We start from the raw sequence: 69,375 nt of genomic DNA, 5'->3' as shown, positions 1-69,375 counted from the left end.
AATTCTAGGTGCCAAAACTAAAAATACTTGTGTGCAATTAATGAGTAATAAGGCGTTGATAACCTTCTTGGTTTCCCAATAGTATCAGTGTCAGTAATCAGTGTCAGCCTCCCAAGTGGCATATGCTCCAGGTACTTTTAGAATAATGCAAAGTACATTTATTTACAGATATTTTCACCATAAATTAATTACTTAATAAAACGCCAAAATGGTTAAAAATGGCAATTGCATGTCCAACAATTCTAAAATACAAAGATATGGAGGATAAAATAAAATTTGGTACAACAATAGGAACAACAATAGGAGTATTAAAAATAATTATACATTGTGTTCATAATTTATTAGTTATGCCACACTGGAAGAGATTCTGTTGGGTTTTTTTTTTGTTTTTATCGCTTTATAAGATGTGTGATTTTGCTGTTCCCAACTAGATCAATAAAAGTCTCAATAGGACCAAAAGCTACAATGCCCAGCAGCTACCAGTAATTGAGACAAGGAACAAGCACAGCATGGGAATATTACATAAAATAAAATAACTCTTATGGAAAGCAAGTAGTGAATGTTTTACCACTGCTCTTCCCGCCATCATTTTAGAGAAAGTAACTTTGATTAAAGCAGCATGAAATCCGATTTATGGAAAACCACAACTGGGTGGCTAAGGAGGGTTTCAGTCTGTGGTGTACACAAGATTTCATGTAGTCTGATTCTCAGGTAATGTCTTTGATAAAGTAGTTAAGGCATTTGTGCAGTGAGGCATTTAACAGTTTTCTTTTTCATTTCAACCTGTTTTCTGTGCTCCTTCCTTCTGCAGCATCATACCTTCTAAAGAAGTACCACGGGGGCTATGTTGTAATCAGGTTGGCCCTTGCAGGCCACAAACAAGCGAACAGACCATTTTATCGCATTGTGGCAGCTTACAACAAAAGGGCAAGAGATGGCAAATATATAGAGCAGCTCGGTTCTTACGACCCCCTCCCCAACGTCTACAATGAGAAACTTGTCAGCTTCAACTTTGACAGAATCAAGTACTGGATCGGCTGCGGTGCACACCCTACAAAGCCGGTGGCTAAACTTTTAGGTGTGTATTTGCTACATGAGCGTGTTTTTATGTGGATAAACATTGCACAATTTTATTGTGGGCCTGCTCAGAGAATTGTGCAGCTCACACAGCAGTTAGCAGTTTGCTATACTTGTATGAACACACATACATTCTAGTAATACAGTCCCCCAAAAAACATATTGGAACAGCAAATTCTTCAACCACAAAACACTTTATTTATGCTCAGGTGGCCACTTGTGGCACAAAAAGTAGTACTGTAGTAACAAAAAACTACAAGCATCTGTAAACTAAGACACACTTTTTTTGTTTGTGTTTGCTGTACAAGCATGACATTTTACACTTTAGATCAAAAAATGAATATGAGGTGAAAGTTCAGAATTTAAGCTTTTATGTCCTGGTATTTACATCTTGATATTTATTACACAAAGCATAGCACATTTTGTATCAGATTACCCAAGATTTCAGTTACAAGATATACCTTTTTGATTGCTGATTGTACTCGTGGGTTTGATTTCAACTGTAAAGACTGCATTTGTTGTTAAACATCAACAAGCTTTGGAAACAAATCAAGCCATTTTCCGTCTTAGACAAGCGGGAAAGTTAATTAGTGGCACAGCATAAACACTGGGCATAGCCAATAAAACAATTCAGAATATCCTGAAAAAAAGAAACTGGTATACTGAGCAACATACATAGAATGGGCTGGCGAAGGAAATCAATTACAGATGATGACAAACGCAGTGTGACAGCTGTGCAGAAACCCCCCAGAACAACAGTCAATGATATCGCCCACAGCCTCCACTGAGGAAGGGTCAGGCAATCAGCCAATCAAATACTTCATTAACATAAAATATTTAGACCATACTACAAGTTGCTAACCTTTCATTAGCAGTAAGTATCAGAAGTTAGAAGTACAGAGATGAGCCACAGAAGTTATGGCCAAAGGTTTTATGGAATCAAGAAAAAGCAATCTCTCAACTTAAGATTAAATGCTACCTGAGGGATATAAAAGTCAAAGAATGAAGAGGAAACGCATCTGCTCATAATACATAAAAGCTTTGCAACAGGCTTACAAATCTTTACTGACCATATAATTCATGAATTTAGGGGTGTTTTGTCAGCTGTTTACAGAAAAGGCTTCATTGTGCAAAAAAGAAAATGACCCAGAACACACTACTACTACTTAACAAAGAACTGCATCGGACAAAGAAGTGGAATATTGAATGGCCAAGTCAACCAACAGACCTTAACCCAACTGAAATTGCATTTCGCCTGCTGTAAAGCACACTGAATGTAACAATCCCCAAAGAACCGGTTTGGTAATTTGGTAATGCACAGACTTGATGCAGTTATTGTAAACTAAGGATCTGATACAAAAGGTGCTGTCATTTAATATATGTAGATGTAAATACCAGGAAATTAAAGTTGAAATTCTAAATGTTCCTCTAATTATCATGTTTTGATCTTTAGCCTTGCTGTTCCAATATAATAAATATGCCATCCATTTTCTTAAATACACTTAATGCATGACACAGATAGTTAACCAAAAATTAACAACTAGGTCTAAAGACATGCTTAGCATTATCCTTTAGGATTTAGAACATTACATTCTTAAAAGATATTGTGGCGACCCTGACCAATGACTCACATACTTGGTTGTTAAAGGTTGTTATGACATATCTGATCTTTTTCTCTACTTTCTCTCATTCTGCAGGGTTGGCGGGATTCTTCCCTCTCCACCCCATGACTGTAACAGAGGCGGAGCGAGTAGCCAGAGCCCAAACAGAGTTATCAGAGTTAGCAACAGGAACCGAGGACAGACTGGAGGAGGGACAGCAAAAGGCTGAAGTGTGAGAATTAAAGCTGAGGACTGTGCAACTGTCAAGTATAAAAAGTCAAGTTATTTTCCGAAAGAGCTGATAGACTTGATTTCTCAGTTGCTGAGTGGACTACTTATTGCAACTTCAGAATACAACCGATTCAGACAGATTCAACAGCCTGTTTCACTTATAAGGGTAGAGTACTGTTAAAAAAAATAAAGTATTTCATTATCATTTCATTTGTTTGTGGTAAGTTTTTCAAGAACTTTACAAAGTATCCACACCAAAAATGCCAAGAAATTAGGTCATGTTTCTCCTTTGAACTTGTGAACCTTCCAACCTTTCCTCCCTCTTTTGTACGTGTTCTTTCTTTTTTTGGCTTGCACATGTGCATATGTACACATGAATCAGTAACGAACGTCAGTAAGGTCAAACACAAGGAAAGAAATAAATCAGAAATGGGTGGGTTTATTGATATGATTATTGGCACTTATTTCCTTTTTGGCCCAATAACAAATTTTCCACCCATACACGGTATTGTGTGTGTAAACTGGAAACGTGTTCTCTGACAGAAGTCACGCAACATTTTTTAAATCAGGATCCAGTAAATTATCATTTTTCTTTTTTGGATACATAGTTTTTTTATACTGCAGGTTACAACAAAGACCAAAAAAGGCACAATAAATCATGCATACACTAATTAATCAGTTTCAGTATTGAGTTGAGCTAATATGGGAAAAGCAACAAATATGTCTTCAAGCTACGGTCCCAACATTGTCTTCATCACCAACAGCTAATATTGTATAAAACATCTTGTAGGCCACTATGCCTATTTTGTCTGAAACCCAGTGCAGAGACATCATGCACAAATACTATATATTCCTGCACCTAATTGTGCTTTCTCTGGACATAAATCTCTTAAATGAGCTGCAAGCACCACTAATAGCATTTAAATAGATTAAAGATGCACTGCTAACACTGCAATTCAACTAAAATACAAATCATATGTAGATTACATTTTTCACCGTATACAGTGTATAAACTGCTGTCTGGTGTGCTTGTAACAAGCTTATCCTTGCATATATCTTGAACAGTTCCCTAATCAAAACCACAAGTGTGGTTTGCGTCAGTCAGATGGTGATAAAAAGACAAATTTAAGCCAAGATACACTTGACAACACCCAGGTCTTTATATCAAATATCTACCAGAAACAAAAACAAAACTTAAAATAGGTCTGCTGTTGACATTTTTATCAGTCAGTTTTATTTGCTTCATGACTGTGGAACAAAAATCTGTTTAAATCTTTATTATAAAATGTGTGTATTCCCAAATCCAACTGTAATAATGCTGCAGCAGAGCATTGCTGGAAAAATGTGGAGCACTTCCACTTCCACTTCTCATGGTGGTTTCTAATACACATAATCAAAATAAATGCATTTCTGGAACAGAAATGATACCAAAACAATTTAAGAAAATTCTAAAAAAAAAAAAAAACCCAGATAGTTTTGAACGTGTTATGAAATTACTATGACGTGGTGAGAAACAAAAATGCTGTTTTTATGCTCCGTATCATTTTAGGAATTTTTATTATCAAAAAGAGGTGTGGAGAGCTTTACCTAAACCATTGTGGGTTCAAGGTCAAGAAAAATATTTTTTCACAGCTCTGGTGTTTTTGGTGCTACTGAGCCAGCTTATTAACTATGCTGAAATTATGTTTAGGAGATTGTTAATAGTTAATTATTCTATGGATTGTATTGGCAATTTGTTGCTAGGTGTAACATTCCTTAATTTGAAATTATCTTTCACCATCATGTAAATATGGAGGAAGACACATTTTGAAAACGTGTAATGAGGCAAATACAATACATATGCACGCTTTATTTTCACTTGGAAAAAAAACATTACATTTTAATTCAGCCCTTAGTGTATGAAAATGAAATACATTGTATGTCAAGTGTATAGAAATTAACACTTATGTCTTTGACAGTAAATAATGATTTATAATGTCAGTGTAGATAAAACCTCTTTCCCCAACCAAACCCACCTCACTTATGTCTTAGCCTTTGTCGACTTCACCATCACCATGAGCTGGACCATTGTAAACAAGCATTAATAGGGTGTGAGTGTGCTTTCAAGAACTTCTCAAATCCATGCAGCGTCATGTCACAATAGATTATAAGTTTGCCTAGGGAGGGCACTATATCAGTAAAAACCCCTTTTTACATTGTTGATCATTGATGACACATAGAGTATACCTGATACTGACAAATGTGTATATGGCCTAAACTCCAGATGGGATTAAACTGAGCTGCCAGTTCAGAGACAGTTATTGGAGGAGAAAAGAAATTAACCTGCTTCAGTGTAATGCTACAAGTTTATGGAGAAATACGCAGCGTTTGAACTACCTCAGCTTTATATCATCTGGATGATTAACTGAATATAGACAAAAATGAAAAAGTGGATTTACTTTGGATCCTGTAATTGGAAGAGGCTCACTACATTTCTTATAATCGTTACATTTGTGATCATCTTGGTCATCACATTGGGTGTCTTATTCACCGAAACAGGAGGTAAGTCTGGTATTTCTGTAATGTTTTTTTTGCTAAGCAGGTTACACAAAAGTTCATTCAACCATTCAAAAGGTTGTTTGTATTCAATATATGAATGATTTTGTAAATTTTTAATAGTTAAAAGTCCACTTCACTTCTTATTTTATCAGATGTATTTTTAGAAGCTTATCCAGAAATCTGTGTTAAATCCAAGCATTACTTGCAAAGTTTCAATTTCAAGAATTTCTTATTGCATCCTTATACTAATAAGTTATTACAGTTTTTAGTTGATGTATTAGTAGTTTTAGTTGATATTTTTAACAGCCAAAAAATAATTTTAGCTGAACAACTAATACTGATTGTTAGGTGTCATGTACTGTATCCATGGCAGACACTGAATGAAGTAATAAAACAATCATTACATAGACAAGAGTAGATATACGGCCCTTAGATATGTAAAAAAAAAAACATCCATCAGCCATAACATTTACACAGTCTGGTGGTTTTAACATAAAACTGATCTTTTAAACTTTTTTTTTGTCCTTTCGGCTTATCCCATGAGTTCAGGGCTGCCACAGCGGATCATTGTCCGCATGTTGATTTGGCAGTTTTTAACCCGTATCCCCCTTCTTGACGCAACCCTCCCCAAATTCTAAACATTATGATCTAATAAATGCTTACCAGCAGCTCTACCTTTACCAGAAGTGATCTTTGACGCTTATTATTTTCTTAAATACATTTTAATTTTGCCACATTTGCAATCGTTTAAATACCAGAATGTGCTTATGTGGTTATTTTATGATCATATATGCAACATAGTATATACATCACATATTTAACATCATATTTGTTGATTCAGCAGATTCAAAACACATCATCATCAGTCATGCTGGAAAGCAATTTTTTTTCATGGATATACATCCTAACATAAAAGCACGCTATGACTAATATGAATATGTAATATTTTACACAATATCCTTGTCATCAAAGGGAGGAATCCACTCAACTGAAGCATGGTTATCAAGGTTATCAATCTCCTCTCTAGTAAAACAAACACACTGTGAAGCAAAACATTTGAATGCCTTTGAAATCATACATTAAACATACGTAATGACACAACAGGATGGTGCTGGAATGATTACATTCTCTGCCTCCTGACCTGGTGTAGAATTAAAAAGAAACACTAACGTCGTAATAAACAACAATGAACAATATGAACAAACACCATGTTCCCCTTAACCCACAAAACACTGTGTACCCAGATGCCCCTATCGTGTGCATAATCTACCACTTCTTTTAAGGGGGGGAAGATAAGGGTTCTTCATTTAAAACAGACAATGTCGCCCGGAGTCCACTAAAAAGGTCATTGTTTATCTTAAGTGTAATTTCTGGAAAAGATTTGCAACTCGGATTCTGATCACTGTACATAGTGAAGTCATGACAATCATACTCAGGGAAACAATCAGGTTCGAACCCATGAGGCCCATGGATGTGGGTGTATTTGTGTGTCATCTGCATTGCCTTTTGCCGGGGTGCTGTTCCTCTCTGACGGGCCGCCCCCTCTCTCAGCTACCACACTTTATCCTTCCTATCTGGACGGTCTTTGTCCCAGTGACCTTTTTTCCCACAGTTACAGCATACATCTGGGTCAAACCAGTTCCATCTGTGTCCTCTGTATCATCTGGGGCCCCGTCTACCCTCTTCCGCACCTGCCAGAGCCTGCTAAAGTGGCATACAGTATAAGCTGAGCTGTCTCCAGCTTCTTTTGGCGTTGCTGTTTTTTTCTGCTCAGCCTGTCCCTTGAAAACCTCCCCTGCATGCTCTGCATGTCGAAGAATGCTGGCAGCCAGGTTGTTCTCCAGTCAATGCAGCTATTTTTTTACTGAATCAGCAATCTGTGGTTTGATTATGGTCCGAAAGGCATCTTTCAGATGGTTCTGGTATGGTGACATCTGTCCCTCTCCTAGAACTACTTGGAATACCTTCGTTGTCCTCCCTCTGGTCATGTCTCGTCCAGTGTTTAGCGTGAGAATTTGTCATCATGAATTGAGGTCAGCAGGGTTGATTCGTATCAGGTTATAGGTGCAGGCCCTCGTCTGCCTCAGCCAGTTTCTCCTCGTGTCCCTCAGCATGTGCTGGATTGTAGGGCGGTGGAGCTTTGGGAAGGCAGCCATCCAGATCAGAACTCAACTGATGAACCCAAGGCAAGGAAGGATAGACTTGGTTAGTGTGTGTTTGTAATTCATTTGATCTTATTTGTTTCTCATTTACATTATCAGAGTTTGGGTCATTTTGTGATTTCTTTCTTTCTTCAGTTCTTATTGTCCTTATTTCCCTCAGTTTTGTTCTTCTTCCAGTCTAATTTAAACCGGTTATTTTCATTTCACTTTTTATTGACTCTGTTAAGACAAAGTTAAGTCTTTGTCTTAACAGTGTCAATTGTCATTCTCTAAAACTCCCACTTTTTGGAAATCCCAATTTAACCCACTCATGAAGGTGATTATAAGTACATGAATAATTTTCTTTCATGAATGAACAAACAAGAGAAGAGAAGAGAAGTTTCTTTCTTATCTCCCCTGCACTAGATTTTGTCTTACACTTACATTTACACCGGCTAGTAAAATTACCCATGCTGTCAATCTCTTTTTCTTTCCTTGTAGTGCCTTTTGCTTGCACTGGCTGTAAACATCTGGGTTAGTGCCAGTTAGAAGTGATTACACAATAGCACAATATACAAATCACTTATACAAAACATTTATACTATGGTTTGTCTTTCGCTGGTGCTGGTACCGGTACCGGCACAACACTTAAGATAAGGTGCTTCCACCAACCTAGAAGCTACTGGTTCTAGACATACGTAGTGAGATGCTTTTTCCTTTGTTGCTGCTTATTTTCTCCTGGCTGTTTCTTCGTAAACAAGTCTGCGAGTGGTTTCCCTTGTAGAACAGCTTCTCAAACCTCAGGGAGGAATCTCTATGTTGGATGCATCCGCTGGAGTCCAACCCTCGAGCCTGATCCCACTTCGGACAGCAATTTCTGTTGTTGAAATAACATAATTTCACTCAAGTCTTTTGAGCTGTTTTATTATAAAAGTTTAAAGAACACAAAAAAGGAAATATAACAAGTTATATGTCACTACTCTCATGAGAGTAGTGACATATATGGTCAGAGTGATAGTAGCTGCACATTCTCACATATCTGCATGTCTGTCCCTCCAGACACTAAACAGAACACCACTGATTATGTGACACACTTTCAATCAAAAATTCAACAATTTCTACAACATTTACCACAATCAGTATCATAATTTTTGTAGAGCACTTTTACTTCGTACTTTAGGTAAAATGAGACCACTCTTGTTAATGTTGTGGCTGATCGGTGTATAGCCTAAACAATGTTTAAAAAGGGATAGTCATTTTTATTTAAGCTTTTTTTATTATACCAAATAGACACTACTAGAAACTACTGCCTAAATTCATATTCTCAATGTGAATGTGGCATTCTGTGCACATCTGTGTGTTGATTATAGATTATACTACATTCATACTACATCAGAGTTAAACCAAGCAACTCTCAAGTCCACCTAAGCTGGCCAGGGTACAGTACAGAGCAATACCACTAGTCAAAGGAAAGAGACAATGGGGTTCAAACATGGTTAGGCATAGTACAGATTGATGACTGTGAGTACACCCTAATAGTAACAAATCAAATTCTGCCAAAGCAACTTTTTTGAATAACATTGTTAACTTTGCAGACAGATTTAACTACGTATATGGTAAGTTTTGACATGAAAATTATATAAAATCACACTGATGAATCATGCACAGATATGGTCTTGTTTAACAGGAGATCAAAATGCAAAATCAAATCCACCTGATGAAACATCGAGGACACCACAGATGATGGACAACCAAGAAAGGCTATTAAATATAAATGTGACAAATAAACAAGCAAACGATTTGAAAACTAGATCAAAGTTAATGAACAAAAAACAACAATTTATGACAGAATCAAAGCATGACATTACTGGAATGTATGCTGTTATAAATACATCAACAAAATCGCCTATGCCCAATTCTGGATTATCAACAAGTCTTATGACAAAATCAGGAATCACAACGAAAGACAAACCCTCACTTCCTAAACAAAAATCGAAAGAGGCCAAAGAGGAATACACAGTTTTGCAGTTGTCTGCTACTGTTCCCACACAAGAGACTAGGGCTGTTACCTTGACCAGTGAGACCAAACATCCCTCATCATACTCTGCATTATCAACTGAAACTGAGACAAGGCCACTCACCACGACAAGCAAGTCAACAACACTGTCACCACACCCAGTCACTTCCACTGCCAGTGAGGAATCTACAGTTTCACAGTTGTCTGCTACTGTTCCCACAAAAGAAGCAACTTCACAGGCAAGAACAATTACAGCAAGCTTGAAACCACACTCTACAGCAGAGCCCAGCATTTCAAAAACAACTGGGGCCATTACATTGACCAGTGAGTCCAAACATCCCTCATCATCTTCTGCAATATCTACTGAAACTCAGACAAGGCCACTCACCACGACAAGCAAGTCAACAACATTGTCACCACAGCCAGTCACTTCCACTGCCAGTGAGGAGTCTACAGTTTCACAGTTGTCTGCTACTATTTCCACAAGTAAAGCAACATCACAGACAAGCACAATAACAGCAAGCTTGAAACCACACTCTACGGCAGAGCCCACTATTTCAAAAGAAACTAGGGCTGTTACCTTGACCAGTAAGTCTAAACATCCCTCATCATCCTCTGCATTATCTACTGAAACTCAGACAAGGCCACTCACCACGACAAGCAAGTCAACAACAGTGTCACCACACCCAGTCACTTCCACTGCCAGTGAAGAGTCTACAATTACACAGTTGTCTGCTACTGTTCCCACAAAAGAAGCAACATCACAGACAAGAACAATAACAGCAAGCTTGAAACCACACTCTACACCAGAGCCCACCATTTCAAAAGAGACTAGGGCCGTTACCCTAACCAGTGAGTCCAAACATCCTTCATCATCCTCTGCATTATCTATGGAAACTCAGACAAGGCCACTCACCACGACAAGCAAGTCAACAACATTGTCACCACACCCAGTCACTTCCACTACCAGTGAGGAATCTACAGTTTCACAGTTGTCTGCTACTGTTCCCACAAAAGAAGCAAAATCACAGACAAGAACAATAGATGCAAGCTTGAAACCACACTCTAGAGCAGAGCCCACCATTTCAAAAGAAACAAGGGCTGTTACCTTGACCAGTGAGTCTAAACATCCCTCATCATCCTCTGCATTATCTACTGAAACTCAGACAAGGCCACTCACCACGACAAGCAAGTCAACAACATTGTCACCACAGCCAGTCAATTCCACTGCCAGTGAGGAATCTACAGTTTCACAGTTGTCTACTACTGTTCCCACAAAAGAAGCAAAATCACAGACAAGAACAATAGCAGCAAGCTTGAAACCACACTCTAGAGCAGAGCCCACCATTTCAAAAGAAACAAGGGCTGTTACCTTGACCAGTGAGTCTAAACATCCCTCATCATCCTCTGCATTATCTACTGAAACTGAGACAAGGCCATTCACCACGACAAGCAAGTCAACAACAGGGCCACCACAGCCAGTCACTTCCACTGCCAGTGAGGAATCTACAGTTTCACAGTTGTCTGCTACTGTTCCCACAATAGAAGCAACATCACAGACAAGAACAATAACAGCAAGCTTGAAACCACACTCTAGAGCAGAGCCCACCATTTCAAAAGAAACTGGGGCCATTACATTGACCACTGAGTCCAAACATCCCTCATCATCCTCTGCATTATCTACTGAAACTCAGACAAGGCCACTCACCACGAAGAACAAGTCAACAACAGTGTCACCACACCCAGTCACTTCCACTGCCACTGAGAAATCCACAGTTTCACAGTTGTCTGCTACCATTTCCACAAGTGAAGCAACATCACAGACAAGCACAATAACAGCAAGCTTGAAACCACACTCTACAGCAGAGCCCACTATTTCAAAAGAAACTAGGGCTGTTACCTTGAACGGTGAGTACAAACATCCTTCAATATCATCTGCATTATCTACGGAAACTCAGACAAGGCCACTCACCACGACAAGCAAGTCAACAACATTGCCACCACAGCCAGTCACTTCCACTGCCAGTGAGGAATCTACAGTTTCACAGTTGTCTGCTACTATTCACACAAAAGAAGCAACATCACAGACAAGAACAATAACAGCAAGCTGGAAACCAGAATCTACAACAGAGCCCACCATTTCAAAAGAAACAAGGGCTGTTACCTTGACCAGTGAGTATAAACATCCCTCATCATCCTCTGCATTATCTACTGAAACTCAGACAAGGACACTCACCACGACAAGCAGGTCAACAACATTGTCACCACACCCAGTCACTTCCACTGAAAGTGAAGAGTCTACAATTACACAGTTGTCTGCTACTGTTCCCACAAAAGAAGCAATATCACAGACAAAAACAATAACAGCAAGTTTGAAACCACACTCTACAGCAGAGCCCACCATTTCAAAAGAAACTAGGGCCAATACATTGACCAGTGAGTCCAAACATCCTTCATCATCCTCTGCATTATCTACTGAAACTCAGACAAGGCCACTCACCACGACAAGCAAGTCAACAACAGTGTCACCACAGCCAGTCACTTCCACTGCCATTGAGGAATCTACAGTTTCACAGTTGTCTACTACTGTTCCCACAAAAGAAGCAACATCACAGACAAGAACAATAACAGCAAGCTTGAAACCACATTCTACAGCAGAGCCCACCATTTCAAAAGAGACTAGGGCCGTTACCCTGACCAGTGAGTCCAAACATCCTTCATCATCCTCTGCATTATCTACTGAAACTCAGACAAGGCCAATCACAACGACAAGCAAGTCAACAACAGTGTCACCACAGCCAGTCACTTCCACTGCCATTGAGGGATCTACAGTTTCACAGTTGTCTGCTACTGTTCCCACAAAAGAAGCCACATCACAGACAAGAACAATAACACCAAGCTTGAAACCACACTCTACAGCAGAGCCCACCATTTCAAAAGAGACTAGGGCCGTTACCCTGACCAGTGAGTCCAAACATCCTTCATCATCCTCTGCATTATCTACTGAAACTCAGACAAGGCCACTCACCACGACAAGCAAGTCAACAACAGTGTCACCACAGCGGGTCACTTCCACTGCCATTGAGGAATCTACAGTTTCACAGTTGTCTGCTACTGTTCCCACAAAAGAAACAACATCACAGACAAGAACAATAACAGCAAGCTTGAAACCACACTCTACAGCAGAGCCCACCATTTCAAAAGAAACTAGGGCCATTACATTAACCAGTGAGTCCAAACATCCCTCATCATCCTCTGCATTATCTACTGAAACTCAGACAAGGCCACTCACCACGACAAGCAAGTCAACAACAGTATCACCACAGCCAGTCACTTCCACTGCCATTGAGAAATCCACAGTTTCACAGTTGTCTGCTACTATTTCCACAAGGGAAGAAACATCACAAACAATAACAATAACAGCAAGCTTGAAACCACACTCTACAGCAGAGTCGACCATTTCAAAAGAAACTAGGACCATTACATTGACCAGTGAATCCAACCATCCCTCATCATCTTCTGCATTATCTACTGAAACTCAGACAAGGCCACTCACCACGACAAGCAAGTTAAAAACATTGTCACCACACCCAGTCACTTCCAATGCCAGTGAGGCATCTTCATTTTCACAGATGTCTGCTACTGTTCCCACAAAACAAGCAACATCACAGACAAGAACAATAACAGCAAGCTTGAAACCACACTCTACAGCAGAGCCCACCATTTCAAAAGAGACTAGGGCCGTTACCCTGACCACTGAGTCCAAACATCCTTCATCATCCTCTGCATTATCTACTGAAACTAAGACAAGGCCACTCACCACGACAAGCAAGTCAACAACAGTGTCACCACAGCCAGTCACTTCCACTGCCATTGAGGAATCTACAGTTTCACAGTTGTCTGCTACTGTTCCCACAAAAGAAACAACATCACAGACAAGAACAATAACAGCAAGCTTGAAACCACATTCTACAGCAGAGCCCACCATTTCAAAAGAGACTAGGGCTGTTACCCTGACCAGTGAGTCCAAACATCCTTCATCATCCTCTGCATTATCTACTGAAACTCAGACAAGGCCACTCACCACGACAAGCAAGTCAACAACAGTATCACCACAGCCAGTCACTTCCACTGCCATTGAGAAATCCACAGTTTCACAGTTGTCTGCTACTGTTCCCACAAAAGAAACAACATCACAGACAAGAACAATAACAGCAAACTTGAAACCACACTTGTCAGCAGAGCCCACCATTTCAAAAGAGACTAGGGCCATTACATTGACCAGTAAATCCGACCATCCCTCATCATCTTCTGCATTATCTACTGAAACTCAGACAAGGCCACTCACCATGACAAGCAAGTTAACAACATTGTCACCACACCCAGTCACTTCCACTGCCAGTGAAGAATCCACAGTTTCACAGTTGTCTGCTACTGTTCCCACAAAAGAAGCAACATCACAGACAAGAACAATAACAGCAAACTTGAAACCACACTCTACAGCAGACCCCACCATTTCAAAAGAAACTAGGGCCATTACATTAACCAGTGAGTCCAAACATCCCTCATCATCCGCTGCATTATCTACTGAAACTCAGACAAGGCCACTCACCACGACAAGCAAGTCAACAACAGTGTCACCACAGCCAGTCAATTCCACTGCCATTGAGGAATCCACAGTTTCACAGTTGTCTGCTACTGTTCCCACAAAAGAAGCAACATCACAGACAAGAACAATAACAGCAAGCTTGAAACCATACTCTACAGTAGAGCCCACCATTTCAAAAGACACTACGGCCGTTACCCTGACCAGTGAGTCCAAACATCCTTCATTATCCTCTGCATTATCTACTGAAACTCAGACAAGGCCACTCACCACGACAAGCAAGTCAACAACAGTATCACCACAGCCAATCACTTCCACTGCCATTGAGGAATCCACAGTTTCACAGTTGTCTGCTACTGTTCCCACAAAAGAAACAACATCACAGACAAGAACAATAACAGCAAGCTTGAAACCACACTTTTCATCAGAGCCCACCATTTCAAAAGAGACTAGGGCCATTACATTGACCAGTAAATCCGACCATCCCTCATCATCTTCTGCATTATCTACTGAAACTCAGACAAGGCCACTCACCATGACAAGCAAGTTAAAAACATTGTCACCACACCCAGTCACTTCCACTGCCAGTGAAGAATCCACAGTTTCACAGTTGTCTGCTACTGTTCCCACAAAAGAAACAACATCACAGACAAGATCAATAACAGCAAGCTTGAAACCACACTCTACAGCAGAGCCCACCATTTCAAAAGAAACTAGGGCCATTACATTAACCAGTGAGTCCAAACATCCTTCATCATCCTCTGCATTATCTACTGAAACTCAGACAAGGCCACTCACCACGACAAGCAAGTCAACAACAGTATCACCACAGCCAATCACTTCCACTGCCATTGAGGAATCCACAGTTTCACAGTTGTCTGCTACTATTTCCACAAGGGAAGCAACATCTCAGACAAGAACAATAACAGCAAGCTTGAAACCACACTCTACAGCAGAGCCCACCATTTCAAAAGAAACTAGGACCTTTACATTGACCAGTAAATCCAACCATCCCTCATCATCTTCTGCATTATCTACTGAAACTCAGACAAGGCCACTCACCACGACAAGCAAGTTAAAAACATTGTCACCACACCCAGTCACTTCCACTGCCAGTGAGGCATCTACATTTTCACAGATGTCTGCTACTGTTCCCGCAAAAGAAGCAACATCACAGACAAGAACAATAACAGCAAGCTTGAAACCACACTCTACAGCAGAGCCCACCATTTCAAAAGAAACTAGGGCCGTTACCCTGACCAGTGAGTCCAAACATCCCTCATCATCCTCTGCATTATCTACTGAAACTCAGACAAGGCCAATCACCACGACAAGCAAGTCAACAACATTGTCACCACACCCAGTCACTTCCACTGCCATTGAGGAATCTACAGTTTCACAGTTGTCTGCTACTGTTCCCACAAAAGAAGCAACATCACAGACAAGAACAATAACAGCAAACTTGAAACCACACTCTACAGCAGACCCCACCATTTCAAAAGAAACTAGGGCCATTACATTAACCAGTGAGTCCAAACATCCCTCATCATCCGCTGCATTATCTACTGAAACTCAGACAAGGCCACTCACCACGACAAGCAAGTCAACAACAGTGTCACCACAGCCAGTCAATTCCACTGCCATTGAGGAATCCACAGTTTCACAGTTGTCTGCTACTGTTCCCACAAAAGAAGCAACATCACAGACAAGAACAATAACAGCAAGCTTGAAACCATACTCTACAGCAGAGCCCACCATTTCAAAAGAGACTACGGCCGTTACCCTGACCAGTGAGTCCAAACATCCTTCATTATCCTCTGCATTATCTACTGAAACTCAGACAAGGCCACTCACCACGACAAGCAAGTCAACAACAGTATCACCACAGCCAATCACTTCCACTGCCATTGAGGAATCCACAGTTTCACAGTTGTCTGCTACTATTTCCACAAGGGAAGCAACATCTCAGACAAGAACAATAACAGCAAGCTTGAAACCACACTCTACAGCAGAGCCCACCATTTCAAAAGAAACTAGGGCCATTACATTAACCAGTGAGTCCAAACATCCCTCATCATCCTCTGCATTATCTACTGAAACTCAGACAAGGCCACTCACCACGACAAGCAAGTCAACAACAGTGTCACCACAGCCAGTCAATTCCACTTCCATTGAGGAATCCACAGTTTCACAGTTGTCTGCTACTGTTCCCACAAAAGAAGCAACATCACAGACAAGAACAATAACAGCAAGCTTGAAACCACACTCTACAGCAGAGCCCACCATTTCAAAAGAGACTAGGGCCGTTACCCTGACCAGTGAGTCCAAACATCCTTCATCATCCTCTGCATTATCTACTGAATCTCAGACAAGGCCACTCACCACGACAAGCAAGTCAACAACATTGTCACCACACCCAGTCACTTCCGCTGCCAGTGAAGAATCCACAGTTTCACATTTGTCTGCTACTGTTCCCACAAAAGAAACAACATCACAAACAAGATCAATAACAGCAAGCTTGAAACCACACTCTACAGCAGAGCCCACCATTTCAAAAGAGACTAGGGCCATTACATTGACCAGTAAATCCGACCATCCCTCATCATCTTCTACATTATCTACTAAAACTCAGAGAAGGCCAATCACCACGACAAGCAAGTCAACAACATTGTCACCACACCCAGTCACTTCCACTGCCAGTGAAGAATCCACAGTTTCACAGTTGTCTGCTACTGTTCCCACAAAAGAAACAACATCACAGACAAGATCAATAACAGCAAGCTTGAAACCACACTCTACAGCAGAGCCCACCATTTCAAAAGAAACTAGGGCCATTACATTAACCAGTGAGTCCAAACATCCCTCATCATCCTCTGCATTATCTACTGAAACTCAGACAAGGCCACTCACCACGACAAGCAAGTCAAAAACATTGTCACCACACCCAGTCACTTCCACTGCCAGTGAGGAGTCTACAGTTTCACAGTTGTCTGCTACTATTTCCACAAGGGAAGTTACATCACAGACAATAACAATAACAGAAAGCTTGAAACCACACTCTACAGCAGAGCCCACCATTTCAAAAGAAACTAGAACCATTACATTGACCAGTGAATCCAACCATCCCTCATCATCTTCTGCATTATCTACTGAAACTCAGACAAGGCCACTCACCACGACAAGCAAGTTAAAAACATTGTCACCACACCCAGTCACTTCCACAGCCAGTGAGGCATCTACATTTTCACAGATGTCTGCTACTGTTCCCGCAAAAGAAGCAACATCACAGACAAGAACAATAACAGCAAGCTTGAAACCACACTCTACAGCAGAGCCCACCATTTCAAAAGAAACTAGGGCCGTTACCCTGACTAGTGAGTCCAAAAATCCTTCATCATCCTCTGCATTATCTACTGAAAGTCAGACAAGGCCAATCACCACGACAAGCAAGTCAACAACATTGTCACCACACCCAGTCACTTCCACTGCCATTGAGGAATCTACAGTTTCACAGTTGTCTGCTACTGTTCCCACAAAAGAAGCAACATCACAGACAAGAACAATAACAGCAAGCTTGAAACCACACTCTACAGCAGAGCCCACCATTTCAAAAGAAACTAGGGCCGTTACCCTGACTAGTGAGTCCAAACATCCTTCATCATCCTCTGCATTATCTACTGAAACTCAGACAAGGCCAATCACCACGACAAGCAAGTCAACAACATTGTCACCACACCCAGTCACTTCCGCTGCCATTGAGGAATCTACAGTTTCACAGTTGTCTGCTACTGTTCCCACAAAAGAAGCAACATCACAGACAAGAACAATAACAGCAAGCTTGAAACCACACTCTACAGCAGACCCCACCATTTCAAAAGAAACTAGGGCCATTACATTAACCAGTGAGTCCAAACATCCCTCATCATCCGCTGCATTATCTACTGAAACTCAGACAAGGCCACTCACCACGACAAGCAAGTCAACAACAGTGTCACCACAGCAAGTCAATTCCACTGCCATTGAGGAATCCACAGTTTCACAGTTGTCTGCTTCTGTTCCCACAAAAGAAGCAACATCACAGACAAGAACAATAACAGCAAGCTTGAAACCACACTCTACAGCAAAGCCCACCATTTCAAAAGAGACTACGGCCGTTACCCTGACCAGTGAGTCCAAACATCCTTCATCATCCTCTGCATTATCTACTGAAACTCAGACAAGGCCACTCACCACGACAAGCAAGTCAAAAACATTGTCACCACACCCAGTCACTTCCACTGCCAGTGAGGAGTCTACATTTTCACAGATGTCTGCTACTGTTCCCGCAAAAGAAGCAACATCACAGACAAGAACAATAACAGCAAGCTTGAAACCACACTCTACAGCAGAGCCCACCATTTCAAAAGAAACTAGGGCCGTTACCCTGACCAGTGAGTCCAAACATCCCTCATCATCCTCTGCATTATCTACTGAAACTCAGACAAGGCCAATCACCACGACAAGCAAGTCAACAACATTGTCACCACACCCAGTCACTTCCACTGCCATTGAGGAATCTACAGTTTCACAGTTGTCTGCTACTGTTCCCACAAAAGAAGCAACATCACAGACAAGAACAATAACAGCAAACTTGAAACCACACTCTACAGCAGACCCCACCATTTCAAAAGAAACTAGGGCCATTACATTAACCAGTGAGTCCAAACATCCCTCATCATCCGCTGCATTATCTACTGAAACTCAGACAAGGCCACTCACCACGACAAGCAAGTCAACAACAGTGTCACCACAGCCAGTCAATTCCACTGCCATTGAGGAATCCACAGTTTCACAGTTGTCTGCTACTGTTCCCACAAAAGAAGCAACATCACAGACAAGAACAATAACAGCAAGCTTGAAACCATACTCTACAGCAGAGCCCACCATTTCAAAAGAGACTACGGCCGTTACCCTGACCAGTGAGTCCAAACATCCTTCATTATCCTCTGCATTATCTACTGAAACTCAGACAAGGCCACTCACCACGACAAGCAAGTCAACAACAGTATCACCACAGCCAATCACTTCCACTGCCATTGAGGAATCCACAGTTTCACAGTTGTCTGCTACTATTTCCACAAGGGAAGCAACATCTCAGACAAGAACAATAACAGCAAGCTTGAAACCACACTCTACAGCAGAGCCCACCATTTCAAAAGAAACTAGGGCCATTACATTAACCAGTGAGTCCAAACATCCCTCATCATCCTCTGCATTATCTACTGAAACTCAGACAAGGCCACTCACCACGACAAGCAAGTCAACAACAGTGTCACCACAGCCAGTCAATTCCACTTCCATTGAGGAATCCACAGTTTCACAGTTGTCTGCTACTGTTCCCACAAAAGAAGCAACATCACAGACAAGAACAATAACAGCAAGCTTGAAACCACACTCTACAGCAGAGCCCACCATTTCAAAAGAGACTAGGGCCGTTACCCTGACCAGTGAGTCCAAACATCCTTCATCATCCTCTGCATTATCTACTGAATCTCAGACAAGGCCACTCACCACGACAAGCAAGTCAACAACATTGTCACCACACCCAGTCACTTCCGCTGCCAGTGAAGAATCCACAGTTTCACATTTGTCTGCTACTGTTCCCACAAAAGAAACAACATCACAAACAAGATCAATAACAGCAAGCTTGAAACCACACTCTACAGCAGAGCCCACCATTTCAAAAGAGACTAGGGCCATTACATTGACCAGTAAATCCGACCATCCCTCATCATCTTCTGCATTATCTACTAAAACTCAGAGAAGGCCAATCACCACGACAAGCAAGTCAACAACATTGTCACCACACCCAGTCACTTCCACTGCCAGTGAAGAATCCACAGTTTCACAGTTGTCTGCTACTGTTCCCACAAAAGAAACAACATCACAGACAAGATCAATAACAGCAAGCTTGAAACCACACTCTACAGCAGAGCCCACCATTTCAAAAGAGACTAGGGCCATTACATTGACCAGTAAATCCGACCATCCCTCATCATCTTCTGCATTATCTACTGAAACTCAGACAAGGCCACTCACCACGACAAGCAAGTCAACAACATTGTCACCACAGCCAGTCACTTCCACTGCCAGTGAGGAGTCTACAGTTTCACAGTTGTCTGCTACTATTTCCACAAGTAAAGCAACATCACAGACAAGCACAATAACAGCAAGCTTGAAACCACACTCTACGGCAGAGCCCACTATTTCAAAAGAAACTAGGGCTGTTACCTTGACCAGTAAGTCTAAACATCCCTCATCATCCTCTGCATTATCTACTGAAACTCAGACAAGGCCACTCACCACGACAAGCAAGTCAAAAACATTGTCACCACACCCAGTCACTTCCACTGCCAGTGAGGAGTCTACAGTTTCACAGTTGTCTGCTACTATTTCCACAAGGGAAGTTACATCACAGACAATAACAATAACAGAAAGCTTGAAACCACACTCTACAGCAGAGCCCACCATTTCAAAAGAAACTAGAACCATTACATTGACCAGTGAATCCAACCATCCCTCATCATCTTCTGCATTATCTACTGAAACTCAGACAAGGCCACTCACCACGACAAGCAAGTTAAAAACATTGTCACCACACCCAGTCACTTCCACAGCCAGTGAGGCATCTACATTTTCACAGATGTCTGCTACTGTTCCCGCAAAAGAAGCAACATCACAGACAAGAACAATAACAGCAAGCTTGAAACCACACTCTACAGCAGAGCCCACCATTTCAAAAGAAACTAGGGCCGTTACCCTGACTAGTGAGTCCAAACATCCTTCATCATCCTCTGCATTATCTACTGAAACTCAGACAAGGCCAATCACCACGACAAGCAAGTCAACAACATTGTCACCACACCCAGTCACTTCCGCTGCCATTGAGGAATCTACAGTTTCACAGTTGTCTGCTACTGTTCCCACAAAAGAAGCAACATCACAGACAAGAACAATAACAGCAAGCTTGAAACCACACTCTACAGCAGACCCCACCATTTCAAAAGAAACTAGGGCCATTACATTAACCAGTGAGTCCAAACATCCCTCATCATCCCCTGCATTATCTACTGAAACTCAGACAAGGCCACTCACCACGACAAGCAAGTCAAAAACATTGTCACCACACCCAGTCACTTCCACTGCCAGTGAGGAGTCTACAGTTTCACAGTTGTCTGCTACTGTTCCCACAAAAGAAGCAACATCACAGACAAGAACAATAACAGCAAGCTTGAAACCACACTCTACAGCAGAGCCCACCATTTCAAAAGAGACTAGGGCCATTACATTGACCAGTAAATCCGACCATCCCTCATCATCTTCTGCCTTATCTACTGAAACTCAGACGAGGCCAATCACCACGACAAGCAAGTTAAAAACATTGTCACCACACCCAGTCACTTCCGCTGCCAGTGAGGCATCTACATTTTCACAGATGTCTGCTACTGTTCCCGCAAAAGAAGCAACATCACAGACAAGAACAATAACACCAAGCTTGAAACCACACTCTACAGAAGAGCCCACCATTTCAAAAGACACTAGGGCCGTTACCCTGACCAGTGAGTCCAAACATCCCTCATCATCTTCTGCATTATCTACTGAAACTCAGACAAGGCCACTCACCACGACAAGCAAGTCAACAACAGTATCACCACAGCCAGTCACTTCCACTGCCATTGAGGAATCCACAGTTTCACAGTTGTCTGCTACTATTTCCACAAGGGAAGCAACATCACAGACAAGAACAATAACAGCAAGCTTGAAACCACACTCTACAGCAGAGCCCACCATTTCAAAAGAAACTAGGGCCATTACATTAACCAGTGAGTCCAAACATTCCTCATCATCCTTTGCATTATCTACGGAAACTCAGACAAGGCCACTCACCACGACAAGCAAGTCAAAAACAGTGTCACTACAGCCAGTCACTTCCACTGCCAGTGAAGAATCCACAGTTTCACAGTTGTCTGCTACTGTTCCCACAAAAGAAACAACATCACAGACAAGAACAATAACAGCAAGCTTGAAACCACACTCTACAGCAGAGCCCACCATTTCAAAAGAGACTAGGGCCGTTACCCTGACCAGTGAGTCCAAACATCCTTCATCATCCTCTGCATTATCTACTGAAACTCAGACAAGGCCAATCATCACGACAAGCAAGTCAACAACATTGTCACCACACCCAGTCACTTCCACTGCCAGTGAAGATTCCACAGTTTCACAGTTGTCTGCTACTGTTCCCACAAAACAAGCAACATCACAGACAAGAACAATAACAGCAAGCTTGAAACCACACTCTACAGCAGAGCCCACCATTTCAAAAGAGACTAGGGCCATTACATTGACCAGTAAATCCGACCATCCCTCATCATCTTCTGCATTATCTACTGAAACTCAGACAAGGCCACTCACCACGACAAGCAAGTCAACAACACTATCACAACAGCCAGTTACTTCCACTGCCAGTGAGGAATCCACAGTTTCACAGTTGTCTGCTACTGTTCCCACAAAACAAGCAACATCACAGACAAGAACAATAACAGCAAGCTTGAAACCACACTCTACAGCAGAGCCCACCATTTCAAAAGAGACTAGGGCCATTACATTGACCAGTAAATCCGACCATCCCTCATCATCTTCTGCATTATCTACTGAAACTCAGACAAGGCCACTCACCCCGACAAGCAAGTTAAAAACATTGTCACCACACCCAGTCACTTCCGCTGCCAGTGAGGCATCTACAGTTTCACAGTTTTCTGTTACTGTTCCCACAAGGGAAGCAACATCACAGACAAGAACAAAAACAGCAAGCTTGAAACCACACTCTACAGCAGAGCCCACCATTTCAAAAGAAACTAGGGCCATTACATTGACCAGTGAATCCAACCATCCCTCATCATCTTCTGCATTATCTACTGAAACTCAGACAAGGCCACTCACCACGACAAGCAAGTCAACAACAGTGTCACCACAGCTAGTCACTTCCACTGCCATTGAGGAATCTACAGTTTCACAGTTGTCTGCTACTGTTCCCACAAAAGAAACAACATCACAGACAAGAACAATAACAGCAAGCTTGAAACCACACTCTACAGCAGAGCCGACCATTTCAAAAGAAACTAGGGCCATTATATTAACCAGTGAGTCCAAACATCCCTCATCATTCTCTGCATTATCTACTGAAACTCAGACAAGGCCAATCACCACGACAAGCAAGTCAACAACGGTGTCACCACACCCAGTCACTTCCACTGCCATTGAGGAATCTACAGTTTCACAGTTGTCTGCTACCTTTCCCACAAAAGAAGCAACATCACAGACAAGAACAATAACAGCAAGCTTGAAACCACACTCTACAGCAGACCCCACCATTTCAAAAGAAACTAGGGCCATTACATTAACCAGTGAGTCCAAACATCCCTCATCATCCGCTGCATTATCTACTGAAACTCAGACAAGGCCACTCACCACGACAAGCAAGTCAACAACAGTGTCACCACAGCCAGTCAATTCCACTGCCATTGAGGAATCCACAGTTTCACAGATGTCTGCTACTGTTCCCGCAAAAGAAGCAACATCACAGACAAGAACAATAACAGCAAGCTTGAAACCACACTCTACAGCAGAGCCCACCATTTCAAAAGAGACTACGGCCGTTACCCTGACCAGTGAGTCCAAACATCCTTCATCATCCTCTGCATTATCTACTGAAACTCAGACAAGGCCACTCACCACGACAAGCAAGTCAACAACAGTATCACCACAGACAGTCACTTCCACTGCCATTGAGGAATCCACAGTTTCACAGTTGTCTGCTACTATTTCCACAAGGGAAGCAACATCACAGACAATAACAATAACACCAAGCTTGAAACCACACTCTACAGCAGAGCCCACCATTTCAAAAGAAACTAGGGCCGTTACCCTGACTAGTGAGTCCAAACATCCCTCATCATTCTCTGCATTATCTACTGAAACTCAGACGAGGCCACTCACCACGACAAGCAAGTCAACAACAGTGTCACCACATGCAGTCACTTCCACTGCCAGTGAGGAATCCACAGTTTCACAGATGTCTGCTACTGTTCCCACAAAAGAAACAACATCACAGACAAGAACAATAACAGCAAGCTTGAAACCACACTCTACAGCAGAGCCCACCATTTCAAAAGAAACTAGGGCCATTACATTAACCAGTGAGTCCAAACATCCCTCATCATTCTCTGCATTATCTACTGAAACTCAGACAAGGAAACTCACCACGACAAGCAAGTCAACAACAGTATCACCACGCCCAGTCACTTCCACTGCCAGTGAGGCATCTACATTTTCACAGATGTCTGCTACTTTTCCCGCAAAAGAAGCAACACCACAGACAAGAACAATAACACCAAGCTTGAAACCACACTCTACAGCAGAGCCCACCATTTCAAAAGAGACTAGGGCCATTACATTGACCAGTAAATCCGACCATCCCTCATCATCTTCTGCATTATCTACTGAAACTCAGACAAGGCCACTCACCACGACAAGCAAGTTAAAAACATTGTCACCACACCCAGTCACTTCCGCTGCCAGTGAGGCATCTACAGTTTCACAGTTGTCTGTTACTGTTCCCACAAGGGAAGCAACATCACAGACAAGAACAATAACAGCAAGCTTGAAACCACACTCTACAGCAGAGCCCACCATTTCAAAAGAAACTAGGGCCATTACATTAACCAGTGAGTCCAAACATCCCTCATCATCCTCTGCATTATCTACTGAAACTCAGACAAGGCCACTCACCACGACAAGCAAGTCAACAACAGTGTCACCACAGCCAGTCACTTCCACTGCCATTGAGGAATCTACAGTTTCACAGTTGTCTGCTACTGTTCCCACAAAAGAAGCAACATCACAGACAAGAACAATAACAGCAAGCTTGAAACCACACTCTACAGCAGAGCCCACCATTTCAAAAGAGACTAGGGCCGTTACCCTGACCAGTGAGTCCAAACATCCTTCATCATCCTCTGCATTATCTACTGAAACTCAGACAGGGCCACTCACCACGATAAGCAAGTCAACAACAGTGTCACCACAGCCAGTCACTTCCACTGCCATTGAGGAATCTACAGTTTCACAGTTGTCTGCTACTGTTTCCACAAAAGAAACAACATCACAGACAAGAACAATAACAGCAAGCTTGAAACCACACTCTACAGCAGAGCCCACCATTTCAAAAGAAACTAGGGCCATTACATTAACCAGTGAGTCCAAACATCCCTCATCATCCTCTGCATTATCTACTGAAACTCAGACAAGGCCACTCACCACGACAAGCAAGTCAACAACAGTATCACCACAGCCAGTCACTTCCACTGCCATTGAGGAATCCACAGTTTCACAGTTGTCTGCTACTATTTCCACAAGGGAAGCAACATCACAGACAAGAACAATAACAGCAAGCTTGAAACCACACTCTACAGCAGAGCCCACCATTTCAAAAGAGACTAGGGCCATTACATTGACCAGTAAATCCGACCATCCCTCATCATCTTCTGCTTTATCTACTGAAACTCAGACAAGGCCAATCACCACGAAAAGCAAGTTAAAAACATTGTCACCACACCCAGTCACTTCCGCTGCCAGTGAGGCATCTACATTTTCACAGATGTCTGCTACTGTTCCCGCAAAAGAAACAACATCACAGACAAGAACAATAACACCAAGCTTGAAACCACACTCTACAGCAGAGCCCACCATTTCAAAAGAGACTAGGGCCGTTACCCTGACCAGTGAGTCCAAACATCCTTCATCATCTTCTGCATTATCTACTGAAACTCAGACAAGGCCACTCACCACGACAAGCAAGTCAACAACAGTATCACCACAGCCAGTCACTTCCACTGCCATTGAGGAATCCACAGTTTCACAGTTGTCTGCTCCTATTTCCACAAGGGAAGCAACATCAAAGACAATAACAATAACAGCAAGCTTGAAACCACACTCTACAGCAGAGCCCACCAATTCAAAAGAGACTAGGGCCATTACATTGACCAGTAAATCCGACCATCCCTCATCATCTTCTGCATTATCTACTGAAACTCAGACAAGGCCACTCACCACGACAAGCAAGTTAAAAACATTGTCACCACACCCAGTCACTTCCGCTGCCAGTGAGGCATCTACAGTTTCACAGTTGTCTGTTACTGTTCCCACAAGGGAAGCAACATCACAGACAAGAACAATAACAGCAAGCCTGAAACCACACTCTACAGCAGAGCCCACCATTTCAAAAGAAACTAGGGCCATTACATTGACCAGTGAATCCAACCATCCCTCATCATCCTCTGCATTATCTACTGAAACTCAGACAAGGCCACTCACCACGACAAGCAAGTCAACAACAGTATCACCACAGCCAGTCACTTCCACTGCCATTGAGGAATCCACTGTTTCACAGTTGTCTGCTACTATTTCCACAAGGGAAGCAACATCACAGACAAGAACAATAACAGCAAGCTTGAAACCACACTCTACAGCAGAGCCCACCATTTCAAAAGAGACTAGGGCCATTACATTGACCAGTAAATCCGACCATCCCTCATCATCTTCTGCATTATCTACTGAAACTCAGACAAGGCCAATCACCACGACAAGCAAGTTAAAAACATTGTCACCACACCCAGTCACTTCCGCTGCCAGTGAGGCATCTACATTTTCACAGATGTCTGCTACTGTTCCCGCAAAAGAAGCAACATCACAGACAAGAACAATAACAGCAAGCTTGAAACCACACTCTACAGCAGAGCCCACCATTTCAAAAGAAACAAGGGCCATTACATTAACCAGTGAGTCCAAACATCCCTCATCATTCTCTGCATTGTCTACTGAAACTCAGACAAGGCCACTCACCACGACAAGCAAGTCAACTACAGTATCACCACAGCCAGTCACTTCCACTGCCATTGAAGAATCCACAGTTTCACAGTTATCTGCTACTGTTCCCACAAAAGAAGCAACATCACAGACAAGAACAATAACACCAAGCTTGAAACCACACTCTACAGCAGAGCCCACCATTTCAAAAGAGACTACGGCCGTTACCCTGACCAGTGAGTCCAAACATCCCTCATCATTCTCTGCATTATCTACTGAAACTCAGACAAGGAAACTCACCACGACAAGCAAGTCAACAACAGTATCACCACGCCCAGTCACTTCCACTGCCAGTGAGGCATCTACATTTTCACAGATGTCTGCTACTGTTCCCGCAAAAGAAGCAACACCACAGACAAGAACAATAACACCAAGCTTGAAACCACACTCTACAGCAGAGCCCACCATTTCAAAAGAGACTAGGGCCATTACATTGACCAGTAAATCCGACCATCCCTCATCATCTTCTGCATTATCTACTGAAACTCAGACAAGGCCACTCACCACGACAAGCAAGTTAAAAACATTGTCACCACACCCAGTCACTTCCGCTGCCAGTGAGGCATCTACAGTTTCACAGTTGTCTGTTACTGTTCCCACAAGGGAAGCAACATCACAGACAAGAACAATAACAGCAAGCTTGAAACCACACTCTACAGCAGAGCCCACCATTTCAAAAGAAACTAGGGCCATTACATTAACCAGTGAGTCCAAACATCCCTCATCATCCTCTGCATTATCTACTGAAACTCAGACAAGGCCACTCACCACGACAAGCAAGTCAACAACAGTGTCACCACAGCCAGTCACTTCCACTGCCATTGAGGAATCTACAGTTTCACAGTTGTCTGCTACTGTTCCCACAAAAGAAGCAACATCACAGACAAGAACAATAACAGCAAGCTTGAAACCACACTCTACAGCAGAGCCCACCATTTCAAAAGAAACTAGGGCCATTACATTAACCAGTGAGTCCAAACATCCCTCATCATCCTCTGCATTATCTACTGAAACTCAGACAAGGCCACTCACCACGACAAGCAAGTCAACAACAGTGTCACCACAGCCAGTCACTTCCACTGCCATTGAGGAATCCACAGTTTCACAGTTGTCTGCTACTATTTCCACAAGGGAAGCAACATCACAGACAAGAACAATAACAGCAAGCTTGAAACCACACTCTACAGCAGAGCCCACCATTTCAAAAGAGACTAGGGCCATTACATTGACCAGTAAATCCGACCATCCCTCATCATCTTCTGCTTTATCTACTGAAACTCAGACAAGGCCAATCACCACGAAAAGCAAGTTAAAAACATTGTCACCACACCCAGTCACTTCCGCTGCCAGTGAGGCATCTACATTTTCACAGATGTCTGCTACTGTTCCCGCAAAAGAAGCAACATCACAGACAAGAACAATAACACCAAGCTTGAAACCACACTCTACAGCAGAGCCCACCATTTCAAAAGAGACTAGGGCCGTTACCCTGACCAGTGAGTCCAAACATCCTTCATCATCTTCTGCATTATCTACTGAAACTCAGACAAGGCCACTCACCACGACAAGCAAGTCAACAACAGTATCACCACAGCCAGTCACTTCCACTGCCATTGAGGAATCCACAGTTTCACAGTTGTCTGCTACTATTTCCACAAGGGAAGCAACATCAAAGACAATAACAATAACAGCAAGCTTGAAACCACACTCTACAGCAGAGCCCACCAATTCAAAAGAGACTAGGGCATTTACATTGACCAGTAAATCCGACCATCCCTCATCATCTTCTGCATTATCTACTGAAACTCAGACAAGGCCACTCACCACGACAAGCAAGTTAAAAACATTGTCACCACACCCAGTCACTTCCGCTGCCAGTGAGGCATCTACAGTTTCACAGTTGTCTGTTACTGTTCCCACAAGGGAAGCAACATCACAGACAAGAACAATAACAGCAAGCCTGAAACCACACTCTACAGCAGAGCCCACCATTTCAAAAGAAACTAGGGCCATTACATTGACCAGTGAATCCAACCATCCCTCATCATCCTCTGCATTATCTACTGAAACTCAGACAAGGCCACTCACCACGACAAGCAAGTCAACAACAGTGTCACCACAGCCAGTCACTTCCACTGCCATTGAGGAATCTAGAGTTTCACAGTTGTCTGCTACTGTTCCCACAAAAGAAACAATATCACAGACAAGAACAATAACAGCAAGCTTGAAACCACACTCTACAGCAGAGCCCACCACTTCAAAAGAAACTAGGGCCATTATATTAACCAGTGAGTCCAAACATCCCTCATCATCCTCTGCATTATCTACTGAAACTCAGACAAGGCCACTCACCACGACAAGCAAGTCAACAACAGTATCACCACAGCCAGTCACTTCCACTGCCATTGAGGAATCCACAGTTTCACAGTTGTCTGCTACTATTTCCACAAGGGAAGCAACATCACAGACAAGAACAATAACAGCAAGCTTGAAACCACACTCTACAGCAGAGCCCACCATTTCAAAAGAGACTACGGCCATTACATTGACCAGTAAATCCGACCATCCCTCATCATCTTCTGCATTATCTACTGAAACTCAGACAAGGCCACTCACCACGACAAGCAAGTCAACAACAGTGTCACCACAGCCAGTCACTTCCACTGCCATTGAGGAATCTAGAGTTTCACAGTTGTCTGCTACTGTTCCCACAAAAGAAACAATATCACAGACAAGAACAATAACAGCAAGCTTGAAACCACACTCTACAGCAGAGCCCACCATTTCAAAAGAAACAAGGGCCATTACATTAACCAGTGAGTCCAAACATCCCTCATCATTCTCTGCATTGTCTACTGAAACTCAGACAAGGCCACTCACCACGACAAGCAAGTCAACTACAGTATCACCACAGCCAGTCACTTCCACTGCCATTGAAGAATCCACAGTTTCACAGTTGTCTGCTACTGTTCCCACAACAGAAGCAGCATCACAGACAAGAACAATAACACCAAGCTTGAAACCACACTCTACAGCAGAGCCCACCATTTCAAAAGAGACTACGGCCGTTACCCTGACCAGTGAGTCCAAACATCCTTCATCATCCTCTGCATTATCTACTGAAACTCAGACAAGGCCACTCACCACGACAAGCAAGTCAACAACAGTGTCACCACGCCCAGTCACTTCCACTGCCAGTGAGGAATCTACAGTTTCACAGTTGTCTGTTACTGTTCCCACAAGGGAAGCAACATCACAGACAAGAACAATAACAGCAAGCTTGAAACCACACTCTACAGCAGAGCCCACCATTTCAAAAGAAACTAGGGCCAATACATTGACCAGTGAATCCAACCATCCCTCATCATCTTCTGCATTATCTACTGAAACTCAGACAAGGCCACTCACCACGACAAGCAAGTTAAAAACATTGTCACCACACCCAGTCACTTCCACTGCCAGTGAAGAATCCACAGTTTCACAGTTGTCTGCTACTGTTCCCACAAAAGAAACAACATCACAGACAAGAACAATAACAGCAAGCTTGAAACCACACTCTACAGCAGAGCCCACCATTTCAAAAGAGACTAGGGCCGTTACCCTGACCAGTGAGTCCAAACATCCTTCATCATCTTCTGCATTATCTACTGAAACTCAGACAGGGCCAGTCACCACGATAAGCAAGTCAACAACAGTTTCACCACAGCCAGTCACTTCCACTGCCATTGAGGAATCCACAGTTTCACAGTTGTCTGCTACTATTTCCACAAGCGAAGCAACATCACAGACAAGAACAATAACAGCAAGCTTGAAACCACACTCTACAGCAGAGCCCACCATTTCAAAAGAAACTAGGGCCATTACATTGACCAGTAAATCCGACCATCCCTCATCATCTTCTACATTATCTACTGAAACTCAGACAAGGCCAATCACCACGACAAGCAAGTTAAAAACATTGTCACCACACCCAGTCACTTCCGCTGCCAGTGAGGCATCTACATTTTCACAGATGTCTGCTACTGTTCCCGCAAAAGAAGCAACATCACAGACAAGAACAATAACACCAAGCTTGAAACCACACTCTACAGCAGAGCCCACCATTTCAAAAGAAACTAGGGCCATTACATTAACCAGTGAGTCCAAACATCCCTCATCATTCTCTGCATTATCTATTGAAACTCAGACAAGGCCACTCACCACGACAAGCAAGTCAACAACAGTATCACCACAGCCAGTCACTTCCACTGCCATTGAAGAATCCACAGTTTCACAGTTGTCTGCTACTGTTCCCACAAAAGAAGCAACATCACAGACAAGAACAATAACACCAAGCTTGAAACCACACTCTACAGCAGAGCCCACCATTTCAAAAGAAACTAGGGCCATTACATTAACCAGTGAGTCCAAACATCCCTCATCATCCCCTGCATTATCTACTGAAACTCAGACAAGGCCACTCACCACGACAAGCAAGTCAACAACAGTATCACAACAGCCAGTCACTTCCACTGCCATTGAAGAATCCACAGTTTCACAGTTGTCTGCTACTGTTCCCACAAAAGAAGCAACATCACAGACAAGAACAATAACACCAAGCTTGAAACCACACTCTACAGCAGAGCCCACCATTTCAAAAGAAACTAGGGCCATTACATTAACCAGTGAGTCCAAACATCCCTCATCATCCCCTGCAGTATCTACTGAAACTCAGACAAGGCCACTCACCACGACAAGCAAGTCAACAACAGTATCACCACAGCCAGTCACTTCCACTGCCATTGAAGAATCCACAGTTTCACAGTTGTCTGCTACTGTTCCCACAAAAGAAGCAACATCACAGACAAGAACAATAACACCAAGCTTGAAACCACACTCTACAGCAGAGCCCACCATTTCAAAAGAGACTACGGCCGTTACCCTGACCAGTGAGTCCAAACATCCTTCATCATCCTCTGCATTATCTACTGAAACTCAGACAAGGCCACTCACCATGACAAGCAAGTCAACAACAGTGTCACTACACCCAGTCACTTCCACTGCCAGTGAGGAATCTACAGTTTCACAGTTGTCTGTTACTGTTCCCACAAAAGAAGCAACATCACAGACAAGAACAATAACAGCAAGCTTGAAACCACACTCTACAGCAGAGCCCACCATTTCAAAAGAAACTAGGGCCAATACATTGACCAGTGAATCCAACCATCCCTCATCATCTTCTGCATTATCTACTGAAACTCAGACAAGGCCACTCACCACGACAAGCAAGTTAAAAACATTGTCACCACACCCAGTCACTTCCACTGCCAGTGAAGAATCCACAGTTTCACAGTTGTCTGCTACTGTTCCCACAAAAGAAACAACATCACAGACAAGAACAATAACAGCAAGCTTGAAACCACACTCTACAGCAGAGCCCACCATTTCAAAAGAGACTAGGGCCGTTACCCTGACCAGTGAGTCCAAACATCCTTCATCATCTTCTGCATTATCTACTGAAACTCAGACAGGGCCAGTCACCACGATAAGCAAGTCAACAACAGTGTCACCACAGCCAGTCACTTCCACTGCCAGTGAGGAATCTACAGTTTCACAGTTGTCTGCTACTGTTCCCACAAAAGAAACAACATCACAGACAAGAACAATAACAGCAAGCTTGAAACCACACTCTACAGCAGAGCCCACCATTTCAAAAGAAACTAGGGCCATTACATTAACCAGTGAGTCCAAACATCCCTCATCATTCTCTGCATTATCTACTGAAACTCAGACAAGGCCACTCACCACGACAAGCAAGTCAACTACAGTATCACCACAGCCAGTCACTTCCACTGCCATTGAAGAATCGACAGTTTCACAGTTGTCTGCTACTGTTCCCACAAAAGAAGCAACATCACAGACAAGAACAATAACACCAAGATTGAAACCACACTCTACAGCAGAGCCCACCATTTCAAAAGAGACTAGGGCCGTTACCCTGACCAGTGAGTCCAAACATCCTTCATCATCCTCTGCATTATCTACTGAAACTCAGACAAGGCCACTCACCACGACAAGCAAGTCAACAACAGTATCACCACAGCCAGTCACTTCCACTGCCATTGAGGAATCCACAGTTTCACAGTTGTCTGCTACTATTTCCACAAGGGAAGCAACATCACAGACAAGAACAATAACAGCAAGCTTGAAACCACACTCTACAGCAGAGCCCACCATTTCAAAAGAGACTAGGGCCATTACATTGACCAGTAAATCCGACCATCCCTCATCATCTTCTGCTTTATCTACTGAAACTCAGACAAGGCCAATCACCACGAAAAGCAAGTTAAAAACATTGTCACCACACCCAGTCACTTCCGCTGCCAGTGAGGCATCTACATTTTCACAGATGTCTGCTACTGTTCCCACAAAAGAAGCAACATCACAGACAAGAACAATAACACCAAGCTTGAAACCACACTCTACAACAGAGCCCACCATTTCAAAAGAGACTAGGGCCGTTACCCTGACCAGTGAGTCCAAACATCCTTCATCATCTTCTGCATTATCTACTGAAACTCAGACAAGGCCAATCACCACGACAAGCAAGTCAACAACAGTATCACCACAGCCAGTCACTTCCACTGCCATTGAGGAATCCACAGTTTCACAGTTGTCTGCTACTATTTCCACAAGGGAAGCAACATCACAGACAAGAACAATAACAGCAAGCTTGAAACCACACTCTACAGCAGAGCCCACCATTTCAAAAGAAACTAGGGCCATTACATTGACCAGTAAATCCGACCATCCCTCATCATCTTCTGCATTATCTACTGAAACTCAGACAAGGCCAATCACCACGACAAGCAAGTTAAAAACATTGTCACCACACCCAGTCACTTCCGCTGCCAGTGAGGCATCTACATTTTCACAGATGTCTGCTACTGTTCCCGCAAAAGAAGCAACATCACAGACAAGAACAATAACAGCAAGCTTGAAACCACACTCTACAGCAGAGCCCACCATTTCAAAAGAAACAAGGGCCATTACATTAACCAGTGAGTCCAAAAATCCCTCATCATTCTCTGCATTGTCTACTGAAACTCAGACAAGGCCACTCACCACGACAAGCAAGTCAACTACAGTATCACCACAGCCAGTCACTTCCACTGCCATTGAAGAATCCACAGTTTCACAGTTGTCTGCTACTGTTCCCACAAAAGAAGCAACATCACAGACAAGAACAATAACACCAAGCTTGAAACCACACTCTACAGCAGAGCCCACCATTTCAAAAGAGACTACGGCCGTTACCCTGACCAGTGAGTCCAAACATCCTTCATCATCCTCTGCATTATCTACTGAAACTCAGACAAGGCCACTCACCACGACAAGCAAGTCAACAACAGTGTCACCACACCCAGTCACTTCCACTGCCAGTGAGGAATCTACAGTTTCACAGTTGTCTGTTACTGTTCCCACAAGGGAAGCAACATCACAGAGAAGAACAATAACAGCAAGCTTGAAACCACACTCTACAGCAGAGCCCACCATTTCAAAAGAAACTAGGGCCAATACGTTGACCAGTGAGTCCAAACATCCTTCATCATCCTCTGCATTATCTACTGAAACTCAGACAAGGCCACTCACCACGACAAGCAAGTCAACAACAGTGTCACCACACCCAGTCACTTCCACTGCCAGTGAGGAATCTACAGTTTCACAGTTGTCTGTTACTGTTCCCACAAGGGAAGCAACATCACAGAGAAGAACAATAACAGCAAGCTTGAAACCACACTCTACAGCAGAGCCCACCATTTCAAAAGAAACTAGGGCCAATACGTTGACCAGTGAATCCAACCATCCCTCATCATCTTCTGCATTATCTACTGAAACTCAGACAAGGCCACTCACCACGACAAGCAAGTCAACAACAGTATCACCACAGCCAGTCACTTCCACTGCCATTGAGGAATCCACAGTTTCACAGTTGTCTGCTACTATTTCCACAAGGGAAGCAACATCACAGACAAGAACAATAACAGCAAGCTTGAAACCACACTCTACAGCAGAGCCCACCATTTCAAAAGAGACTAGGGCCATTACATTGACCAGTAAATCCGACCATCCCTCATCATCTTCTGCATTATCTACTGAAACTCAGACAAGGCCAATCACCACGACAAACAAGTTAAAAACATTGTCACCACACCCAGTCACTTCCGCTGCCAGTGAGGCATCTACATTTTCACAGATGTCTGCTACTGTTCCCGCAAAAGAAGCAACATCACAGACAAGAACAATAACAGCAAGCTTGAAACCACACTCTACAGCAGAGCCCACCATTTCAAAAGAAACAAGGGCCATTACATTAACCAGTGAGTCCAAACATCCCTCATCATCTGCATTGTCTACTGAAACTCAGACAAGGCCACTCACCACGACAAGCAAGTCAACTACAGTATCACCACAGCCAGTCACTTCCACTGCCATTGAAGAATCCACAGTTTCACAGTTGTCTGCTACTGTTCCCACAAAAGAAGCAACATCACAGACAAGAACAATAACACCAAGCTTGAAACCACACTCTACAGCAGAGCCCACCATTTCAAAAGAGACTACGGCCGTTACCCTGACCAGTGAGTCCAAACATCCTTCATCATCCTCTGCATTATCTACTGAAACTCAGACAAGGCCACTCACCACGACAAGCAAGTCAACAACAGTGTCACCACACCCAGTCACTTCCACTGCCAGTGAGGAATCTACAGTTTCACAGTTGTCTGTTACTGTTCCCACAAGGGAAGCAACATCACAGACAAGAACAATAACAGCAAGCTTGAAACCACACTCTACAGCAGAGCCCACCATTTCAAAAGAAACTAGGGCCAATACGTTGACCAGTGAATCCAACCATCCCTCATCATCTTCTGCATTATCTACTGAAACTCAGACAAGGCCACTCACCACGACAAGCAAGTTAAAAACATTGTCACCACACCCAGTCACTTCCACTGCCAGTGAAGAATCCACAGTTTCACAGTTGTCTGCTACTGTTCCCACAAAAGAAACAACATCACAGACAAGAACAATAACAGCAAGCTTGAAACCACACTCTACAGCAGAGCCCACCATTTCAAAAGAGACTAGGGCCGTTACCCTGACCAGTGAGTCCAAACATCCTTCATCATCTTCTGCATTATCTACTGAAACTCAGACAGGGCCAGTCACCACGATAAGCAAGTCAACAACAGTGTCACCACAGCCAGTCACTTCCACTGCCATTGAGGAATCCACAGTTTCACAGTTGTCTGCTACTATTTCCACAAGCGAAGCAACATCACAGACAAGAACAATAACAGCAAGCTTGAAACCACACTCTACAGCAGAGCCCACCATTTCAAAAGAAACTAGGGCCATTACATTGACCAGTAAATCCGACCATCCCTCATCATCTTCTACATTATCTACTGAAACTCAGACAAGGCCAATCACCACGACAAGCAAGTTAAAAACATTGTCACCACACCCAGTCACTTCCGCTGCCAGTGAGGCATCTACATTTTCACAGATGTCTGCTACTGTTCCCGCAAAAGAAGCAACATCACAGACAAGAACAATAACACCAAGCTTGAAACCACACTCTACAGCAGAGCCCACCATTTCAAAAGAAACTAGGGCCATTACATTAACCAGTGAGTCCAAACATCCCTCATCATTCTCTGCATTATCTATTGAAACTCAGACAAGGCCACTCACCACGACAAGCAAGTCAACAACAGTATCACCACAGCCAGTCACTTCCACTGCCATTGAAGAATCCACAGTTTCACAGTTGTCTGCTACTGTTCCCACAAAAGAAGCAACATCACAGACAAGAACAATAACACCAAGCTTGAAACCACACTCTACAGCAGAGCCCACCATTTCAAAAGAAACTAGGGCCATTACATTAACCAGTGAGTCCAAACATCCCTCATCATCCCCTGCATTATCTACTGAAACTCAGACAAGGCCACTCACCACGACAAGCAAGTCAACAACAGTATCACCACAGCCAGTCACTTCCACTGCCATTGAAGAATCCACAGTTTCACAGTTGTCTGCTACTGTTCCCACAAAAGAAGCAACATCACAGACAAGAACAATAACACCAAGCTTGAAACCACACTCTACAGCAGAGCCCACCATTTCAAAAGAAACTAGGGCCATTACATTAACCAGTGAGTCCAAACATCCCTCATCATCCCCTGCAGTATCTACTGAAACTCAGAAAAGGCCACTCACCACGACAAGCAAGTCAACAACAGTATCACCACAGCCAGTCACTTCCACTGCCATTGAAGAATCCACAGTTTCACAGTTGTCTGCTACTGTTCCCACAAAAGAAGCAACATCACAGACAAGAACAATAACACCAAGCTTGAAACCACACTCTACAGCAGAGCCCACCATTTCAAAAGAGACTACGGCCGTTACCCTGACCAGTGAGTCCAAACATCCTTCATCATCCTCTGCATTATCTACTGAAACTCAGACAAGGCCACTCACCATGACAAGCAAGTCAACAACAGTGTCACTACACCCAGTCACTTCCACTGCCAGTGAGGAATCTACAGTTTCACAGTTGTCTGTTATTGTTCCCACAAGGGAAGCAACATCACAGACAAGAACAATAACAGCAAGCTTGAAACCACACTCTACAGCAGAGCCCACCATTTCAAAAGAAACTAGGGCCAATACATTGACCAGTGAGTCCAAACATCCCTCATCATCTTCTGCATTATCTACTGAAACACAGACAAGGCCACTCACCACGACAAGCAAGTTAAAAACATTGTCACCACACCCAGTCACTTCCACTGCCAGTGAAGAATCCACAGTTTCACAGTTGTCTGCTACTGTTCCCACAAAAGAAACAACATCACAGACAAGAACAATAACAGCAAGCTTGAAACCACACTCTACAGCAGACCCCACCATTTCAAAAGAAACTAGGGCCATTACATTAACCAGTGAGTCCAAACATCCCTCATCATTTCCTGCATTATCTACTGAAACTCAGACAAGGCCACTCACCACGACAAGCAAGTCAACTACAGTATCACCAGAGCCAGTCACTTCCACTGCCATTGAAGAATCGACAGTTTCACAGTTGTCTGCTACTGTTCCCACAAAAGAAGCAACATCACAGACAAGAACAATAACACCAAGATTGAAACCACACTCTACAGCAGAGCCCACCATTTCAAAAGAAACTAGGGCCATTACATTAACCAGTGAGTCCAATCATCCCTCATCATCCCCTGCAGTATCTACTGAAACTCAGACAAGGCCACTCACCACGACAAGCAAGTCAACAACAGTATCACCACAGCCAGTCACTTCCACTGCCATTGAAGAATCCACAGTTTCACAGTTGTCTGCTACTGTTCCCACAAAAGAAGCAACATCACAGACAAGAACAATAACAGCAAGCTTGAAACCACACTCTACAGCAGAGCCCACCATTTCAAAAGAAAATAGGGCCATTACATTAACCAGTGAGTCCAAACATCCCTCATCATCCTCTGCATTATCTACTGAAACTCAGACACGGCCACTCACCACGACAAGCAAGTCAACAACAGTGTCACCACAGCCAGTCACTTCCACTGCCATTGAGGAATCTACAGTTTCACAGTTGTCTGCTACTGTTCCCACAAAAGAAGCAACATCACAGACAAGAACAATAACAGCAAGCTTGAAACCACACTCTACAGCAGAACCCACCATTTCAAAAGAGACTAGGGCCATTACATTGACCAGTAAATCCGTCCATCCCTCATCATCTTCTGCAGTATCTACTGAAACTCAGACAAGGCCACTCACCACGACAAGCAAGTCAACAACAGTATCACCACAGCCAGTCACTTCCACTGCCATTGAAGAATCCACAGTTTCACAGTTGTCTGCTACTGTTCCCACAAAAGAAGCAACATCACAGACAAGAACAATAACAGCAAGCTTGAAACCATACTCTACAGCAGAGCCCACCATTTCAAAAGAGACTAGGGCCGTTACCCTGACCAGTGAGTCCAAACATCCTTCATCATCTTCTGCATTATCTACTGAAACTCAGACAAGGCCACTCACCACGACAAGCAAGTCAACAACAGTATCACCACAGCCAGTCACTTCCACTGCCATTGAGGAATCCACAGTTTCACAGTTGTCTGCTACTATTTCCACAAGGGAAGCAACATCACAGACAATAACAATAACAGCAAGCTTGAAACCACACTCTACAGCAGAGCCCACCATTTCAAAAGAGACTAGGGCCATTACATTGACCAGTAAATCCGACCATCCCTCATCATCTTCTGCATTATCTACTGAAACTCAGACAAGGCCACTCACCACGACAAGCAAGTTAAAAACATTGTCACCACACCCAGTCACTTCCGCTGCCAGTGAGGCATCTACAGTTTCACAGTTGTCTGTTACTGTTCCCACAAGGGAAGCAACATCACAGACAAGAACAATAACAGCAAGCTTGAAACCACACTCTACAGCAGAGCCCACCATTTCAAAAGAAACTAGGGCCATTATATTAACCAGTGAGTCCAAACATCCCTCATCATCCTCTGCATTATCTACTGAAACTCAGACAAGGCCACTCACCACGACAAGCAAGTCAACAACAGTATCACCACAGCCAGTCACTTCCACTGCCATTGAGGAATCCACAGTTTCACAGTTGTCTGCTACTATTTCCACAAGGGAAGCAACATCACAGACAAGAACAATAACAGCAAGCTTGAAACCACACTCTACAGCAGAGCCCACCATTTCAAAAGAGACTAGGGCCATTACATTGACCAGTAAATCCGACCATCCCTCATCATCTTCTGCATTATCTACTGAAACTCAGACAAGGCCAATCACCACGACAAGCAAGTTAAAAACATTGTCACCACACCCAGTCACTTCCGCTGCCAGTGAGGCATCTACATTTTCACAGATGTCTGCTACTGTTCCCGCAAAAGAAGCAACATCACAGACAAGAACAATAACAGCAAGCTTGAAACCACACTCTACAGCAGAGCCCACCATTTCAAAAGAAACAAGGGCCATTACATTAACCAGTGAGTCCAAACATCCCTCATCATTCTCTGCATTATCTACTGAAACTCAGACAAGGCCACTCACCACGACAAGCAAGTCAACTACAGTATCACCACAGCCAGTCACTTCCACTGCCATTGAAGAATCCACAGTTTCACAGTTGTCTGCTACTGTTCCCACAAAAGAAGCAACATCACAGACAAGAACAATAACACCAAGCTTGAAACCACACTCTACAGCAGAGCCCACCATTTCAAAAGAAACTAGGGCCATTACATTAACCAGTGAGTCCAAACATCCCTCATCATCCCCTGCAGTATCTACTGAAACTCAGACAAGGCCACTCACCACGACAAGCAAGTCAACAACAGTATCACCACAGCCAGTCACTTCCACTGCCATTGAAGAATCCACAGTTTCACAGTTGTCTGCTACTGTTCCCACAAAAGAAGCAACATCAAAGACAAGAACAATAACAGCAAGCTTGAAACCACACTCTACAGCAGAGCCCACCATTTCAAAAGAGACTACGGCCGTTACGCTGACCAGTGAGTCCAAACATCCTTCATCATCCTTTGCATTATCTACTGAAACTCAGACAAGGCCACTCACCACGACAAGCAAGTCAACAACAGTGTCACTACACCCAGTCACTTCCACTGCCAGTGAGGAATCTACAGTTTCACAGTTGTCTGTTATTGTTCCCACAAGGGAAGCAACATCACAGACAAGAACAATAACAGCAAGCTTGAAACCACACTCTACAGCAGAGCCCACCATTTCAAAAGAGACTAGGGCCATTACATTGACCAGTAAATCCGACCATCCCTCATCATCTTCTGCATTATCTACTGAAACTCAGACAGGGCCAGTCACCACGATAAGCAAGTCAACAACAGTGTCACCACAGCCAGTCACTTCCACTGCCAGTGAGGAATCTACAGTTTCACAGTTGTCTGCTACTGTTCCCACAAAAGAAACAACATCACAGACAAGAACAATAACAGCAAGCTTGAAACCACACTCTACAGCAGAGCCCACCATTTCAAAAGAGACTAGGGCCGTTACCCTGACCAGTGAGTCCATACATCCTTCATCATCCTCTGCATTATCTACTGAAACTCAGACAAGGCCACTCACCACGACAAGCAAGTCAACAACAGTGTCACCACACCCAGTCACTTCCACTGCCAGTGAGGAATCTACAGTTTCACAGTTGTCTGTTACTGTTCCCACAAGGGAAGCAACATCACAGACAAGAACAATAACAGCAAGCTTGAAACCACACTCTACAGCAGAGCCCACCATTTCAAAAGAGACTAGGGCCGTTACCCTGACCAGTGAGTCCAATCATCCTTCATCATCTTCTGCATTATCTACTGAAACTCAGACAAGGCCAATCACCACGACAAGCAAGTTAAAAACATTGTCACCACACCCAGTCACTTCCGCTGCCAGTGAGGCATCTACATTTTCACAGATGTCTGCTACTGTTCCCGCAAAAGAAGCAACATCACAGACAAGAACAATAACAGCAAGCTTGAAACCACACTCTACAGCAGAGCCCACCATTTCAAAAGAAACTAGGGCCATTACATTAACCAGTGAGTCCAAACATCCCTCATCATCCCCTGCATTATCTACTGAAACTCAGACAAGGCCACTCACCACGACAAGCAAGTCAACAACAGTATCACCACAGCCAGTCACTTCAACTGCCATTGAAGAATCCACAGTTTCACAGTTGTCTGCTACTGTTCCCACAAAAGAAGCAACATCACAGACAAGAACAATAACACCAAGCTTGAAACCACACTCTACAGCAGAGCCCACCATTTCAAAAGAAACTAGGGCCATTACATTAACCAGTGAGTCCAAACATCCCTCATCATCCTCTGCATTATCTATTGAAACTCAGACAAGGCCACTCACCACGACAAGCAAGTCAACAACAGTATCACCACAGCCAGTCACTTCCACTGCCATTGAAGAATCCACAGTTTCACAGTTGTCTGCTACTGTTCCCACAAAAGAAGCAACATCACAGACAAGAACAATAACACCAAGCTTGAAACCACACTCTACAGCAGAGCCCACCATTTCAAAAGAAACTAGGGCCATTACATTAACCAGTGAGTCCAAACATCCCTCATCATCCCCTGCATTATCTACTGAAACTCAGACAAGGCCACTCACCACGACAAGCAAGTCAACAACAGTATCACCACAGCCAGTCACTTCCACTGCCATTGAGGAATCTACAGTTTCACAGTTGTCTGCTACTGTTCCCACAAAAGAAGCAACATCACAGACAAGAACAATAACAGCAAGCTTGAAACCACACTCTACAGCAGAGCCTACCATTTCAAAAGAGACTACGGCCGTTACCCTGACCAGTCAGTCCAAACATCCTTCATCATCCTCTGCATTATCTACTGAAACTCAGACAAGGCCACTCACCACGACAAGCAAGTCAACAACAGTGTCACTACACCCAGTCACTTCCACTGCCAGTGAGGAATCTACAGTTTCACAGTTGTCTGTTACTGTTCCCACAAGGGAAGCAACATCACAGACAAGAACAATAACAGCAAGCTTGAAACCACACTCTACAGCAGAGCCCACCATTTCAAAAGAAACTAGGGCCATTACATTGACCAGTGAATCCAACCATCCCTCATCATCTTCTGCATTATCTACTGAAACTCAGACAAGGCCACTCACCACGAGAGGCAAGTTAAAAACATTGTCACCACACCCAGTCACTTCCACTGCCAGTGAAGAATCCACAGTTTCACAGTTGTCTGCTACTGTTCCCACAAAAGAAACAACATCACAGACAAGAACAATAACAGCAAGCTTGAAACCACACTCTACAGCAGAGCCCACCATTTCAAAAGAGACTAGGGCTGTTACCCTGACCAGTGAGTCCAAACATCCTTCATCATCCTCTGCATTATCTACTGAAACTCAGACAAGGCCAATCACCACGACAAGCAAGTCAACAACAGTGTCACCACACCCAGTCACTTCCACTGCCAGTGAGGAATCTACAGTTTCACAGTTGTCTGCTACTATTTCCACAAGGGAAGCAACATCACATACAAGAACAATAACAGCAAGCTTGAAACCACACTCTACAGCAGAGCCCACCATTTCAAAAGAATCTAGGGCCATTACATTAACCAGTGAGTCCAAACATCCCTCATCATCCTCTGCTTTATCTACTGAAACTCAGACAAGGCCACTCACCACGACAAGCAAGTCAACAACAGTGTCACCACAGCCAGTCAATTCCACTGCCATTGAGGAATCCACAGTTTCACAGTTGTCTGCTACTGTTCCCACAAAAGAAGCAACATCACAGACAAGAACAATAACAGCAAGCTTGAAACCACACTCTACAGCAGAGCCCACCATTTTAAAAGAGACTAGGGCCGTTACCCTGACCAGTGAGTCCAAACATCCTTCATCATCCTCTGCATTATCTACTGAAACTCAGACAAGGCCACTCACCACGACAAGCAAGTCAACAACAGTGTCACCACACCCAGTCACTTCCACTGCCAGTGAGGAATCTACAGTTTCACAGTTGTCTGCTACTATTTCCACAAGGGAAGCAACATCACAGACAAGAACAATAACAGCAAGCTTGAAACCACACTCTACAACAAAGCCCACCATTTCAAATGAGACTAGGGCCGTTACCCTGACTAGTGAATCCAACCATCCCTCATCATCTTCTGCATTATCTACTGAAACTCAGACAAGGCCACTCACCACGACAAGCAAGTTAAAAACATTGTCACCACACCCAGTCACTTCCACTGCCAGTGAGGAATCTACAGTTTCACAGTTGTCTGCTACTGTTCCCACAAAAGAAACAACATCACAGACAAGAACAATAACAGCAAGCTTGAAACCACACTCTACAGCAGAGCCCACCATTTCAAAAGAGACTAGTGCCATTACATTGACCAGTAAATCCGACCATCCCTCATCATCTTCTGCATTATCTACTGAAACTCAGACAAGGCCAATCACCACGACAAGCAAGTCAACAACATTGTCACCACACCCAGTCACTTCCACTGCCAGTGAAGAATCCACAGTTTCACAGTTGTCTGCTACTGTTCCCACAAAAGAAACAACATCACAGACAAGAACAATAACAGCAAGCTTGAAACCACACTCTACAGCAGAGCCCACCATTTCAAAAGAGACTAGGGCTGTTACCCTGACCAGTGAGTCCAAACATCCTTCATCATCCTCTGCATTATCTACTGAAACTCAGACAAGGCCAATCACCACGACAAGCAAGTCAACAACAGTGTCACCACACCCAGTCACTTCCACTGCCAGTGAGGAATCTACAGTTTCACAGTTGTCTGCTACTATTTCCACAAGGGAAGCAACATCACATACAAGAACAATAACAGCAAGCTTGAAACCACACTCTACAGCAGAGCCCACCATTTCAAAAGAACCTAGGGCCATTACATTAACCAGTGAGTCCAAACATCCCTCATCATCCTCTGCTTTATCTACTGAAACTCAGACAAGGCCACTCACCACGACAAGCAAGTCAACAACAGTGTCACCACAGCCTGTCAATTCCACTGCCATTGAGGAATCCACAGTTTCACAGTTGTCTGCTACTGTTCCCACAAAAGAAGCAACATCACAGACAAGAACAATAACAGCAAGCTTGAAACCACACTCTACAGCAGAGCCCACCATTTTAAAAGAGACTAGGGCCGTTACCCTGACCAGTGAGTCCAAACATCCTTCATCATCCTCTGCATTATCTACTGAAACTCAGACAAGGCCACTCACCACGACAAGCAAGTCAACAACAGTGTCACCACACCCAGTCACTTCCACTGCCAGTGAGGAATCTACAGTTTCACAGTTGTCTGCTACTATTTCCACAAGGGAAGCAACATCACAGACAAGAACAATAACAGCAAGCTTGAAACCACACTCTGCAGCAGAGCCCACCATTTCAAAAGAGACTAGTGCCATTACATTGACCAGTAAATCCGACCATCCCTCATCATCTTCTGCATTATCTACTGAAACTCAGACAAGGCCAATCACCACGACAAGCAAGTCAACAACATTGTCACCACACCCAGTCACTTCCACTGCCAGTGAAGAATCCACAGTTTCACAGTTGTCTGCTACTGTTCCCACAAAAGAAACAACATCACAGACAAGAACAATAACAGCAAGCTTGAAACCACACTCTACAGCAGAGCCCACCATTTCAAAAGAGACTAGGGCTGTTACCCTGACCAGTGAGTCCAAACATCCTTCATCATCCTCTGCATTATCTACTGAAACTCAGACAAGGCCAATCACCACGACAAGCAAGTCAACAACAGTGTCACCACACCCAGTCACTTCCACTGCCAGTGAGGAATCTACAGTTTCACAGTTGTCTGCTACTATTTCCACAAGGGAAGCAACATCACATACAAGAACAATAACAGCAAGCTTGAAACCACACTCTACAGCAGAGCCCACCATTTCAAAAGAATCTAGGGCCATTACATTAACCAGTGAGTCCAAACATCCCTCATCATCCTCTGCTTTATCTACTGAAACTCAGACAAGGCCACTCACCACGACAAGGAAGTCAACAACAGTGTCACCACAGCCAGTCAATTCCACTGCCATTGAGGAATCCACAGTTTCACAGTTGTCTGCTACTGTTCCCACAAAAGAAGCAACATCACAGACAAGAACAATAACAGCAAGCTTGAAACCACACTCTACAGCAGAGCCCACCATTTTAAAAGAGACTAGGGCCGTTACCCTGACCAGTGAGTCCAAACATCCTTCATCATCCTCTGCATTATCTACTGAAACTCAGACAAGGCCACTCACCACGACAAGCAAGTCAACAACAGTGTCACCACACCCAGTCACTTCCACTGCCAGTGAGGAATCTACAGTTTCACAGTTGTCTGCTACTATTTCCACAAGGGAAGCAACATCACAGACAAGAACAATAACAGCAAGCTTGAAACCACACTCTACAACAGAGCCCACCATTTCAAATGAGACTAGGGCCGTTACCCTGACTAGTGAATCCAACCATCCCTCATCATCTTCTGCATTATCTACTGAAACTCAGACAAGGCCACTCACCACGACAAGCAAGTTAAAAACATTGTCACCACACCCAGTCACTTCCACTGCCAGTGAGGAATCCACAGTTTCACAGTTGTCTGCTACTATTTCCACAAGGGAAGCAACATCACAGACAAGAACAATAGCAGCAAGCTTGAAACCACACTCTACAGCAGAGCCCACCATTTCAAAAGAAAGTAGGGCCATTACATTGACCAGTGAGTCCAACCAGCCCTCATCACCCTCTGCATTATCTACTGAAACTCAGACAAGGCCACTCACCACGACAAGCAAGTCAAAAACATTGTCACCACACCCAGTCACTTCCACTGCCAGTGAGGAATCTACATCTCGTGCAACAACAGTAACTACAAGCTTTAATGAAACTCCAACAAGGACATTTACACTCAATTCAACAGCACAGTCACCAACTTCCACATATTCAGGTTCTTTAAAAACATCATCTATTCAAAACAGCAGAACTACAAAAGAAACCCGTGAGTCAGAGGCCCCTTTACCCTCAACGTCCACTGCCATACGTGACTCTACATTGTCACATGCATCAAATAAACCATCACTTTTTCCATTAACCAATACAGCTTTTTCTACATCAGTTCTATCCATATCACATCCAATAACTAAGTCTTCCACATCATTAACCACAACTTCACACCATCCACCAGAAACTGCAACAGCAACGGTCAGCTCAACTATCACATCTAATTTGGTGAGACCGACCTTCTCACTTACACCTACTGGAACCACAAAGTCAAATACTACACCTACAAATCATCCAACTTACTCAACCTCTCCCAGCGTACCACCTTTGATACAACCTACTGCAACAGCAAATACCACCAATAGGCCACCAACACTTTCATCAACTGCTCCAACCTCAAAGGATTTCACATCAGCAGAAATAATCAGCACAAAAACCGTTACAACAATCAAGCATTCAACATCTACCCTGTTCCCTCTTACAAATGCTACTCTCACTGTGACAACACCACTCACAACTTTCCAGTGTGCAGATGAGGACTGTCAGTGTATCGGGGGCAACTGTAGATTCAACTCCACACTGGGACGATGTCACTGCCACTGTCAAGACTTTGTGTTTGGAGATGTCTGCTCTTTTGGAGAAAATGACACTTCTCCTCATATTGGTGAATTTTATTTTGCATCCTTACACAAATTTAATTTTCATTAATTTTGAAAACATTGGAATAGAATTTCATTTCAAGTTTCGATTGTCTGTATGATGTGTAATGATGTAATGATGTTTTCGCAGATTCTGGAGCAATACCAACTCGAAAAGCCAACTTTACTTTGGAAATTGAAATACCTTTCCAGCCTGCTTTTAACAATTTAAAATCAAATCAGTCATTACAATTCATCAACACATTAGTAAAACAGGTACCAGATTTTGCTTCATTGTTGCATGATTTAACTGATCTGATTTCATATAAAATTCTCAAGCCTTAGAAGATGCTAATTAACATCAGGAAATAGAATTAAGATGCAGACCTACAGTTTTTAGCATCAATTACATGTTGATTTGTTGCCATAACTGTGCTTTAATAACATCTGTCTTGTTTTCCAGCTTACAGCCCTATGCAAAGAAGCAGACTCAGAAAATTTTAAAAACGTGCTAGTCATCAAGTTATCGTAGGTTTCTTTACTGAATTAAAATTACTTTTAATAACCACAAGCTATTTTAATTTAGTGATATATTTCTGCTTTTTTTATTGTAGGGAAGGAAGTGTTGTTGCAGAGAGTGTGGCAGAGTACAGCTATCCAAACAATGAAACTCAGATCCAGTTTGTCAACACTAAGCTTGATGGACTATTGACTTCTATCCTGAATGACACAAATAACCTCAATATAATTTCCAGAGCCTTTAATAATAGCATAGTGACATTAAACAAACTCACCTTCCAACCACCTGTTATTACCAGTAAGTGCACTAAGTGTACTTATAGCTGTTGTTCCTTTGTTCATTGTTCATTTGTTCAAGTTGTATTATTGCATTTGGAAAAAATGAAAACTGTATCACCACTTTTTTTTTTGTTTATCATTTAGATATCACAGAGCTGGAGCCCTATGTTAACTGCAGTCGGTTTGCTAATTACACTGCAGTGATTGGCAATGGTGAGTGGGAGTGTGTTGGACCTTGTAAAACAAATCCGGATTACTGTCATCAGCATGGACAATGTCGCAATGATATTTACAAAGGGCCTACTTGCGAGTAAGCAAAATCTATTTTACTTTAATGTTAATATTACAAACATGTTTGTAATATAAAATGTATTGTATCGTATCGTGTAATATAAAATGTATTAATGCTTTTTAATCCTGTGGTCTTTTAACCTAGGTGCTTCGAGTCTAGCCTGGAGCAGTTTTATGGTCCACAGTGTGAATTTTTTCGTAGGGGTCCAGGTTTTTATGCAGCACTGTTTGGATCACTGGCTGGCACATTTCTGCTCTTGATTATTGTCCTTGCTGTCATTGTCAAAAAGAAATATACGGGTGTTTGGTGGGTTATGATGCCTCAGATGTATTTTCTTGTCTCATAATATGCAATAGAAGAAACATTTTTTATGTTAAACTAATGAACCAATCTCTCTACTTAAGGAGAAGGAGGAACTCCTATAACAGAAAACTGTCCGCTTTTGAGGAGGACTTCTTTGACTTCTCTTATGCTGGTATTTTTTTTTTTTTACTTTAAAATGTTTAAGATTTACTTTAGGAAGTAATTTTTAGGAAGTAATTTTAAACAATTTTAAACATTTTATTTTTATCATATGCCTAGGAGATCACAACTTGGGATTGGCAGGAACGTACTCATCAAACATTTCTAGCCCAAATCTAGAAAGTGTTCACACCCAAATACCGGTATTCTTGTTTATTATATTTGTATGATGAATAACTATAACTAATAGTACTGGCAGATAAATGTAAGTTTATACTGCAGTTAGTATAGTGGTATTAATATGCTGTCCTTGTGTTTCTCCAGACCACAGCAAGACATCCTGAGGTTTTAAACACCAACCGTTCTTGAAGGCTACAATTTAGAGAATTTTGTTTTAATTTGAGTGTTTTTTATCCTAACTGTAAAAGATATTGCATTGCTGTATGAACTATCAACACTGCAGATGAAATGCACTACTATTTGTTGTTATATGTTTATGATTTTATTTATAATAAATGTAATTTACAGTACCTTTGCATGAACCAAAATGAACATGGATATAGATGTAGGCTTCTACCTGTTAAGAGTTATTTATTTTTTCAGTTTCCTGCAATATTGAGAATCACAAGTTAAAAAATATATATTTTAAGAGGAGAGGAGAGAAGGCTGTAAATCTATCTATCTAGACTGAAAGAAAACATTGGTGCTAGTTTTAGCTCTAGGAGAAGTGTCAAGCTGTTGCCATTTTGAGGAGTGAATAAATACTACTAATACACACACACAAATATAGATATCTATATATGTATCTCTCTATATATTTTCATTTAAATATATATAAAATATTTCTTGAATGATTGAAACCAGGGGTCATAACTGTCATCCAATTAACTGGAGAATAAAACATTTTCCTTTTGGACATGTTATTTTTGGCATGTTTTTTAACAGATGAGGTGGTACAACTTCTTACATAAATAACCGTTACATAATCCATCTTTCTAATCATTTAAGGTTGTGGAATAACAATTTTTGGCAGTTAGTACAATAGGCAATATGGCACGTCCCCTTTGTTGTGCAGTTTAATGTGGGGTTTCTGTTATTTGTCTTGAATAGTGTAAATGATCTTCATTATTCCCATTAGAAAGTAATGGCTGCAGGTGAATCAATACATTATTTTGTCACTAGATGGCAGACACGCACTCATTTTATTTATGTTTGGCCTTTTCAGCAGAGAGGAGGATGGATAAATGAATAAAGCCCAAGGGAATATAACGAATATATATGTTATTGTAATATTTAGGGAAGATGAGAGTGATCAGAAAATACTCGAACTGTAAGGGCTGGGAATATTGTCCCTGCCAGTCTGACAAAAGTGACATCTGACATCATTTTATGCCACTGCATCTGAAAATCATTGTTCACTTCTCTGCCGTGGGTCCTACAAAGAAGTCTCAACCTCATGGATTTGCCTTTACCTGGACAATTGATGGTTTCTTGTCTCCACCTAGAGGCTGAACACAGAAAATACACCTGTGACTACTTTCTTTACCTTTAAATGATGTTCTATGTTTTCTATCCATGTACTCTGCCCTGAGTAAAATTTAACCAGCTCCACTTAGGCTACAGTTAAATATTCACAACTCTGTTCACCTCTCACAGTAAATGATAAGAAACGTTATGCCAAAACAAAATCACAATGCAAACAATGTTATTGAAATTTTCACTGAGATTTTCCAATGTAGGTCCATGTTTTTGAACAGTAGGGTGGGAATCTGTAAACTGCCGCCCCAAAAAAATAAATCCAGTCAGGAGCAAGAGAAGATACACAATGTTCAGCTCTAACATATGTATATCAGTTTTCAGACAAGGATGATCTTGGTATAACATAAAGTATATTTATACTATACATAATAGGTGCAAGCAAGCATACAGCAACTTTCAGAAATCACTCTCAAAATAGCACGTGTGAATTAAATGTTCTAAATATTTTACTGCCCTATATATATATATATATATATATATATATATATATATGTGTAAAAGTTTACCAGAAATATATATGAAATAGTTTGTTATGCATTCTCCCATTTTAAGTGGTTAACTGTTGAGCTATTGGTTTAATGCCAATGTTCTTTAATAGTAATTGCATAGATGTAATACTATTGAAGACAGAAGCTGCATTTCATCAATCTTAGTCTTTACTTTTGTTGTGTACACTGACACAAATCTATATGAGTCTTTTTGTTAACTTTGTAGTTGGATTGAAGTAATTTGCACTAAATCTTTGTACACTACAAATCTGTGCAGTGCAGAAGACATGTTAAACGTCTGACACAAAAAAGTAAACTGCAGATGAATCAGTAGAGGTTGTATAGCAATTAATGAGGCAGTAACCACTGTAATTATAATTATTAAAAATAGTTTGGTCCACATGGTAATCCATCAGTGCCAACCAAGGACTCATAACTAATTAACTGAGGCCAAAAATATATTTGATGTAGCTGAGTCATTAACAGTGTTGAATTCCACATCCTCACTGCCTAAGCAAAACACAAAATGTAATGGCAACATTAGGAAACAAAAGGGTTCATGTTGCTTTAAGAAAATAAAGGAAGAGGACAGAAATAGTTTGCGACTTAAAGTGAGTCCATTTTACATAGAATCGTTCCCTTGTGCCTTAAAGTCTGAAAAAATGTTTCTTGAAGTCAAGTCAAAATTTAAGAAAATTGTTAAGGTCGAGTCCAAGCAAGTTCGGAGAAAATAACTGTCTTTGATGCCAAAGCAGTGCAATAATGTGTTTTGCTTTAAGATTGTTTAGAAATTAATCTCAGACCACATACAGGTAATTCACCTTGCACTGGATCTTTCTTGCCCCCATCAGAATAAAATAAGCAGGCTGTCTTTAGCTACAATAATCACCACCCTTTGTCACCTAGCAGCTCACGTAGGAGTGAATCAGGTTTGCATGCGGATAGTTCAATCTGCAGCCTTTTGTTCTTTTGAGAGAATAAGGCAAAATGAGTTGCTGTATTATAAGCTATGGTGGATATTGTAATTGCAGCTTAATTATTTGACCTCTAGCTTGCAGTTTTTTAGGCTCCATGCCTAACCACATGGACTCGAGTCAAGAGTAAAACACAACATTGTTGAGTCCTTTAAAACCTGTGGGCACAAAGCTGGCTGTCACCGACCATATGAGCAGTTACGCAGGAGGAAACTCTATTCACCAGGAAGAGGAAGGCAACATGCAGTACACCTGTCAGTCGACCATTGTAAGTCGCTCTTCTTTCGCTGGATACAGGCCAGTTACAATAAGGCACAGCAGGAGGGTGTGTGGGTGATAAAACAGGCCAAACAGCTGAGTTGAGAGTTCACTCTTGACAGATTCAAGAAACAGACTGAAGCAGGCTTATAAATAATTCATTTTATTTTGCTTCCTTTTTAAAGACTATATACTTTTCATCCATTTATAACGAAAGGAATTGTTAAATACTGTACACAGCATACTGTACTCTCCCAGTGCATATCTTCACCATGGCAGAGAAGTAATTCCTTGATAAACTAGTCTTCAGTTGTATTATTTCTAATAAGACATATGAATACATTAAGATTAAATATTATCAGTGTATAATGTAAACATTTTTCAGACATTTAAGTCAAAAGCAACATTGTGTTGGCAAGGTTTTGTGAGCAGGAGGGAGGGAAAAAAAAATTAAAAAAAAGTATACTTCAATGACCGTTTGACCTTAGCAGTTATCCGTTTCCCAAACTGAACACCATAGGTTACTTCAATACATGTGCTACATTTACTATATCACCCCGACGCTTCCTGAATAATCTACAACAATAAAATTCATATATTTTCTAGGCTGCCAGCAGCCACAGTCTTTCAGACCACACCTACTGCAATCATGTAAGGCAGGAATGCATGAGCAGAACAGGAAAGTCTGTGTCAGGCAGGTAAACCCTGCACTTGTAATGCATCTGTATTAACAGGTGAGCCTAAATTGAGCCTAACAAGCTAAGTTCTGACTAATCTAAAATCTCTGTTTAGGTAGATCCGGTTAGAACTGACTTTGCCTTAGTTTAATCCAAATAAAACTTTGTGTCAAATCACAATTGGAGCTGGCTACCTTGTAGTTTGTGGAATATAATTTTAAATCTTGGCTTTTAACACAATTTAAATGGAGAGTATATGAAATAAATGTTTAATATCAAAAGGGAGGTAGTACTTGAGGCAAATTTGTTTCAAGCAATGACTCACAGCTTGACCAAAAATAAGCTCCTCCAACTGTTTGACAGAATTTCAGTAAGAATGGCATACATTCATTTCAACAGGGCATTTATGCAACAAAAAACAAACAAAAAAACACCAACAAAAACCTGGATACTGAAAGAAAGCAATAAAATGTGTGCACTTATTAAGCAGGTGCTGCAAACAAGCAGACACAGTAACAAGTACGCTTGACAATTCTCCACTTAATTGTCAAAAGTCATTCACCACAACACTTTTCCAACTGCCGTTCACATGCACAAACATGTTCACGCACATAAATACACACTAATACACAAAGCCAAACCACATAAGCTGCACTAGATATTTCAATGAAAATGCATAGCTACCAGTAATGTACCCACCTCTTAGTACAAATTGTTCCATGACAATGTACCATGTGGAAAACATAAATTTACACAGATATGAGTAAGACAAAAACTTCATCAAGGCAGGGAAACATCAGTGTGTGCATCAGTGTAGCAAACAGAATTGAGATTTGAATGCTAGCATCCTTCATTTTGTAAAAGATTAATTGGCCTTGTGTTTAAACTTCATATATTAACTGATACACAGTTACATTACTGACCTTTTGTCCCCTGTGGGATACAGAAGCAGCGTTAAATTGCCCCGTTGTATCTCAAAATTGCCTCAACCCTCGGGACACAAAACACTGAGCATGTGAGGTTCAAGACCCGCTTGCACCTTCTGTCTATACCACATCATCAGCAAAAACAGCACCCTACTAAATCTACTAAAGTCCTATCAAAAATAAGCTTTAAAATGTTTAATTTTGCTCACATATAGTTAGAGATAAATTTTTTTATTTTAAGTATCTCAGTTGTGAGAGCTATTTCAACATTACCAGTAACTGAATACAGTGCGCACATACCCTGTGTGTTCAGAATACATAGGGGTTAAAATAAACAAAACAAAAAAAGCAGCAGTTTGAGGGGTGTTAGTGTTCGGTTTCACGATTTTGTGAAGTGGTTTTTATTCACGTAGAGAAGAGTCCTCTTTTACGTCTACTAAAACATTTCAAACCAAATCCACTTGTACTTTTCGCCTGGTGTGCCATTCCCAGTCTGATTCATCTTTTTTGCGTGCTGCAGAACTGTCCGTGACACAAGATGAGCCCATGAAAGATCGCTGAGGCAGTAGATAGTAATGTGTGGTGCTGACCTTTTTGCCATTTTCTATTACAGGAAGGATGCAAGGGGAGCCCTCGCTGTTCTGTCTCTGTAAACCTCGACAGCTTACATATTTAGGATCCGGTGCAAAGCTTTGGGTCGGGGGCATCACCCCATTAATGTATGTTGGGAGGCTCTTAGGGCTGGGGGTGCGAGAGCTGCCTCTAGACAAAGGCTCCCTCGGGGGCACCTTGGGTGGTTTGTCCTCATCACTATAAGCTGCAGACGAGACTTCTGCTGACCAGCGGCGGTAGTCTCCTATTTTGATTGTTCGGGGAGGGATTGGGGGAGGCACCTCTGGCTTTTCCATACTATGAGTTTGGCGTTTGGGGCATGTGAGGCGCAGTGCTGAGGGCTTGTTGAAGGATCCCGCTGGGCCAGAATGAGAGCGTCGCAGCTTCCTCTGAGCCTTGTCCTGCTGTCTCTGACAAACCACTGGCTCAGGTTGCTGCTGATGCTGCTCACACTGTTCCTTCACTTCCTGTGGCGGATGCATTTGATAGTGCTGCCTCTGGTTTTGCGGCCGTAGTGGACCATCATAATAGGCATAGTTAATCTGTCCACAGTCCCTGAAGCTCCTGAGGCGGCTGATTCCATGTCGAAAGGGAAACGATTTTGAACACTGATCAGACACCAGGCAGCAGCTGTCGTCTGAACTCGTGAAAAATTCTACCTCATTGTCCATAGCTTGTTCAGGGGAGATGTCTGTTTGGGGAGGGATAGGGGGCAGAGGCTTGGAGCATCTGCCTGGTGTCTGTGGTGGGCTGTTGCACTCGTACACTGAGAGCCTCTGGAATGAGGGGACCACCTGGTCATCATCAGGAGGACTTGGGGTGGAGGGTTCAGCACCGCAGGACAGGGAGAGGTGGGAGGGCCGGGATTTCTTTGGAGGTAATCTTTGTGTGCTGAGAATGTGTTTATGTCCTGACAGAGAGGAAAATTGTAAAACAATCTGTTACAGTTGCCATTCACTACTACAACTTAATTTCATCCCGTAAAGACGGTCTCCTATGGACTATTAGGCTTTTCTATAGTTCAGGAAAATCAATTACAATCCGTTATGCAGGAGATGATTCACAAAACATGCAATGCAGTACTTCAGAAGACCTCTGATGTAAAGATGACAGATCGGGAACTTACTTTCGTAACTTTGTGATGGTGGGGGTGGCCCCTTTATTTGGGTTCGTGAGCTGTGATCTGTGTGTGCTGTGTCCATACTGAAGTAGAAGCTGTTAGAGAAAACAATATTTATGTTAGTATGGTTTTAATTAAGCCAGAACAAAAGTTCTATATAATTTACAAAAAAATCTAGACAGACTTGAATTTTAAAACCCCAAAATGTCATGCAGATTTAACAATGTACCCCTGGTGAACTGACTGCTAGATCTGGCACCTGAACACTCACTTGTCCAGCTCATGGCGATGGCTCCAGGAGGGTTTGGATCCAGCCATGCTGTGACAGTAGCTGCCCCGGAGGAAGGGGTTTTCTATGGGAAAAGAGATCTCCTGGGCAGTCAGGCCCACTGTGGACATGCTCCAGGCACCCTCGGGTCGCATCAAAGCCAGGAAACACTCAGATCGCTCGGCTGGCTGCCCCTGCTTCTGGTGTATCTGTAACACAGCCAAGAGCAGCCATGAATGACAGTGAAAGAGGGCCGAAGCAAAAGCAGATCGAGAGAGAGAACATGTGGTAGCACACTGAAACATCAAAAAGTAGAGCGAACTCCGCTAGAAAGGCCAGGAAGAAAGAAAACACTGATATTAGATTATAAAGCACATTACAGATATCTGTCCCACTCTGCTGCCCAACAGGCCAAATATTTAGTTGCAGGCTTGTCTGTTGTCTGAAAGAAAACACCCTCCAATAACAGAGTGATGACAAAGTCATTCATTATGTTCTTCTTATAGGGTTTTACAACAAAACCAACAGAATAATCAAAACTAAAATAAGAGTCGTCAAAAATGAAAAAAAAAAAAAATCTTATTTGAGAGTCTGTATTACAAGTCAAATTTATACAGCAACAGACCTGAAGTAATTGGGATACTAACAGTGGGAATATGTTGTGAAACTAAACATAAATACAATTTTTTTTTAAGTTTTAATGTGATTTAGAAATATACGTTTCATCAGGTGGAAAAAGAGGAAGACATGACTCGTTCAGTAGCGGCTTTTTTGTGATATTACACCAAAAAGATGTAGAAAAAAAAAACTACAATATACAGTAGTTGTTTGTGAAAAGCAGCAATTTCTACAGAGTGTGCTGCACATCAGTGCTGCAAACTTGCTTGTCCTGAACAGCAGAGGAAGGGGCTTCTCCTGTTACAAGATATACCCGATGTTGCAAGAACTCAAGTCAAATGACCTGAATGTTTGTGACCTGTCAAATGTGTGTCAAGGCTGAGGAAACGTTTAGAATATTCGCACGGGAGCAAACCCAGCAGCATATTGGTATTGTTGCAGACTTGGGTTCACAAGAATTAATATGAATTTAATAAAATTTTGTCTCAAACTGGATCAATTTGGTGAGTATGTCACAGTCTCTGGGAAAAGGAGCTCAGTCTAACAATATCATCCTTGTGCACAAAGTCTTTACATCTTAAAGAGTGTATCGTGGGTAACTATGCATCATCCACAAAATTAGCCTTGCATAGTTGTATAAGATCTTCAGACTTAAATTCTCCACAAGTAGTCATTGTGTTTTCAATATAATTTTTTTAGCAAACAGACAAAAAAAAAAAAAAAAGTGTACACATAAGCCCGTGTGTGCTAAAGACCACAACTGAGGTCCGTGACATGCTTATAACGTAGCAGTAATGACAGAGGTGAACAAGGCCTCCTCCTTCCTTGTCTCCTCTGAATCATATTTATGTGCTGCCCTGACAGCTGGTGAGAAATAAAGCTCTAAAACAACAGGAAGCTTGAAGCATCAGTCTCAGCCAAACTGCCCAACAAGGCATGCCATCATTATCCCCCCTCCGGCCCCAGGGCCATGGATTCGGTTCGGCAGGGACGGGAAGCAACATGATCCCTGATAATGAACCCCAAGGGGCTTGTGCTTCCTCTTGCAACAGGTGCAGAGACAGTTCTCTCTGGCAGTTCACCATAGGAGCATTTACAGGCAACAGGACTAAACAAACGATGTCTAGTCATGCAAAGCATTAACCCTCTTAGGAGGAATTCTTTAAGTCACAAATTCAGATCGTTTGACCAGAGAATCTGACTCTTTTTTTTATGGATTAGTCTAATCTTTCTGTTTATACAATAGCCGGAGAGGCTGAGTCTGTGTGTGTGAAGGTAACACAGGGCCCGTGGGTGCTGGAAAAGGAGGGGATCTGCTGGTGTGAGCACGACCAACATCAGCAGATAGTTTGCCTTTAAAACAGGACTGTGGTACTCAGAGTTCACACCCGCTCACGACAACCCTGCAGCGGTTTCCGAGCAACCATACCCGCTCTACCTGTGCGGCAAGCAAACAGCGCGCACACCCCCTCACTTTACCGGATTGAGATAATAATGGTTAAAAGCCCTCTAGCAGGCAGGTGACTCACACCACAACACACAAATCAGCAAGGCCAGCTAGTGATGATGCAGGATGAATTGTTATGGCCATTTGTTTAAGCGGAAAATGCACAATTACATATTAAACAATACAACCATAATATAACCAATCGGTGCAATCGGTTAAAAGTTGCGCAAGGAATAAATAAAAATCATTAGAATTTATATGTAAATATAAAAAAAACTGGCATATAAACTACGTAAACGTAGACAAATGTATTCCGAATTTCTAGTGAATTTCTAGTATTTGGCAGGTGTTTGTTTAGTTGGGCAATGTCATCATCTGAAAAGCTTGCTCTTTCCTTTGAAAACTATAAGATGAAAACAACTAAATAATCTCAGAAGGGCCCGAAGCTGCATCAATCAACGGTGTGTGTCGTGCTGGCACCACTATACAAAACAATAGACAGGCGGGACATGGTTTTATACAACAGTCTACAGCAGATATTTCAAGTAACTTTGACTTACCTAAATAAACCCGCAGTTCTCTTCCGCTAACCGACCCCTATACTCCTCTTTGGTGAAATATAGCTCCTCGCTGCGATGTTGGCTTTTTGATTCGAGTCTGTAATCTTTAGATTTCTATTGCATCAGGAACAGGACGCCAGCGAGTTGGTGACGCTCCGGTTGTAACGTGACAGTTTTAGATAAGTCTAGTACTGTGGCGAGCACTGTTTTTATAAGCTCCACTACACTGGAAACCCGCCGTGGCTCCGCCTGCACACTTGCCCTTAAAGGCGCAGTCTTTCTTTTCACCAGTGTCTCTGCAGTGTACGTGCACGCTGGGTTAACACACAGGACTAATTAATCCATGCGTTAACTGGTTGTGTGCAGTGTTTAGTTTATAAGTACTTTTAATTTAAAGTTAGTTGACAAATGACAAACCGTAGAAGGAGATAACCAGTAAACACTCTGTCATGTTACATGTAGCTTCTCAGAAATAATAGAGTCCAAATGTTGTGCTGTGTTCGGTTGTTAAATGCAATGCAGGCTTCCAGCTAATTCCAGAAATAGAAAAATGTTTGCAACACTTCTGCAGAGAAGAACATCCTAAACATTTAGCGTTTGAAAAGTTTCCATTTTATCACCGATTTATATTTAAAGTGTCTTCTGTAAGGGCTCGTACAAAACAAGCTGTTTACAGTGAACTGCAAAGATTTGCAGAGAGACAGTAATGCGGATTGTTACAGGGTAGATAAGACTGACAGCAACAAATAAACAGAGCAAGAAACACGCCTACTGTTTTTGTACAGCATTTTACTACTAACAGAATGGAGCCCAGATTGCTGAGCTTTACACTTATCAGATCCCCCTAGGTATTTTCTTTTAGCTGGACCTGTTCCCTGTTTAACTGACATAGTGTCAACTGATACAAGGTGTAATAAGGTAAAGGCTGCAGCTTTGATTTACATAGAGTTTTTTCGCTTGTTTTTCTTTTAAGGTAATGTATGAATAATCTGGAACTTACAATCACTCACACCCTTTGTTTCCAGTCACTTTGCATACATATAGTTTGTGTGGTGTTACGTTAACTATGTCACCTAACTTAACTGGGCTAAGCAAACCCAACACTGACATGCACACTAACCAAACATAGCAATACAATGGTTAGAAACAACTCAAGTGTTGAATCAATAGGGGCAAAATGCAGAGGTGTGTGTGTGTGTGTGTGTGTGTGTGTGTGTGTGTGTGTGTGTGTGTGTGTGTGTGTGTGTGCAGAGAGAACAGAGTGTTCTTATGCTAGCGTTCGTAAATCCTTTACAGCTTGGGCATGAGGGCTCCCAAAACCCAAAAGGCTTCTCATTACACATTAGCCATACATGAACTAGGCTCTCACTAATCCTCCATTATGATTTCAGGCACATTTTTTGGGATTCTTCTGAGGCCGAAGTGACCAACAGAGAAGGAGCTGAACATTTAGCTTCATTTACAATTTATGTGTGTGTGATTAAAAATGAAGAGAAAAGTTCTTGTTTTGTGTGATTGATGCTGCAGGAAACAGTCAGCATTGATAATAACTCATTTAAAAATGAAAGAAAAGTAATGTAATTTGATTCAGTTCAGTAAAGCATGTGTTCATTCCTGTAGTGAATCTTCTGTCAAAACCCTTACTATGTTTCACCAAACACACACACACAACAGGAGCAACTAGGTTGTGGTTCAGTAACTCGTGTGGGATGTGACAGTATGAGCTGGGAGTTGAACAGATAATCCTGGGACTGGTAGATGACTGCTCTAACTCCTGAGTCACAGTAACCCAGTGGGGACAATAGACTTCATGTCCAAACCACCTCTCTTCGTACTTCAGCCCTCCCCGCTTCTCTGCACTGTGATGTCACCACTCAGAGGAAGTTCCTTATAAAGTTCGTCAGGGAGAGGGTAAAAAAACCAGGGAGAGAGATAAGCACTGTCAGACAGATGGAGCTTTAACTCGTGTCACAGAGGATATCCTTCACAGGATCTTTGCTCCTGCTTTATGACTCACAGTGACATTTTGCAACCACATCCCACGTTGTCCTCCTCAAAAAGTAACACCTTCACCTTGTTTTCCTTTTAGCAGCACTGGGAGCAGAAAGAAATTTCCCTTTGTGGCCTGCACTTCAACACATTTTTTTACTTATGAAGTGACGCTACAGTCTCTCGCTGATTACTCTAACCATTACTTTTACTCTCATAAAGGAAGGAAGGGTGGTGTTTTGTTGGATACAAGGCAAAAATAAACTATATCATCAGTGTAAATGATTTATTCACTAAAGAGTACACAGCATTGGTTGCCCCTGCCTGCTGAGGTAATTAAATTACAAGCATATTCAGCCTGCGTCCAAAGTTCACAGCGATATTAAAACAGCAGCAAAAGGTTTAGTGGTGTGTTGAGGTGACGTCAAGCCTCTTTGCCTGCAGAAGATTCCAGTGAAAAGGGGTTTGTGTTTGTTTTTTCTCTGTGTGCACAGATTCTTTTTAGGGACTGGTTTAAACTACGGTTAGCTGTCTGTCCGAATGTAAAAACTAAAGCTGATCAAATATTTTGTGGCCAGGAAGGTCTGCAAACATCTACCTTTTGGGTACAATATCAGCTGCCTTTAAAAATTGCAACTTTATTTATAAAAGTAAAGTATTTGCTTAACCCACAACCCATTTGAGCTTTTTCCGGTGCTTGTCATTTTTGCATAGAGCTTGCTCAGTCGTTGCAGAGCTGCTTTAGTTGGTCATAACAGATGGTCGGATACGGTAGCTTAGCTTAGCTTAGAGTGAGACAAAGAAAATGTTTCAGGGTTATGCAGGGTTATGTATTGGGCTTTGGGCTATATCAAACCCCTGGAATGATTTCTTGCAGGGTGCCACAAGACTCCAACAAATAATAATGTGCAACATACAGTTTTGACACTTTGGCTTTTGTACAAATGACAAAAACAAGACATGGTGTTTTAATTCATGAGCAATTTTTTTACCTTTGGACAGAATCAAGGAATCCTTTTCCCCATTTTCAGTCATTTCCAGTTCTAAGCTGAGTTGATTGGCTGCTGACAGCCACTTCTATTACCGAGTAGACATGGGAGTGGTGTCAATCTGCTCATGTAACTCTCCGAAACAAAAGCAAATAATCCTCCAAATGTCAAACGGTTCATTTAAAAGGCATAAACTACTATTCACCTATATTGTAATGACATCTTAAATGTTATTTAAAATCAGAATGAACTACTTTTGACTGATGTGCTTGTTCTGCAATAGGGCTGAATAAAAAATGTAGTATTGTGTTAAAACACGCTGCTCATATCCTAACTGTTCCAACAGTAGCTCACAGAGTGAACACAATTTTCTCTTCAACACGAATATAACCAACCTTCGTGGTTCACACTGTAAAAGAGCATCCACTCTGTGCAGCTGTGAGCACTGTAGCCAAAGTTCAGTCTGACACATCGCAGCGTATTACCGCCGGATCGTGGTTTCGTCTGCCAGATCCACACACACTTGGCTCCAGCCGTGGAAACAAAACACAAATCCCCAGGCAACGAATGGTCATTCCTCACTACAGCGTAAATAGAACCATATTAAAGCATTTCTACTTGTTAACCATACCAAACCCCTGAGTGTCCCTCAGCTTTTTAAGTTATTAATCACTTCCTGTATTGGTAGAAAGACTGCTGGGAAATGAAGGGATTTCAGAGTAAATTGCCTCATACATATACACAGGTAATTTGGACCGCAATACAATCAATAGCAGTAATAACAAGTCATCATTGCATCACACCAGGACATTGTTATTTTAAGTGGTTGAAGCAGCCACAGCCTGCTGTTAGTAACGGGTGGAGCGAGCTCATCCGCCCCCTTGATGATGACAGGGTGTGTTTAGTCTCCAGAACCTGAGGATCACTTTAGACGTAGACTGGGGGAGTTATTAGCGAGCTTATCCTATGACTGAGACTGAATCAAAGTCATGGTTGTAATTTACACTGTGGTTTGCATACTTTAATGTTGGGAAGCAACATTAAAGAATGTGAATATACGGTTGACTCCACATTCACATTCACACATAATACTATACACAGACACCCACGGTGCTCTCATATGTGTCTGATGATTGGGGAGAAGCTGTGAAAACGACAGCTGTGGTGTGATGGAGAATGTCTCACTGAGCCGACTCTGTCCAGTCGCCAGATCACAACCAACTCTGCTCACAGGCTGCAGCAATGGAGTGCCACAGAGGGAAACAGACTCCTAACATGCCTTGTTTCCGGGCTCAGAACATCAGTTATCCTCTGCCTACGCTTTAGTTTTCTGCTTTGGCTGTGTTATTCAATCTTAAAAGAGGTTTTATGAACAAATACATTACCAGTTACCCAGAAAGTAATGCCTGTATTGTATTTCAAACAGCCAAAACAGAAGTTTCTGGCATTTGGCCGATGAGTATCCCAGGTTTCCTGTGGTCGTGAGGTCAGCCTGTGCAGGAGAGGGTTTAGGCTTCATTTAAAGTTTCAATCTATTAATCTTTTGCAGCAACTTATTGCTCTGGGGGTTTGCTTTTCTCCTCATTTCCTGATTCAGACTCGCTCATGGGGAATATTAGAAACACTAGGACCCAAAGAACCCAGCTCTTCTGATAAAGATATCAGATGCTATCCACCAAGGAGATCAACCTTCAAAGGGAGGCACTTGGGCATAAATCAATAGCCACAGGGTTAAGGCTACAGGTTGCTCTCTATGTGCACTAACATGTGTAATGAAGGATGAGGTCCACAGATGAGCTGCAGTCTGTGAGCCAATCAGATCTTTGTTTCTCGTTTGTCTATTTATGAATGTACCTTAATGTGTTCATGTGGCAGAGCCCAGTGACATGAACTGAGTCATTTAGGGTAGAGCATGTGCTTTGTCAGAGAGCTTTTTGTTCTATTCATGTGTGGATTTACAGGCCGTGATGAAGTCAGACTGACTACCTGACCTGGTGCTGGCCAGCAGCCACATTAATTCCACACGACACAAATTCTCTGGATCACTGCTCACACAAGCCTCCTAATGAGCCAGCCTACAGGTTCAGGAGAATGCAGATGAGATCCAGCTCCCATTTTCCATTGCCTACAAGGAGGCTGGCTGTGGAGACGCATACGTTTATGGCAAAATGTGGCGCTCCAGGGGGAGAACCATGCGTGGGTGGAAATAGAGTCCTGTCCTAAAGTCAATGGTAAGGGTATGAGGACTATAATGGCCTCAGGGCTGTTTGCTGAAAACTAACCCAGATGAATAACTGAACTGCCAGCTACACCACAAAAACATTTGTTCCTTTTCTCAAAAGCCAATACAAAACACGAAACCACGGCCATGTGCTCCAGAACAATGAACTCTGGGAGTCCATATGTCATAGTCAACAGGTTACTATAACTAACAGCAATGAAAGGGTAGGCCATTTTTTGAATTCTGGGCAGGTGTTCACCTCATTTCAATTTTATAGTTACTTATTATAATAGATTACTCTTTTCACAATTTCACTGTGAAAGGTTTTTGCTGTTTGTCATGTTATAATATAGAATATAGAGGCAGGTGCTTAAAACTAATATGAAATGGTGCTAATTATTGCTATTAAAATTTTCGGAAGTTTTATCATAGAGAAATTCTAAATAAGAAGTATACACATGCACATGCTTTAAAATGGCTAGGTATGTGAGTGGGCTTTTTAACTGAAAGGCTGTATGTATAAGGAAAGCTATCATAAATGTTAACCAAACAAATGAAACATATCAATGGTTTCTAAAACAAGAAAGAAGGGATCAATAGAACTTCTGATGTCTTTTAGCATGATATCCAATTCCAGTGACTTTTGATATTAACTAATGCATGGTATACATTGTTCACCACCATTATTAAAGTACCCAATCAGGGAAAATCTTGTGGAGTTTATCCTCCTGGTGGAGTTCAGAAACGTGGAGAGTGTGTGCCAAAAATCACTAAACCTACTCTGGAGGCTCGTAATTGTCCGAGAATATACTAAGACTGCTTTAAAATGATGGAAAGTGACTCATTCTACACAATACTGTAATACTGAGACCAAGACAAGACAAAGGGCAAATTAGAGGCTTCACTGGAGCCACCTTTATTGCTTTGTAAATATAGCTCTGCATGGAAAGCACATGCAAAGTCACTTTTAAATAAGGCTGTAATTATCCTGGAGCCAACAGATTATTTTTGGCTCTGCTTAAAAATAATTGGTTGTCACAGTTGTGCACCCTCTTTTTCAAATTACAGTATGTAAGTGAAGTTGGAGGATCTCAAAGTCGGATTACTTGGATACAATAGTGTGATTTAGATTTAGCATCACAAACTTACCTCAGGCTTTTTCCTAAAGGTCTCCTTTAAATTCAATATATAGGAACCAGTTTATACATTAGTAGAATCCCTTATACCGACAGCTACAGTTTGAAGAGCTGTTGAAATGTAGAATGAATGTTAGCTTGATCTTGTAAATTAGACAAAAAAAAAAATCTAAGTTTAGTTTCCACTGTCTTTTTTTCACCTTCTAACAAACTCTACAGATGCTGTCCTCCACACTCTGCTGTAGTCCCTGGCAGGAAGTAAATCAGCCAGGGAGCCACCTCAGACCAAACACTGAGAGGGCCTCTGGAGCCTGACAGTGTGGGAGGTGTGCACTGAGCTCAAGGGGCACAGTGTGCTTGTTACTTCCTTGTTAAGTAAAAAATCAGACTCTGCTGTATACACAGACATGCATATAAACTCATATTGACTCATGCTAAAATGTGTGCACACATACTGTAGTTGCCTGCACACAGTCAAGTTTACACATTTTATTTTCAGATTTTTTCCCCCCTGAGCGCAGTAGTACATACTTAAAACCCTCTATCCACAAATCTGCCTCTAACACTATATTTACTGTAAATTCTCTGGCATAATTACCCCGTAATTTGGAGCTTTCCCTCAATCTTCACATAAAAAAAATGTAATAAAAGGAAAAAGAGTGTAATTTTATACAACCCCAATTCCAAAAAGATTGGGAAGACATTTGAAAAGTAAATAAAAACAGAATGCAATGGTTTGCAAATTTGATCAATCCATATTCTATTCACAATAGAACATAAACAACATATCAGATGTTGAAACTGAGACATTTTACCAATACATGGGAAATATTAGCTCATTTTGAATTTAATTGCAGACATTTAAAAAAAGTTGGAACATGGTGATGTTTAACGCTGTTTAGCATCCTCTCTTCTTTAAACAACTGTCTCTAGATGCAAGTGAGGACACCAGTTTTAGTTCTCAGAGTTTGGGGAGAAGAATGTTGTCCCATTCTTGTCTGACGCAGGATTCTAGCTGCTCAACAGTCCTGGGCCATCAGTGCTGGTTTTTACGTTTTATGATGAATGTTAAATGTTTTCAATTGGTAGTAATAATATTAATATTAATATTAATATTAATATCAATAATAATAATAACAACAACAACAACAACAACAATAATAATAATAATAATAATAATAATAATAATAATAATACATTTTTATTTAGAACCACCTTTCAGTTCACTCAAGATCACTGTACAAAGAAGCAACAATCAACAACAAACAATAAAGTATGAACAGAGCACAAGAGCAAACAACCTAAAGTTAAAATTGCCTAATAGGCTAATTAAGTGAAAGTGGGAAATCACAAAGAATAGGACATTTTAAACAGATAAGTTTTCAGTAATGATTTGAATAGGAAAAAATAATCAGTTTTACAAATATTGTCGGTGAGAGAGTTCCAAAGATGGGAGACAATGGGACTGAATGCCCTAGAGCCCATGGTACTTAACTGTGCAGTGGGTATGGAAAGAAGACACATAGTGGAAGAACAAAGAGTACAGAAAGGGGTATATGATTGTAATTGCTCTGAAAGGTAAGGTGGTGCAAGGTTATAAAGGGCTTAATATGTAAGGAGGAGGATTTTAAAGTCAATACGATATTTGATGGGAAGCCAGTGAAGCAGTTGAAGAGTGGGGGTGACATATTGTATCTTGGGAGTCTGGGCTATAATACAAGTAGCAGAGGTCTGAACCAGTTGACGTTTGTGTAGAAGCTTGTGTGAATACCAGATAACAGTGCATTACAGTAGTCAAGACGGAAAGTGACCAGAGAGTGGATGTTATGCAGGGCAAGAGCAGGACGAGCAATGTTACGAAGCTGAAAGTAAAATGTTTTGTGGTGCTATTGTGGTGCTAAGATAAGGTGCTATTAAAGAGAACAGCCATGTTACTAATCTGGGGGGAAGGAGTAACAGAGTACCCATCAATAGGAACGGAGAAAGTCTCAGACTTTGAAAGGGTGGATTTGGTGCCTATCAGAAAAACCTTAGTCTTACTAATATTAAGCTGAAGGAAGTTTAAATTAAACCAAAATTTTATTTCATATAAACACTTGATGAGACAGCTCGTGGGACAGGATTGGTCAGGGTTGGTGGATATATAAAGGTGTGTATCGTCTGCATAGAAAGGAATAAAAGGTGAAAGTTCTGGAATGCAGGCAGGTTAGTTCAGCACCCAGTATCTTCTTCTGTGAAGCCATGCTGTTGTGATGGATACAATATGTGGTTTAGCATTGTCTTGCTGAAATGTGCAAGGCCTTCTCTTAAAGACACATTGTCTGGATGTGAGGATATGTTGCTCTAAAACCTCTATGTACTTTTCAGCATTGATGCCGAAAAGATGTGGAAACTGCCCTCACCATAGGCCCTAATGCAGCCTCATGCCATCAGAAATGCAGGCTTTTGAACTGTCCGCTGATAACAAGCTGGATGGTCCCTCTCCTCTTTAGTCAGCAGAACAGGATGTACATGGTTTCCAAAAATAATTTCAAATTTTAATTCATCCAACCAAAGAACAGTTTTTCTTTTTGTCTTAGCCAATTTAAGTGAGTTTGGGCAAAAGAAATTGGTGGGGTTTCTGGATTGTGTTCACATACAGCTTCTTCTTTTCACGATAAAGCTTTTTAACTTAGATTTGTAGATTACACAGTGAACTGTGTTCACAGACAGTGATTTCTAGAAGTGTTCCTGAGCCCATGCAGTGATGCCCAGTAAAGAATCACATCAGTTTTTAATGCAGTGCCTCCTGAGGGCCCGAAGATCACATGCATCTAGTTTTCACCTTTGACCTTGTCCCTTTTGCACAGAGATTCCTCCTGATTCTCTGAATCTTTGATTATATTATAGACTGTAGATGTCAATGTTTAGACACAGTTTGTCTGAGAACGGTGAACCTCTGTCCATCTTTACATTCAAGAGGCTCTTCCACTCTGAAATGCTCTTTTTATACTCAGTCGTGTTACTCACCTGTTGCCAACTAACATTTGTTTTTAATTTGTGGCTATTACTTTGCCACATAATGTAGGTTATCTTTTGTTTTTTTTGTTTTCAGCTATATCAAATATATTGATATCAGAGGATTTATTTCTAACAGCCTGATTATTGTCCCTGCTTGATTAAAATGTTGCCATAATACCCTATAATAACTCAGTATACGGTTAAGCACAGAGATTAAGATTAAAATGTGGGTAATTTTCCATGATCCTGTGTGATGTCTGAGAAATCAGTATCTGCATACTTCATTTGTAGGCGACATCCAGCTCATCACTTCACCAAGCTTATTCCATTTGCTCATTATTTAATCATATCTATTTCCATAACTCTTATCTGCTGCTAGGATGGGATAGCTGGAGGAAGAGGAGCCTAATGTTTACATTTGCCCCACCACACACTTTATTTTCCCACAGACTGAGCCTCTCAGTTCACCATTGTGCCATAAAGGACACACAGAGAGAAGGTCACACTGTGATAGAAAGCCTCATCAAATGTTTGCTCAGATTAGATTTAAAACTAAAAGTAAGCATTTTAAAATGCTTACTGTGAAACAGTACAACTACACAGTTAGTGTGTGCTTGTACAGTGAGTGTATACTACAGAGCTGCAGACTGTTGTGTCATGAGCTCTCGAGGTTTTCCCACCACAACTTACTGATTAAGTTCATGCTCATTAAAATGCTGAAAGTAGCTCTTTTAAAATGCTGTCTGGAATGCTGCAAACCCCAAATAAATCCCTTTGAAAACATTCAACCTGAGTCTTGTTAGATTAAGAGCGAAACACTCAATGAGGGATTGTCTGTAGTCTGTGTGATGGGAAGGTGTTGTACATTCAGGACATGAAGATCTTTTTAATTAAAGCCCAGTAAAGTGCAGTTATCTGCAGCTTCAAACTGTTTATCACTTGTCTCACTCCAATGGCAGTAAGAGTGTGCATCATGCGGCAGCAGCTAATAACTTTGGGATACTGTTCATTTGGTCATTTATTTTCTATCATCATCCTGTATGTAAAAGACAGTCCTGTTGTTTTTGTATAAAACAATACCATTGGACAGTGCGCATGTGCTTGGAGCTTATCCTGCATAATCTTTTACCAGGACCTGCTAATTAAGTTGCGACTCATTAAAGTAGAGAAAGTAGCTCCAAGAATTACTGTCTGGAATGCTGCTAACACCAAAGAAATTCCCATGAGTCTTTACATATTTCGAGTCAAACAATTAATCATTGAAGTAAGCATCTTTATTCTGTGTGGTGGGAATTAAATTGTGCAAGTTAAGAGTCAAGTACAGCTATATGAAGCTTTTTTACTATCAGCAATGGAAAGAGGAAGCAGGGAGACTCTAACACATTCTCCCAAACTCTGTATAGCACTAGAGGAGGCATTCCAAATTTAGGCCAGATAAGATTGTAAGTCATTGAAAGGGG

General features: G+C 42.0%; 3 protein-coding genes across 4 annotated transcripts in view; 2 read left to right on the top strand and 1 right to left on the bottom strand.

The window, feature by feature from the left end:
* The window catches only part of mrps16 (mitochondrial ribosomal protein S16), a 3,940-nt gene extending 826 nt beyond the window's left edge, over window positions 1-3,114 (top strand). Inside the window, exons 3-4 of the mRNA XM_067505838.1 lie at window positions 812-1,078; window positions 2,775-3,114. Of these exons, the coding sequence (XP_067361939.1) occupies window positions 812-1,078; window positions 2,775-2,914 (407 nt within the window). The 3' untranslated portion in view covers window positions 2,915-3,114. The remainder of the gene's footprint in view (window positions 1-811; window positions 1,079-2,774) is intronic.
* A 33,616-nt stretch (window positions 3,115-36,730) lies between these two features.
* Window positions 36,731-51,083, top strand: LOC137127367 (mucin-2). Its single transcript, XM_067504253.1, has 12 exons — window positions 36,731-36,854; window positions 37,866-37,987; window positions 38,186-38,438; window positions 43,887-47,567; window positions 47,693-47,817; window positions 48,005-48,069; window positions 48,156-48,358; window positions 48,484-48,649; window positions 48,776-48,937; window positions 49,036-49,106; window positions 49,214-49,296; window positions 49,418-51,083. Exons 1-12 carry the CDS (start codon window positions 36,731-36,733, stop codon window positions 49,460-49,462), a joined length of 5,100 nt encoding a protein of 1,699 aa, XP_067360354.1. The 3' UTR covers window positions 49,463-51,083.
* Window positions 51,084-52,499: 1,416 nt separating this feature from the next.
* On the bottom strand, window positions 52,500-58,774 carry errfi1a (ERBB receptor feedback inhibitor 1a). Of its 2 annotated transcripts, XM_067505139.1 has the most exons (4): window positions 58,581-58,774; window positions 55,959-56,164; window positions 55,694-55,782; window positions 52,500-55,477 (listed from the first exon to the last, which is right to left on the bottom strand). In XM_067505139.1, the coding sequence occupies exons 2-4, from the start codon at window positions 56,108-56,110 to the stop codon at window positions 54,402-54,404; spliced, it is 1,317 nt and encodes a 438-aa protein (XP_067361240.1). In that variant the 5' UTR covers window positions 56,111-56,164; window positions 58,581-58,774; the 3' UTR covers window positions 52,500-54,401. The 2 variants fall into 2 exon arrangements, with proteins under 2 accessions (XP_067361240.1, XP_067361241.1); XM_067505140.1 differs by lacking the exon at window positions 58,581-58,774 and having other exon boundaries at window positions 55,947-56,085.
* Between the last annotated feature and the right edge of the window lie 10,601 nt (window positions 58,775-69,375).

The sequence above is a fragment of the Channa argus genome, chromosome 5, assembly GCF_033026475.1.
Source record: "Channa argus isolate prfri chromosome 5, Channa argus male v1.0, whole genome shotgun sequence".
In the NCBI taxonomy this organism is placed as follows: domain Eukaryota; kingdom Metazoa; phylum Chordata; class Actinopteri; order Anabantiformes; family Channidae; genus Channa; species Channa argus.
This window is presented reverse-complemented; position numbering and strand designations above follow the sequence as displayed.

Excerpts from the sequence above, each read along its gene's own strand:
- LOC137127367 (XM_067504253.1), top strand. The coding sequence starts at position 36,731 with ATGTCTGCTACTGTTCCCGCAAAAGAAGCAACATCACAGACAAGAACA. Across the intron at positions 47,568-47,692 it reads TGACACTTCTCCTCATATTG|ATTCTGGAGCAATACCAACT; the intron begins GTGAATTTTATT and ends ATGTTTTCGCAG. Across the intron at positions 47,818-48,004 it reads TCAACACATTAGTAAAACAG|CTTACAGCCCTATGCAAAGA; the intron begins GTACCAGATTTT and ends CTTGTTTTCCAG.
- errfi1a (XM_067505139.1), bottom strand. The coding sequence starts at position 56,110 with ATGCGACCCGAGGGTGCCTGGAGCATGTCCACAGTGGGCCTGACTGCC. Across the intron at positions 55,783-55,958 it reads CATCGCCATGAGCTGGACAA|CTTCTACTTCAGTATGGACA; the intron begins GTGAGTGTTCAG and ends TTTCTCTAACAG. Across the intron at positions 55,478-55,693 it reads ACCATCACAAAGTTACGAAA|GACATAAACACATTCTCAGC; the intron begins GTAAGTTCCCGA and ends CCTCTCTGTCAG.